This window comes from Lepus europaeus, chromosome 22 (genome assembly GCF_033115175.1).
Source record: "Lepus europaeus isolate LE1 chromosome 22, mLepTim1.pri, whole genome shotgun sequence".
NCBI classification, from domain to species: domain Eukaryota; kingdom Metazoa; phylum Chordata; class Mammalia; order Lagomorpha; family Leporidae; genus Lepus; species Lepus europaeus.
In genome coordinates this window covers 158,602-229,328 of record NC_084848.1, presented here as the reverse complement: position 1 = coordinate 229,328, position 70,727 = coordinate 158,602, and the positions used below count along the sequence as shown (strand labels likewise).

The following is a 70,727-nucleotide window of genomic DNA, read 5'->3' as shown; positions in this document are numbered from 1 at the left end:
AGGGCTGAGTGCCCGAGCCGTCTGTCAGCGTCCTGCAGCAGGCTTTTCCGCTGCAGGTTCTGTGTTCAGCGTTCTGCACCAGCCCTCTAGGTCTGTCTTAGTGCTGCCTGAACCAGCAGTGAGGGCCCTGGGAGGACAGCAGCCAACATGACGCCTCCTTCCTCTGCTCCGGGCTCTCCCTCCCAAGATCACAGATTCCGACCCACAGCCGTCCTTCCTGGGATTCCCTTTGTGCACGAGGGGCGGCAGCTGGCCTGGCTCTGCTCGCACCACACAGTGCCTCTTTGCCGTCACAGCCCCTGCTCTGTGCCCTGTGGGGGCTCTGGGGCAGGGGCACAATGGGTTTTGCATGGAGATGGGCCCCAATGGGCCTTGCTTCCTAGATGCTGGGCCCCCCAGCCTGGAGACTACGTGTGTGTGGGAGGGGCTTTTGGACCGGGGCTGTGTCACTGTGGTATATAATAACCACTACTACCACTATATGCCACAGTGGCAAACACCCCGACAAAATCCCCTGTCTGCCCTCACTGGCGATTCCGCAGCTCCAGCGGCTGCTCTCAGGGAAGACAGCTGCAGCCCTCTGCAGGGATCCCTCGTCTGCTCCAGGTGAGCCCCGTGGGCCAGGTCTTGTCCAGCAGGAGGCTGGGCAGTGACAGAGAAGCTCCCCTCTCCGGACAGGAGCCCCCTCCTCACCCGCTGCCCCGGTGGCCCTCAGGGATTTTGTGGGAGGAGGTCTCCTGTGACGTCAGGCCTGCAGAGGCTTGGAGTCTTGCTGTTTGCACAGCGGGCTTCTCTTGCTTTCTTCCTGACCCTGGGTGGCTGGTGGGGGCCCGGGTCTCCACCACGTCCCCAGTCGCCTCGTGTGGCTTGCGTTCTAGCCCTCGACGTTGCCATGGCCCGGGCCCTTGGCGGCCAGGCCTGGGAATGCTGTGGCCCCAGCTTCGGTTTCTCGTCCTTGGACGCATGTGCATGTCTCTGGAGATGTCATCCCAGCCCCAGAGAGAGACAGGTCTCCGCCTGGCCCGTGCAGTGCTCCCGCTCATGCACACTGCCATGTGTGCCCACGCAGTTTGAACCTTCATCCTGGCCACTCCAGCCCAGTCTCTGCAGCACCCCCCAGAGCAACAGCAGCACAGCCGGGGGCTCCGTGTGCCGCCCACAGTAGGCTTGGCGAGCAGGGTGTGCAGGTTCAGGAAGGTGCAGGGCCTCCTGTGGGCACCGTCCTGTGGGCTGCGCCGTTGGAGTCCAGGTTGGGCGCTGACTCTCACCATCCAGCTGCCTCTCACAGGTGTTTTCTGTGTGCTGGTGGCTTCCTGCTTTAGGGGCACAAGACCCAGGACACTTGCACAATGGCAAGGTAACCCTTTGCACCTCCCACAGGGTGAGTAAAGGGTCCCTGGCTTTAGTCCCCGACTGCCGGCCAAGTGTTGTCCGAGATAAGCACAGCGCAAGTCAGTGAGGCGGCAGAAGCAGGCTTCTCAGGGACTACTGACAGCAGTGAGAGGTTTGGCCTCTCAGAGAGAGAGAGAGAGAGAGAGAGAGAGAGAGAGAGAATGGGATAAAGCGGGGGCTGGCAGGCGGCTTGGGGCAGTGGGGGAAGTGAACAGCTCCTGAGGCCTCCATGCCCCTGCTGGCCTCTGTGGCGAGCACCTGCGGCCGGGTCAGGTCGATGGGGTGGCTTCCCCTGCTCACAAGTCTGCCTATGGCTGAGAGAGGGAACACAGAGTGAAGGAGACTGAAATCGCAGATTCCTCTTGCGCATGCCTACCTGGATTCAGACCCTGGCAAATGTCCTCGTCCTGGGTCATACCCAGGGCTCTCACTTCCTGGAGCGTGGTAAAATCTGGTCTTTCCGGAACCTTACATTCTTAGTCTCCAAAAATCTTGTGAGAGTTCTAAGGGTGTCAACACTCAAGAATTGTAGAGTCACAGCGGATTAGGCCAGACTGAGGAGGACTTTGGAGAGGTGTAGCTGACCTGTGTGTGCTGGGCTGTGAGGAGCTGACTGTGAGGAGCTGACTGTGAGGAGCTGGGCTGTGAGGAGCTGACGGTGAGGAGCTGACTGTGAGGAGCTGACGGTGAGGAGCTGGGCTGTGAGGAGCTGACGGTGAGGAGCTGGGGTGTGAAGAGCTGACTGTGAGGAGCTGACTGTGAGGAGCTGACTGTGAGGAGCTGGGCTGTGAGGAGCTGGGCTGTGAGGAGCTGACTGTGAGGAGCTGATGGTGAGGAGCTGGGGTGTGAAGAGCTGACTGTGAGGAGCTGGGCTGTGAGGAGCTGACTGTGTGGAGCTGGGCTGTGAGGAGCTGACTGTGTGGAGCTGGGCTGTGAGGAGCTGACAGTGAGGAGCTGGGGTGTGAGGAGCTGACGGTGAGGAGCTGGGCTGTGAGGAGCTGGGCTGTGAGGAGCTGCTGTGAGGAGCTGACTGTGAGGAGCTGGGCTGTGAGGAGCTGACGGTGAGGAGCTGCTGTGAGGAGCTGGGCTGTGAGGAGCTGACGGTGAGGAGCTGCTGTGAGGAGCTGACGGTGAGGAGCTGCTGTGAGGAGCTGACTGAGGAGCTGGGCTGTGAGGAGCTGACGGTGAGGAGCTGACGGTGAGGAGCTGGGCTGTGAGGAGCTGGGCTGTGAGGAGCTGACGGTGAGGAGCTGGGCTGTGAGGAGCTGACGGTGAGGAGCTGCTGTGAGGAGCTGACTGAGGAGCTGGGCTGTGAGGAGCTGACGGTGAGGAGCTGACGGTGAGGAGCTGGGCTGTGAGGAGCTGACGGTGAGGAGCTGACGGTGAGGAGCTGGGGTGTGAGGAGCTGACTGTGAGGAGCTGGGCTGTGAGGAGCTGACGGTGAGGAGCTGCTGTGAGGAGCTGGGCTGTGAGGAGCTGACGGTGAGGAGCTGCTGTGAGGAGCTGACGGTGAGGAGCTGCTGTGAGGAGCTGACTGAGGAGCTGACGGTGAGGAGCTGGGGTGTGAGGAGCTGGGCTGTGAGGAGCTGACTGTGAGGAGCTGGGGTGTGAGGAGCTGACTGTGAGGAGCTGACGGTGAGGAGCTGCTGTGAGGAGCTGACTGTGAGGAGCTGACGGTGAGGAGCTGGGCTGTGAGGAGCTGACGGTGAGGAGCTGGGCTGTGAGGAGCTGACTGTGAGGAGCTGACGGTGAGGAGCTGACGGTGAGGAGCTGGGCTGTGAGGAGCTGACTGTGAGGAGCTGGGCTGTGAGGAGCTGGGCTGTGAGGAGCTGCTGTGAGGAGCTGATTGTGAGGAGCTGACTGTGAGGAGCTGACGGTGAGGAGCTGACTGTGAGGAGCTGGGGTGTGAGGAGCTGACTGTGAGGAGCTGGGCTGTGAGGAGCTGACGGTGAGGAGCTGCTGTGAGGAGCTGATTGTGAGGAGCTGACTGTGAGGAGCTGACGGTGAGGAGCTGGGGTGTGAGGAGCTGGGGTGTGAGGAGCTGGGCTGTGAGGAGCTGGGCTGTGAGGAGCTGCTGTGAGGAGCTGACTGTGAGGAGCTGACGGTGAGGAGCTGGGCTGTGAGGAGCTGACTGTGAGGAGCTGGGCTGTGAGGAGCTGACGGTGAGGAGCTGACGGTGAGGAGCTGACGGTGAGGAGCTGCTGTGAGGAGCTGACGGTGAGGAGCTGACTGTGAGGAGCTGGGCTGTGAGTGAAGGACCCTTATGGGGGAGAGGGACAAGAAACTAGGCCTGGGCAAATATCAGGGGCTTCTTAAGAGGATAGATGTTCCCCAGAGTCTAGCGGGCAGGATGTTCTCTGGAAAGGAAAAGTCAATCCCCTTCAGAGAACCTCTAGGCACGCCCAGAGCAGAACTGCCCCTCCCCTCCAGGAAACCTCTGGGCGCGCCCCAGAGCAGAGCTGCCCCTCCCTTCGGAGGGTCTCTAGGCGCACACTTATGATGTCACTGCGACCGGCCAATCCTGTAACACCTCAGCACTCCCGCTTAGCACTCTCCCTCAGCATTCTCCGGTATGCTAATTGTCCCTCCGAACCAACCAATCCCGTGCCACCTCTGCATTTTATACCAGCACTCTCCACCAGCATTCTTCGCCAGCATTCTCCCATATGCTAACGGTCCCTCTGAACTGACCAATCCTATGCATGCGTTAGGAATATGCTAATTCGTTGCCTATATAACCTGTGTGAAACTGCCGCTCAGGGCTCCTCACTGCCTGAGGTGGGGGCCCGTTTGCGCAAACGTACAATAAATACCTCATGCTTTTTGCATCAACTGGTTTGGAGTCTGGATTTTTGGGCGTCCTCTCGAGCAAGTGGGCATCTCTACTACTGAGAGGTCCAACATTTGGCGCCCAACGTGGGGCTTGAGGTCGCCCTCAGACCCATTCTCTGCGGACCAGTTGGAGGTATAATTAAGTGTTTTCTGTCTGTTGTTGTCTTCGTCTTGAGTATTCTGACTGGAGTATTCTGACTGGCCAGTATCTGACCTGACTCTGTGGGACCAGTGGGGGAGGCAGGCGTGCCCAGCAACCCCTGGTCCGTTCCCCGGAGGACGCTCCGGGTTATGAGGGGAAACCCTCGGTCCGTTCCCCCGGAACACGCTCCCGGGGTGGTCTGGAGGTGGGTCGGAGACCAAGTCTCCCTCCTTCCCGGGGAGGGCTGGTCAGGCAGCCACTCCCAAAAATAGCGCAATAGCGTTCGATTTGTCCTAGCCATGCGGTTTGTCTTGTTTACTGTATGTGTCTGTGTATTGGCTATTCTTTTTGTTTGGGCTGAAATCTTTGCACCCATGGGTCAACAAATAACCACCCCTTTAAGTCTCACTCTAGATCACTGGAAGGACGTTCGAGAACGCGCGCGCCACCTCTCAGTGGAGGTTAAAAGGAAACGATGGGCAAAATTCTGTTCCTCAGAGTGGCCGGCCTTCGAGGTCGGCTGGCCAAGGAACGGCACTTTTAACCTCGATATTATTTTACAGATTAAGGCGCGAGTCTTTCAGCCAGCCCACCTGGGATGATTGTCAGCAGCTTCTGCAGACCCTCCTCACTACTGAGGAAAAGCAGCGTGTCTACCTTGAGGCACGGAAAAACGTCCCTGGAGCAGATGGCCGACCGACCCTACTGCCAAACGAAATCGAGGAGGCGTTTCCCTCAACCCGTCCTGATTGGGACTACACCACCGTTACTGGTAGGGAGCGACTTCGTCTTTACCGCCAGATTCTCCTTGCGGGTCTCAGAGGGGCTGGAAAGCACCCCACCAATTTGGCCAAGGTACGTGCAGTAGTGCAGGGGGCTGAGGAAACGCCGGCAGGCTTCCTAAAAAGATTAATGGAAGCCTACCGTATGTACACCCCGTTTGACCCCCTGGCAGAGGACCGGCAGGGAGATGTAATCATGTCCTTTATAGGACAGTTAGCGCCGGACATCCGCAATAAATTGCAGCGGCTAGAGGGGCTTCAGGGGTATACCATACAAGATTTAATAAAGGAGGCAAAAAAAGATTTACAACAAAAGGGAGACCCGAGAGGAGAAGGAGGAAAGGATCCACAAGGAGCAGGAGAAAAAAAAAGACAAAAGAAATAAAAGACGTAATCGAGAGCTTAGTAAAATTTTGGCCACCGTAGTACAGGATATAAAAAGGAGTAGACCAGGACAGAATAGGGACTTGGGAGACAAACGAAAGCCTCGGGTAAAAAGAAATCAATGTGCCTATTGTAAAAAAAGAGGACACTGGGTCAAAGACTGCCCAAAGAAAACACAGGGACCAAAAAAGAGACCAGTTCCAATCCTGTCCCTGGAAGAAGACGACTAGGTGAGTCAGGGCCAGGAGCCCCCCCTGAGCCCAGGATAACCCTTGAAGTGGGGGGCAGACCGGTAACCTTCCTGATTGACACGGGAGCCCAGCACTCGGTACTGACTTCAGAAAAAGGGCCTTTAAGCTCCAAGACTTCCTGGGTTCAGGGGGCAACTGGAGGGAAGTTATATCGCTGGACAACCAATCGAGAGGTCCAGTTGAGTACAGGACTTGTGACACACTCGTTCTTACTAGTGCCAGACTGCCCCTACCCCCTCCTGGGCAGGGACCTACTCTCGAAGGTAGGAGCCCAAATTCACTTCCATGAGAAAGGAGCTACCATCACAGACTCAGGAGGGCGGCCCCTCCAGGTGTTAACACTACGCTTGGAGGACGAACATCGATTATTCGAGAGGCCCTCGTCCACCATGGCTCCCCTGGATCCCAAGTGGCTCGCAGATTTTCCTCAGGCCTGGGCAGAGACTGCGGGAATAGGGCTGGCCGTCAACCGGCCTCCCTTGATCATAGATCTGAAGCCCACGGCCATTCCCGTGTCAGTTCGTCAATATCCGATGGGCAAGGAAGCTAAGGAAGGTATCCGGCCACATATCCAGAGACTGTTACACCTAGGCATTTTAAAACCTTGTCGTTCACCTTGGAATACCCCCCTACTACCAGTAAAGAAGCCTGGTACGGGTGACTACCGCCCGGTACAGGACTTGCGGGAGGTTAACAGGAGAACGGAGGATATGCATCCCACAGTGCCCAACCCCTACAATCTGCTAAGTACCTTGCCTCCGACCCACGTATGGTACACTGTGTTAGATCTAAAAGATGCATTCTTTTGTTTAAGACTGAGCCCTCAGAGCCAATCCATCTTTGCTTTTGAGTGGAAAGACCCAGAGACCGGGTTTTCAGGACAACTCACCTGGACAAGGTTGCCCCAAGGATTTAAAAACTCGCCTACCTTGTTTGATGAAGCTCTGCACCTAGATTTGGCCGACTTCCGAGTCAACCATCCAGACCTGGTCCTCCTGCAATATGTGGACGACCTCCTCCTTGCCGCTGAAACTGAGCAGGACTGCCTAAAAGGTACCGGGGCCCTGCTACAGAGACTGGGAAAATTGGGCTATCGAGCCTCCGCAAAAAAGGCCCAAATATGTCAAAAACAGGTGGCCTACCTAGGCTACCTCCTAGAAGGAGGGCAACGGTGGCTGACAGAGAGCCGAAAAAGGGCGGTTGCTCTAATTCCACCCCCCACCGATGCCAGAAAGATGCGGGAATTCCTCGGGAGTGCGGGATTCTGCCGCCTTTGGATTCCTGGGTTTGCGGAGCTGGCAGCCCCATTGTACCCCCTCACAAAGTCCAATGCTCCCTTTCAATGGAGAGAAGAGCAACAGCGGGCGTTTGACAACATAAAAAAGGCCCTATTGTCAGCCCCAGCCCTGAGCCTCCCTGATATGACCAAGCCCTTCACATTATACGTGGATGAGAACAAGGGAGTGGCGAAGGGAGTGCTAACACAAATGCTTGGACCCTGGAAAAAGCCGGTGGCATACTTTTCAAAAAAACTAGACAATGTAGCGGCCGGCTGGCCTCCGTGCCTCCGCATGATAGCGGCCGTGGCAGTTCTGGTAAAAGACTCGGACAAATTGACTCTAGGCCAACCTCTCACCGTAGTGGCACCTCATGCTGTGGAGACAGTTATCCGACAGCCACCAGATCGGTGGCTCTCAAATGCTCGGATAACTCATTACCAGACTATGTTATTAAACTCAGAGCGGGTCCGGATTGGGACTGCCACCTCTTTAAACCCGGCCACCCTGCTCCCGGAACTGGGGCCCCAGGCCCAGGTAATCCATAACTGTCACCAAATCCTGGCTGAGGCCCACGGCACCCGAAAAGACCTAACCGACCAGCCTCTGCCGGATGCCGAAATGACCTGGTTCACGGATGGGAGCAGCTTTCTACAGAACGGTGAGTGGAGGGCTGGGGCAGCGGTGGTGGATGGAAAAACTGTTATCTGGTCAAGTGCCTTAAAGCCTGGAACTTCTGCTCAAAAAGCTGAGCTCATAGCCTTAACTCAAGCTTTAAAACTGGCACAAGACAAAAAGGTCAACATTTACACAGACAGTCGGTATACATTCGCCACTGCCCATGTACATGGGGAGATATACCGGCTAAGGGGCCTCTTAACCTCGGCAGGCAAGGACATTAAAAATAAGCAGGAAATCCTAGATCTTCTACAGGCCCTGTTCCTGCCCAAAAGGTTAAGTATAATCCATTGCCCCGGGCACCAACGAGGAGACGACCCCGTAGCAAGGGGAAACAGGATGGCAGACGAGGCCGCTAGGGCGGCAGCCCTGAGCCAACAGGTGCTCCCGTTAAAGACAACTGAGCCCACCCAAGTATCGAGGAAACCACCTTTCCTCTATTCGGACCAAGACTTAGATACGATCCAGCGGCTCGGTGCAGAGTATAATGAACAAATAAGGGTTTAAAGGCTCAAAAAAAAAAAAATAGTCCTGCCACACCAATTGGCTAAAAAAATAATGACCAGCCTCCATCAATGGACTCATTTGGGACACAAAAAACTAAAAGCAGCCTTACAGGAAGATAGGCAGTCTTATTACATCCCCGGACTTGACTCTTTAGTCCAGCAGGTGACTGAATCCTGTGTTCCGTGTGCCAAGGTAAATGCCAGACACCTCAAGCTCCCGGAGGGAGCTAGGGTAAGAGGAGACCGACCAGGAATCAACTGGGAGGTCGATTTCACTGAGATAAGGCCGGGCAGTTATGGGAATAAGTATCTTCTAGTTTTTGTAGACACCTTCTCCGGATGGACTGAGGCATTCCCCACAAAACGGGAAACCGCCCAGGTGGTCGTCAAGAAGATCATAGAGGAGATCTTCCCCCGGTTCGGCTTGCCTAAGGTAATCGGGTCCGACAATGGCCCAGCGTTTGTCTCCCAGGTAAGTCAGTTGGTGGCCAAAGCATTAGGCATAAATTAAAAATTACACTGTGCCTATAGACCCCAAAGTTCAGGACAGGTAAAAAAAAAAAAATAAACAGAACAATTAAAGAGACCTTGACCAAATTAGCGTTGGAGACTGGCGTTAAAGACTGGGTCCAACTCCTCCCTATGGTGTTGTTCCGGGTCCGAAACACGCCCTCTCATTGCGGGCTGACACCATACGAAATCCTTTATGGAGGGCCCCCACCAGTAGCAGGCTTGCTTGACCTTGCCAGTGACTCCGTTGCCGATGCCCCTAAGTTACAGGCCCGGTTAAGAGCGCTCCAGATCATCCAGAACCAGGTCTGAAAACCTCTTGCAGCAGCCTACCAACCCAAGACGACAACTATCCCACATCCTTTCCAAATCGGTGATGCCATGTATGTCCGAAAACACCAATCTAAGACTCTAGAGCCCCGGTGGAAAGGCCCTTTCACTGTGCTGTTGACAACTCCCACCGCTCTCAAGGTCGACGGAATCGCTGCTTGGGTCCACGCCTCACACGTGAAGCGAGCACCACCTCCCCAGGGCCCCGAGGATCCGGATAGACCAGCCAAATGGAAGCTCCAGCGCACTCAGAACCCACTCAAGCTAAGACTTTCAAAAACTGTTTAATATTTGTGATGTTCCTGGCCTTTCCCCATTGTTTTTCCAATCCCCATGCTCCGCAATTGTTAACGTGGAAAGTAATTTCCTCCACAGGACGGGTGGCCTGGTCTGTTAGTGGGTTACATACCCCCGGGGCATGGTGGCCCACCTTATACCCGGACGTATGTCAACTGGTTACTGGGTTAGATACCTGGAATGTACCTGACCAGGATAATTTGACAAAAATCCCTGGAAATAGTCTTAACTATTGGGGCGTGTATGGCTCCCAGTCCCCAGTCAGTGGGACCCAACCCAGTCCAGCAAGAACAGAGTTCCCTCCCTCCAGTGAGGCAGGCTCTCCCCAGGCCACCCCTCTTGCCAGCCACCCTTTCGCCTAGCTTGGCAAGTTTAACTCCAAACGCTTCGAGCCCCCGTACAACCGGACAGCGGCTGTTTAACCTTTTGACAGGGGCCTTTCTGGCCCTCAACCAGACCAATCTGGAGCTGACCGAGTCCTGTTGGCTATGCCTAGCCCCAGGTCCACCTTATTACGAGGGCCTCGCGGTCCCCAGGACCTGGAATGGCACTACAAAGGCAAATAATTGCCTCTTGCCCCTTCGGGCGCGTCTCACTCTTACAGAGGTGTCGGGACAAGGTACTTGTGTAGGAAATCCTCCCTTGTCCCACCGACACTTGTACAATGTCACCCACAATGTTACTATACGAGACGGCTCATGTATTCTTAACAGGTTGCTCCAGTTTATCCGCGAGAGGCTTTTCCTTATCCAAACCCGGGTGCTGACTCAACAGTACCAGTGTCAAGCTTCAAAGACCTCCGAGGTCCAATAGATTTTAGGATTAAAATCTGTGCAAAAAGAAAAGGAGGGAATGAAGGACCCTTATGGGGGAGAGGGACAAGAAACTAGGCCTGGGCAAATATCAGGGGCTTCTTAAGAGGATAGATGTTCCCCAGAGTCTAGCGGGTAGGATGTTCTCTGGAAAGGAAAAGTCAATCCCCTTCAGAGAACCTCTAGGCACGCCCAGAGCAGAACTGCCCCTCCCCTCCAGGAAACCTCTGGGCGCGCCCCAGAGCAGAGCTGCCCCTCCCTTCGGAGGGTCTCTAGGCGCACACTTATGATGTCACTGCGACCGGCCAATCCTGTAACACCTCAGCACTCCCGCTTAGCACTCTCCCTCAGCATTCTCCGGTATGCTAATTGTCCCTCCGAACCAACCAATCCCGTGCCACCTCTGCATTTTATACCAGCACTCTCCACCAGCATTCTTCGCCAGCATTCTCCCATATGCTAACGGTCCCTCTGAACTGACCAATCCTATGCATGCGTTAGGAATATGCTAATTCGTTGCCTATATAACCTGTGTGAAACTGCCGCTCAGGGCTCCTCACTGCCTGAGGTGGGGGCCCGTTTGCGCAAACGTACAATAAATACCTCATGCTTTTTGCATCAACTGGTTTGGAGTCTGGATTTTTGGGCGTCCTCTCGAGCAAGTGGGCATCTCTACTACTGAGAGGTCCAACATGAGGAGCTGACGGTGAGGAGCTGGGGTGTGAGGAGCTGGGCTGTGAGGAGCTGGGCTGTGAGGAGCTGACTGTGAGGAGCTGACTGTGAGGAGCTGACGGTGAGGAGCTGACGGTGAGGAGCTGCTGTGAGGAGCTGACGGTGAGGAGCTGACTGTGAGGAGCTGGGCTGTGAGTAGCTGGGTTGTGAGGAGCTGACTGTGAGGAGCTGGGCTGTGAGGAGCTGACTGAGGAGCTGGGCTGTGAGGAGCTGACTGCGAGGAGCTCGGTCTGAGGAGCTGGGCTGTGAGGCCCTTAGTTGCTTGCCCCTGAGCAGCTGGGCTCTTTGTGCTGGTTGTGAGGTGCTGGCCCCTGAGCAGCTGGGCTGAGTGTGCTGGCTCTGAGGTGCTCGCTCCTAGGTGCTGGCCTGTTGAGTGCCAGGTTGCTCATCCCTGTGGACACTCTGCCTCTGAGAGTACTATTGACCAGGACCTGTGGGTGCAGAGAGGGTTGTGTCATGTACTTTCCCCTCTCAAGCTCAAGGTTCCCAGGTCCTCTGCTGCAGACCCCTTGGCCAACCTGCATGGACACTGAGGCTGTGTTCTCCCTGCTGTGTCCAGGCTTGATTTCTGTGTCACGTGCAGTCTGCGTGGTGCCAGGTTCCTGTGTGGTTGTGTTGGACTCACTGTTCTAGGCAGGCTCATGAGCTGTCTGTCAGTGGAAATCCTGGTAAATGGCACCCTTCCCAGCAGGGCCCCTGCCCTGAGCCCTGGGCCTCCGCGTCCAAGGGACTCAGCCTTCCCTGGATGAGGCCTGCAGCCCTCACCCGCTATTCAGCACGGTCTCTCCAGGTGGTCCAAGGCTCTTGTCTTTGGGCTCAGCCCTGAGATGCACAGAGTTCTGCTTCAGCCTCTCAGGCCTCCGTTTGTGGGTCAGTGGCACAGCCCTGGCACCCAGCCCTGGCACCCAGCCCAGCCCCTCCAGTCCTCAGTGGGTTGAAGCTCTGCTGCCCTCTCCTGACTCTGGCCTCACCTGGAGATCTTGACCCCTCTCACTACAGGCTCCCTGTACCAGCCTGGCACACACTCTTTGTCCAGGGCCAACATGCCAACATGCAACATGGGGACTCTCCCCTCTCCAGTAGGGTGGACAAAACACTTCCCTGAGGCTCTTGGGGGGTCTCCTGGCCTCCATACCTACATCCTGAGGTAAAAGCCCTGTGTCCATCAGCTGCCCAGGTCCTGTTCTTGGCCCCTCCAAGCCGGGGACAGGAGCAGGACCCCAGCTCCTGCTCTGTGGCTGTCACTGGATGGAGCCACAGCTCACATTTTCCAGAGTCGTGCAGGGGCTGGCTTCCTTTGCAGGTTCTGGAGCCAGTGAGTATGTGCCCAGGGCACGTGTCAGCCATGGCAGGTGTGAGTGGTCAGAGCACAGGGAAGGACCACCCAGCAGTTGAGCCATGGGCATGGGACCCAAGGCTGTGAGGGGAGCCAGCAGCACCTTGGAGAGACCAGAGCCAAATCCCCAACTCCTAGGGTCCCCCTCAGTAGTGGTACTGCCCCAAGGAGGTCAGTGCCTGACAGAAACAAAGTCCCCAGCTAAGGGGACGTAGGAGGGGAGTCTGACCCTAGCGGGTGTCTGACCATGGGGCAAGAGGTCAGAGGCTGCTGAGAGCTGAGTTGGGTGTGAGAGTGAGGATGGCAAGGGTGTGGGTGGTGGTGGTGTGGATGTGGGTTGGGCGGTCTGGGTGTGGGTAAGATTTTGCTGGTTGTATGGGGTCAGGTGCTGGCTCTGAGTGACAGCTCCTGGGGCCTGCACGGTGTGCCGCGGCTGTCCTCACCACGGGCACAGAGGGCTCTGGATGTCAGAGAATCCCACAGGGCCAAGGCCCAGCTGTTGCAGGTAGGCCCTGGAGAGTTGCCTGCGCTGTCCACGTCCTCTCCCGGCCTCCAAGGGGCCTCTGTCTATGCTGTCTCGCGTGGTCCCATCCAGAGGGACGCTGAGCCTACTTTACTTCCCCGTGTTAGTTCTCTGTCTCTCCATGCAAAGACGCCTTCTCCCTGGGAGGGTGCTGTCTCAGGTCCTGGGACAAGGACCCAGACCCTATGGGGGCCCCTCAGCCCTATTGCCCTGGATAAGCTGGTGGAGCCAATGCCTCTTCTGCCACACCCAGGTCCCAGCTGGATCCTGTTCCCTCTGCTGCCTGTGCACTGGGAGCACCTGTGCTCCATGGAGGGCATCACAGCCCACTCGCCCTGGGGGCAGCGAGAGGCTAGGCTGATGCAGTCCCAGCCACCTGAGTCTGTCCTGGGTGGGGCTCAGGGGAAGGCTTGCCCCAAGCCTCTCAACCTCTCGCCCTCTGTCAGTGGTGGTCCTGGCCCCAATGGGCTGCCCCCTGGGCTCTGTGTGGCACTGTGCAGTTCCAAGGCTCACCACCCTTCCCCCTGAGGTTGAGGGAGTTAGGCCTGTAGCACAGGGCAGGCCACTGCACATGCCACACGCCACCCTGGCTGTCATGAATCTCCACACAGGACTCGTCTGTCTCACCCCCACCCCTTCCCCCACTGAGCAGTGCACCTGTGGGCTCTCCCCTGGACTGGGACTCGGAGCTCCCCAGGTCCATGCAGGGGCCAGGCAGGCCGAGAGGCAGTTGGAGGTTTCCTTTGTTTCCCTGGATCCACACGCAGCAGTGAGCCCTGGGGTCTGCTGTCCTTGAGTCCTCAGGGCTCTGGATGTGGCCTGGGCCTTGGCCACACCTGGAGGCTGCTCCTGGCTCTGCTGTTTTGTCAGTGGCACTGGGATGTGGCCCTCCTTACAGTCTGCACAGTGGGGAGGCCCCTCCACAGAGCTGTAAACTACCCACCAGGCCCACCAGGGAGCCCCTGACACGGGCGGAGGCAGGCGGCTTTGTCCCTGTTTGCATGTCTCCATCTTGTTTCCCCTCTGCGGGAGGAATTTCTCCTGTCCTAGCAGAGGACACCGTGGCCATGCACTCACACACACAAGTCTGACCTGGAGCAGAGGCCGCTTAGCCCGGGCGCAGAGCAGATGCTGCTCGGAGCCTGGGGATAGGGTCAGCCAACCCAGATCCAGCACTTTGAGTCTCCCTGGGTCTCCAACTGCCCATCCACCTCCTTGTGGCTGGGAGCCCAGGGGTCCAGGGAATCCTCAGTGAGGTCTCCTGACCCTGTGGTCACTCATTGCCAAACCCTGTCCCTGCTGAGGCACCAGGCAAAGGTATTCACACATCTCAATTCCAGCTGCACGAAATGGGAGGAGAGCATTCCCTGTGGATGTGCTGAAGAAAAGCCGTCCACGGCGCTGTCCCTGGCCATGGTGAGGGCCATCTCGTGGTTCGGGGCTTGGGCTTTCCTGCAGTGGCCTCTCTGGTGGTCTCTCTTTTACTGTCTTGGGAGGGCTGGGAAAAGTGCTGGTCTCAGGGGTGGTCCTATCTCTTCAGGCATGAGGAGAACCTCAGCTTGAGACCACCCCAGAAACATGGAGGGAGCAGAAAGCCAGGTAAGTGGTGAGCAGCAGGTGCAAGCAGGCTCCTCCCTCAGATACTCAGCCTTTGTATCCCCGCCATGTGGATGTCCCTTCTTCCGGTTTCCAGATGGATCTGTGCACATGATGGGCTGCTCAAATTTCAGGTCTACTGAGAGAATAGGTCAGGCCATTGTCCTCATGGCACCCAAGGACACTGACCACAGCTGTCCTTCATTAACCATAATCCCAAAGTTTGGGACGAATCTCACAGAAACCAATGCTCAGACCCAACTGCTTCGAACGCCAGCTCTTGGCAGCTGCTTAGGTGCTGACAACTCAGCCACAGCGTCTGCGGGTTGTGTGTTCTGGAGAGTAGGAGCCGGGTTGTCCTGTCTCCAGCTTCGCCCAAGCGCTACCCTCAGCCCCTCCAAGGCATTTGCAGGTTTGAATGAATGCTTCTTCGCCAGGGGCAAACAAGCTCTTCTCAAGGGTGCTAGGCGACTTCTTCGCAGGAACTGCAGAGGCAGAAGAACCTCAACTCCAGTCCTCTTGCAGCCTGAGATCTGGGGTTTCAAGAGAGAGAGCAGCTTATCCATCAAGGGGAAGCAACTGCACTTTGGCCAAGACACAGACCACTCCTCCAGTGACCACAGCTTGCCCTGAAGTGGGCCTGGGCTTAGTGATTCCTGAGCTCCCTCTGGTGGTCCTGGGAGCCCCTGGTCATTTTCCTGCAAGTTGGGGGTTAGGGGAGTGAGTAGTGTGTCACAGAGGTCAAGATGCTGCTTGGGACACCTGCGCCCTGGTTCAGGTCTCAGCCTCTCTGATTCTGTTCCTACTTTTCACCGATGTGCGCCCTGGGAGACAATGGGTGTTGGCTCAAACTCTGGGTCCTCCTTGCCAATATGGGAAATCTGGGCTGACTTCTAGGCTCCTGTCTTTCGGTTTGCTCAGTCTTGGCTGTTGTGGGCTTGTGGGGAGGGAATTGTGGATATAAAATTTCTCTCTCTCTCTGCCTTTAGGTCTCTTTCAAATAAAATGAAAACAAATGAAGATTTAAAAATCATTGCCTGTAAATTCCTATTATGGTGTACAAATGACTACATTCAACTGTTTTCCATAAAGAGCCTAACTTTCTGTTGCTGCGTTCACTGTGAATAACATGCCCTGGGGCCGGTAACGTGAGATATTTAATGTTACTCTGATTTTATCCTTACATATGTTGTGGATGACTCTTCACGAGTTTCCCAAGAAATCAGGTAGGTGGGAAGCCCCCAGGCCGTAGTGACCCTGTGTCTTACTTAATTCTGTGTCTGTCCCATTTCGAAATGGGGCATGGTGGTCAAGGGTTTGCTGCAACCCAATAGCCTGCTGCTGAACTTTCTCTCCACAGACTTCCACCTGGGCTGAGATGTTAATAGACACAGAGCAAGAAGCCTGGGCAACGGCACAGACCCTGCCAGCCACAAGACCTAATGGAAGTCAAACACTGCTCTGTGAGGGCTACAGCAGTCTCCACTTCAGTGCCAGTGTTTGAGGTCCATTGCAGAGGACCTGTGGGTGTGCTGCCCTGCCCGCCGGGCTACAGGGCACAGCGCAGGCAACTTGAGGAACAAGCCTAAGGGAGCACACCGAGTATTTGGGACACTGGAAGTGCCTGTGGGCTTACACTTGAAAATTACCTGAGACACACGACTATGGATGAGGGGCAGGGCAAGGCATGGGACATCAGAACATTTTCCAGTGGTGAGGTGGGTTATGCTCACTGGATACATCAGGTCTGAAATCCTGTACCCAGTGCCTGAGGGGATCACCATGATCCATGGCACCCTGGGAAATCCTGTACCTGGTGCCTGAAGGGATCACCATGATCCATGGAACCCTTGGAAATTTTGTACCTGGTGCCTGAAGGGATCACCATGATCCATGGAACCCTTGGAAATTTTGTACCTGGTGCCTGAAGGGATCACCGTGATCCATGGAACCCTTGGAAATTTTGTACCTGGTGCCTGAAGGGATCACCGTGATCCATGGCACCTGGGAAGGCAAATCCAGCAGCTGGTCAGTCAGGTTGAGGAGGCCAGAGTCGGCTTGACCTGAGTGAGTGAGTCGTCTCCCCATCCTGCAGATGAAATGAGCAGACAAGCAAAGATGTCAGCTCCAAGGGCGGCTTTGGCTTTTTAAGCAGGCTGACGCACCCACTGAAGGTGTCTCAGACCCTCTTGCGCTCTCGTGTGATGGAGTCAAGGCTTGAACCCAGACAGCTTCACGGACTTCGCAGCAACTGATCTTCATCCAGGACACCACAGCTTCCAAGCTTGAAAAGACAAATTGGCTTGGGGCCAACGCTGTGGCTCACTTGGCTAATCCTCCACCTGCGGTGCCGGCATCCCGTATGGTTGCCAGGTTATGGCCCCGGTTGCTCTTCTTCTAGTCCAACTCTCTGCTGTGGTCTGGGAGGGCAGTGGAGGATGGCCCAGGTGCTTGGACTCCTGCACCCGCATGGGAGACCAGGAGGAAGCACCTGGCTCCTGGCTTCGGATCAGTGCAGCTCTGGCCCTGGCGGCCATTTGTGGGGGTGAACCAAGGGAAGGAAGACCTTTCTCTCTGTCTGTCTCTCTCTCTCTCACTGTCTATAAATCTGCCTGTCAAATAAATAAAAAAAAGAAAAGACAAAGTGGCGTTTCTGACTGTGGGGCAGAAGTTATGTACAGTTATTGTATCTGATTTGTTTCCGGGACACGTTTTTATTGTCTTCACTTAAAGCAATATTTGCATACTTACTTTGAGACATCAGGACTCTCTCTCCCACATACTATTCCATAGGGACTCAACTGAAGCCCACTTTGTGGGGGCCACCCTTATCCCCAGGAGGACACGTGCAAGGCCTTATCCCACTTCAGGCCAGTTTCACGGCATAATCTGTCAGCTGTCTTCTTCAAGCTGTGGTGCGTCTTTTTGGTTTCTGCAGTAGATTGAGGACTACAAAGCACATGCTGCTTCCACTGTAAATGAGGGCTCTACCCACCAGCTGAGCTATTTAGGACAGGAAAGGAGGCCCATTGGCGCCTCGTACAGAAGAAGGAAGTCCACGTTTAGGAACAAGTCCCCTTAACCACGTCTCGGCCATCCCAGATGCTCTCTGTCCTGGTGGGGTGAACTTCTACCCACACCAAAAATGTGTCCACTGAGACAAGCAAACCCTTGGAGTCCCCTGTTGTCCTAGGCATCTGAGCAAAGTCTATTTGTAGTCATCACCACATGTTGGGTGCCCCTTCTGGTTGACAACTTCTCTGGCTTTGGGTTGTTCCAAACACAGAGAGAGAACAACCATATGCCGTCTGCTGTGCTACCTGTGGAGATGAGGTCACCCTGGATGAGGCTCCACAAAGTCCATCAGGGCACCACACTGAGGCACGTCCACCACACAAGTGCCCCATGGGGTGTCTGACCAGGGCCTTGGCTAGAAGGAGGAGCCACGGGACTTCTATTTCCACCTGTTGATGTCATCCCTCCCATCAAACCCCTTGGCCTTTGCTCTTGCCTTGTCTTCCTTGGTATAAAGACGCTTATGTTGGTGTAAGTCAAGTTGAAATGTCAGCCCAAGAATACTCTTTCCTTTAGCTGATGTTTTGGCAGACAGATTGGTGGCCTGGTTTCCTTTTGCAACCCGAGAGGCCACTTTTGGTGACTAGAACTAGGCACTGCTGCCACCTGTTCTGGCTCTGCTTCAGACTGCAATAGAGTCAGGATCTTAGCTGCCTACTTAATGTCCTAAACCCTGTTGTCAGGATCCTCCTTTCCTTGCAAATATCATGGCAAGTATGTCTCGTCACGAAGGCACGTTTGTAGCCCAGGTCAATGTCTATCTTCTTTCCTTCTGCTAGCCAAAGAGCTCTGATCAGAGTGACCGCTCCAGCCTTCTGGGCCGAAGTCCTAACTTAGTGTCATTGCTTCCAGTACTTGTCATCCTGTGACCACTGCATACCTGGGCTCCAGGTCCACTCTCCATGAAACTGCTGCTGTCAGTGAAAAGGGTCAGGTCTGGCTCAGGGCGGGGTGGGCGTGGGGTGGTCTGGCAGTGCCATTTCTCTGGAGAAACCAGTCTCCAAGGTCTCCAGATGGTCATGATGTGGGAGCTCATTTTCCTGGGTAGGCAGCAGAGTGGCAGGACTTGGAGTGGACACAGTCTTGAACTTCGCATTTGGATTGTCTAGGAAGATAGCCCAATCATCCTGCCATTGGCCAATGCACCCCTTTCCACACCCAGCCAGAACACACGTCCTATAGTTACTCATTCTCACATCATGCTGTCCACATTAGGGTCGCCATGGCATGGCAGTTACGGGATTGAGAGCCTGATGGAGGTGTTGCGTCTCTTATCTGCTTTGTTGCCAGGCTATGCGTGCAGGCAGAATATTTAGCAAGTCTGGGTATCTGCCCAATGAGGTGATGAGTTGCAAAGACAGCGGTAAACAACTCAGTCATTGTCTGAGAGTCTCCGCTGTGTTTTGGATCTGAACTTCTTCAATTTAACAGATCAGAGATGGAAAAAGACTATAGGTCCAGTAATACCCTGCTGGCTGCCTGCCCATAATTAATCATCCTGTGGGATATTGCCCTGAGGGAAACTGCCTGGCCCTATCTACCAGTGCCCAGACAAGCTGGGCTCCCTTCCTGGTTTTGAAGGGAGAAACCTACCCGGTTCCTGGGTCACAGTCAGGTTGTCTTCCTCCTGTCATGCCTTCCCCATTGGAGGAGGGTGGTGAGGAAAGAGTTTAGGAATTGAAAGCTTGGACATAGTGAAATACATCGTTTTCAGGTCTATCCTCTAAGACAGAGAGTGGGCCAAAGGCATTTGTTTACATCTACTTACAAGGTATTTATAGGTATAACAAAATGACTTTTTTTTTGACAGGCAGAGTTAGACAGTGAGAGAGAGAGAGAGAGACAGAGAGAAAGGTCTTCCTTCCGTTGGTTCACCCCCCAAATGGCAGCTGCGGCTAGTGCTGCACTGATCCGAAGCCAGGATCCAGGTGCTTCCTCCTGGTCTCCCCCGCGGGTGCAGGGCCCAAGCACTTGGGCCATCCTCCACTGCCTTCCCGGGCCACAGCAGAGAGTTGGACTGGAAGAGGAGCAACCAGGACAGAATCTGGTGCCCCAACAGGGACTAGAACCCGGGGTGCCGGTGCCGCAGGCAGAGATTAGCCTAGTGAGCTGTGGCGCCAGCCACAAAATGACTTTTAAGCCCTAAATAAAAAGACAAATCTATCACTAGGAGTGTTAATTCTGACATTAAAATTCCTGTGAAACCGGACCTGCTATTAGACAGCATCCAGAAGAATAACTTGAAAACCAGTGTCAAACTCCTTGGAAGAGAGCATTTGAGATCTAGAGTCTGTAGGAGCCAGATGGCCTACCCAGATTTTATTAATATTTATCTTTGGGACAAAGCGTTAACCTGAGCAGAGCAGGAAGCATAGGTCAATACACGCATCTCATCCTGTTCTGTTAGATACCACAGTCACAACTCAATGGTGGCTCTCTGTAGAGCCTTGGCAGAATTTTGTGACAGTTGCTATCAGACAACCATGCATAAGAACACTTTCTTTATAACTTCTCAACTTTATGTATTTGAATGTAGGCTTGGAACCAGTGATTCCGTCTTAACATATACATATATATATATATATTTTTTTTTTTGACAGGTAGAGATATGGATAGTGAGAGAGAGAGAGAGAGAGAGAGAAAGGTCTTCCTTCCCTTGGTTCACCCCCCAAATGACCGCTATGGCTGGCGCTGAGCCGATCTGAAGCCAGGAGCCAGGTGATTCTTCCTGGGCTCCCATGTGGGTGCAGGAGCCCAAGCACCTGGAGCATCCTCCACTGCCCTCCCGGGCCACAGCAGAGAACTGGACTGGAAGAAGTGCAACTGGGACTAGAACCTGGCACCCATATGGGATGCTGGCACCGCAGGCAGAGGATTAACCAAGTGAGTCACTGTGCCAGCCCCTCTTAACTTACATATTTACCTCTTGTGACCTCTTTTATGGAAAAATCATTGCTAATCAGTCACTTGTAGCTGGGTTCTGTTTGTCCCTTTTGCCAGGATGGCCTTGGTCTTGGTTGTTGGTCTGATTTGGTCCCATGTTGGGTGGCAGCTGATTGACAGCTAACAGTCAGTATCAAAAACTACTTTTATCCAATAAAGAGGAGGGGTCCTCAGGTTATGCTTATATGGAGTCCATTGTTAAAATTAAGTTTATCAGTTCTATGGGTGAGAACCAGCGCCTCAGAATGCCAGGCCAGCGCTGTCTTCTTGGGAACTGTACTGTGGAACATGAGCACGACAAACCAGGCTTGTATCTTAAAAACAATGAAAAGTGCTGCAACCTAACAGCAGGCATATTATACTACCAAAGTGGTGCAAACCCTGCAAATCTCAGAAAATATTTCAGCCCAGAAGACAATGCATTTGAATATACAGCCACCAATTTCTTAAGTAAAAGACATAGAGGCCCACAAACTTGATCAGTTTCTTGAGTCTTAGGTAATTATATTTCTAGTTTTATTTGAGCTCCATTATCAGTTTCCATATCAGAATTCTTCAACACTGATTTTTAAATTAGAAACCTGCATTTGCAAACATTTGCTGGACTCTTCTTTGGTTGTTTCTAGAGAAGAATCAGAACCGTGGGTGACAAAAGCCTTAGAACCATCACGATTCAAACCCGGATGCCATTGATGGTTTCTAGAGGAGAATCAAAGCTGTGGCTGAGAAAAGTGTTAACATCATCGTGATTAAAATTTGGATGTCAGCAGTTAGCAAGGAGACTTACTATTCTCATGGCACACAACATCCTAAAGGTGCAGCAGGCTCTGTGAACTCTCCCATCCTTTCTGGCTCTGGGCCTGTGATGGGCAGGGCCCTCTGAAAGAGCTTCCAGAGTCCCTTTTTCTACCCAGAAAACAATCGTGATGGATGACGTCAATAACACACCATGTAAGTGTAGCTGCCACCTATGATTCACACTTTGAGAGAACCTTCCAATCCAAGTAAGCCAAATTATTTGTTATCTCTGCCAGATGAGAGCTACATTTCCTGAGGATTTCCATGGATCCAGTTGCAAATCCCAAAGTCAAAGGAATTAATTTGAAATGTTGATTCTCAGAAAACCCAAGAAAGATATCAAAAGCATTAAAATATTTGCTAGCATTCACCTTCATGTGTTTTACTCTGGCTTGGATTACCCTTGAGAACTGAGCTGGTGGCCAGGCACAGTCACCACTGAAAAGTCAGAAAGTTGTCATTCGTGGTGCACAGAACACCTGCCTGATCTCAGGCCAAATCTGTACTTTTATGATGCTAACCATCCAAGAGACAATTTTTAAAGATTTATTTATTTTAAAGGCAGAGTTACAGAGAGGGACACACACACACAGAAGGAGAGAGAGAGAGAGAGAGGTCTTCCATCCACTGATTCACTCCCCAAATGGCCACAATGACCAGAGCTGGGCCAGTCTGAACCCAGAAGCTTCTTCCAGGCCTCCCACGTGAGTGCAAAGGCCCAAGCACTTGGGCCATCTTCTGCTGCTTTCGCAGACACATTAGCAGGGAGTTGGATAGGAAGTGGAGCAATTGGGCCTGGAACTGGTGCTCATACTGGTGCTCATACACACTGCAGGCAGTGTGGCTTTACTGGCTGCACCACAGCGCCTGCCCCTGACAATTATAGTCCTGCTAGGCCAGCAGGCCCTGGCACTATAACATGTTAACACATTTAAAGTTGCCTGTACTTCAGTTCACCCAGTAGAATCACCAGCTTATTTACTTAGCCACAGAGACATGGCATGCATGTCCACACACGTGTGACACACATGACATATCTCATGAGGCAGAAAGATGCAGCAATTTCTGCAGCTGTTGTTGCATTTTCTTGTGACTGCGGCTCCCCACTGCCAGCTGTTGCAGGGCTTCTATGGGGGTTCCAATGGTCGCTGAGAGATCAGGGAGCTCCTAGGCCTCCTCCTTCTTCAGACTGGTGGTTGCAATGTGATAAATACATTTCTCCTATTCAAAAAGCGAGAGAGGTCAGGTGGAGGCCCAGCCCTGCTTCCCTATGCCTTGTCCCCTCCAGATGAGCACTCCCCAGTGTGCCCTTTGACCCCAGCCCCCTGGAGCTCAGATGACATAATGCCCACCCCTGCCATGCCCTGTTTCCATCACCCAATCCCCTCAGCTGCTGGAAGACTAGGGAGGCCCTTTGTCCTTGTCACTGTCCCCTGGCAGAGAGGAGGCCACAGCAGATGGTTCAGATCTGGCTCTCTGGAGATACTCCCTCTAAGCCGGCTCCTCGGACACATGTCCCTGAGCTGGGCCATGGTGCTGGCAGAGGGATCGGTCATGCTTCCTGCTTGGGCTCTGGTGCTCCTGGAACTGGATCAGAGCTCCCCTGGTCGCCCTTCGTGGCGCTATGTCTCGTCTGAGGTGGTGATTCCCAGGAAGGAGCTGCACCAGGGCAAAGGTGTTCAGGTGCCTGCTGGCTCTCCTACAGCCTGCGTTTTGGGGGCCAAAGACGCATCATCTGTATGCGGAGCAAGAAGGTTAGAAACTGAAGAGTCGTCATAAATACTTGCAGTGTAGTCATTTGGAACATCCAAACAATTCTTCACCATGATCACGGGGGATTTATCCCTGAGGTGCAAAGTTAATTCACCATGGACGAGTCAGTAAATGTAAAATGTCACATCACCAGAATGGGGGAGAGAAAGCATATGGTCATCTCAATAGACGCAGAAGGCACTCAACACAATTCCACATCTCTGCATGATGGACATTTCGACAAATTGAGCTGCAAGGGTGACAGGTGACAACCCCAAAGACAGCACACTACTGAATGGGGCAAGCTAAATGCATGTCCACTAAGATGTGGACCAAGACAGGGACGTCCACCTTCCCCACTCTTGTTCATGATCATACCCGATGTCTCAGTCACAGCATCTAGACGAGACAAAGAATAAAGAGTACCAAGTAAGAAAGGAGGATATATTATCCCTGCTTGCACACGGTGTGATGTCGAATACAGGACCACATATAAATTCCATCCAGAATCTGCTATAAATGACAGAAATATTCAGCAACATGGCTTGGTGCCAAATCCACGCACAGACCTCTCTACTCACTAATAATAAACTTTGAAAATGATCAATAATTCAATCACATTCACAGGAGCTCCAAGAACAAAAAATATCTGTCAGTAAATTTAACCAAGCAATGATGGATGTCTGTAGTGAACATTCTAAAGTTGATTATGGACATTGGAGAAATTACACAAAAGTGGAAAGACAGCCATGTTCGTGCATTTAAGACTTGACATTGTTCAAATATCCATGCTGCCCCAAAGACATTGACAGACTCTATGCACATTCCATGAAAATCACAATGGCATGCTGCACAGAAATAGCAAGAAAACGATGCTAAAATCCACGCAGACAGAGAAAGGGCTCAGGATGACCAAAGGAATCCCGAGGATAATAACAAAGTTGGAGACAATAACAGACATCATCAAAAGTTAGGGAGCAGGCCGGCACCACGGTTTACTAGGCTAATCCTCCGCCTGTGGCGCCAGCACCCCAAGTTCTAGTGCCGATTGGGGCGCCGGATTCTGTCCTGGTTGCTCCTCTTCCAGTCCAGCTCTCTGCTGTGGCCCGGGAAGGCAGTGGAGGATGGCCCAAAGTGCTTGGGTCCTGCACCCGCATGGGAGACCAGGAAGAAGCGCCTGGCTCCTGGCTTCAGATTGGCGCAGAGCCAGCCATAGCGGCCATTTTGGGGGTGAACCAATGGAAGGAAGACCTTTCTCTCTCTCTCTCTCTTTCTCTGTCTAACTCTGCCTCTCAAAAAAAACGTTAGGGAGCAGCAATAATAACTAAAACAGCATGGTACTGTGATTAAAATAACACACACAAAAGGAACACAATTGACATTCTAGAAATAGAAGCACTAACCCTCACATAGCTCATTTTAGGCAATGGTACCAAGCACAATGAAAAGGCATCATTTCATTAAATTGTGTTGGGGGAATTGGATGTTTACATAAAGAGCATGGAATTAGACCGTGATCAGACATCAGATGTAAAGTCCAGTGCAAAACTACTAAAGGAGCAAAGTCTTCTTGATACTGGTGTGGCGATGATTTCTGTTTTAGATCCCTAATGTGCAGAACACATAAGAAAATATTTTAACATGGTGCTGCATAAACTACAAAGCTTTTTATTGCAAAGGGATGACTGAAAAGGGAAGAGACCAGACACAGATTGGAAGTAACTGTTTCCAGTCGAATGTATGATCAATAGCCTGTATCCCAAAGTCAAGGACTGCAATGAGGGGTTCACAGGGGAACACACAAACTCATTTTTTTTTCCTTTTTAAATTTTTGACAGGCAGAGTGGACAGTGAGAGAGAGACAGAGAGAAAGGTCTTCCTTTTGCCATTGGTTCACCCTCCAATGGCCGCTGTGGTAGGCGCGCTGCGGCCGCCGCACCGCGCTGATCCAATGGCAGGAGCCAGGTGCTTCTCCTGGTCTCCCATGGGGTGCAGGGCCCAAGGACTTGGGCCATCCTCCACTGCACTCCCTGGCCACAGCAGAGAGCTGGCCTGGAAGAGGGGCAACCGGGACAGGATCGGTGCCCCGACCGGGACTAGAACCCAGTGTGCCGGCGCCGCAAGGTGGAGGATTAGCCTAGTGAGCCGTGGCGCCGGCCACAAACTCATTTTAAACAGTGCACAATAATGTGGATGACAGACGCAGCGTTATGACACCAGCTCCCAGATCCCGGTGCTCAGGTTTGTGTCGTGGCTTTGCCTGTAAGTCCAGCTTCCTGTAATGTCCACTCTGGGATGCAGTTGGATGTCTCAAGTAGTTGGTTTCCTGTTGCCCATATGTGAGGCCTCGATTGACTTCTAGGCTTGGGTTTTGCCTGGCTGAATCCCTACTGTCGCAGGCATTTTGGGTGGCAAACCAGTGGATGGCAGCTCTCTCTCTTGCTCCATCGTGCTCTATCACCTTCATGTGTAATGCTGACTCATTCATTTAATTGACCCTTTCTTCCATCATCTCATGTCCAAGGAAGAGAATTCCCTCATCTGTGTCTGTTCTACTCACTTTGCTACAAAAATCTCCCAATAGCAGATGGGTTTCACCAGGGAGTTTTCATGGATGCACCATGAACTTCGTGGCCAAGCTCTGGAAGTAGTGGAGAATGGAATCCCCCACGAGCTGACCTCTGGGAGGATGCCTTCTTTTTTTATTAGACAGGTAGAATTATAGACAGTGAGAGAGAGAGAGAGACAGAGAGATGGATGCCCTCTTCTTATCAGGAATCCATGTCGCTCTTTCTGCATGGGTTCTGCATTATAGAAGCAAGAAATGGAACATAATAGAAGAACCCTACACTAGCCACTCCTCTGTTCCCATGTGAAACAAAGACTCACATGTGTGTCTCCAGATTTAGACGGAGTCACTCAGAAATAGTCATTTCTACATCAGCTGAGTGAATTGCTTCAGTTTGTGTAAGAATCCTACATGAGAGAAAAACTGCATTTTTGTAGAAACATTTTGTAAACGCAGGAGGTTGATGCAGCTATCATGGTGAATGGCAGAAAATTTGTTCATTCCTGATGACGACAGAGTTGAGAGACAGTAAGGACAATTTTGCTTCCACAGAAGGAGGAGCATGGCTGAGAACAGGTGCGGGCAGTCAAGGAGGAAGGAGTCGGGGTCTCTGGACACACAGTCTCTGGGGCAGGCCCTTCAGGCAGCAGCGATGCCGCTCCAGGGTTGGATCATCCTGCTGGACTCACAGGGACACAGTCCAGAACCACCTGGACTCTAGTGCAGACGTCACTGGGCTGTCCCCCCTGCTGGTCTCCCTGAGATGGAGACAAGGCCAGCAGAGTGTGGGGAACAAGACCACTCCACACCCAGTGTTTTCCATCAGTCTGACCCCTTGCACTACCAACGTCCACCTCTGCTTGCAAATGAGTGCAGGTCCGGGGATCCCAGGAGACGTGAGTGAGGAAATGCAAGCAGGATTTCTCGGAGCCACAGCCTGAGCCAGCCCTGAGCTGCAGGTTAATCCCTGACCTGGGATTTGGACCACGTGGACCTCCACCTGTGAGTTCAGGGTGAGGAAGTGAAAAGGGAGCCGGGGGCATAGCTGCAGAGAATGGACACGGGAGCCCCAGGGAACAGGACCACGGGGTCAGCTCTGCCCCTCAGGGGCCCAGCTGTGCAGGAGGGGAGGGGATGGATGTGAAACACTGCAGCATTCATAGCCCCTGACCGGCTCTACACTGCCCCTGGGCTCTCAGCGGGCTCCCAGATGGCGTCATCAGAGAATCCCACGGGGCACTATCTGGAGACTCAGACCGGGAAAGACTCCCCGGGTGCCCAGAGCTCCCTCAGGTCTCAGACGCTGGGGACCCAGAGATGTCATTCATTCCTCCAGAAACGACTCCATTTTCTTCATGTGACGTTTTACGTGATACCAAAACTTCTGCTCAGTGATCGGTGTTAGGGACAGAATCATCCATCCAGATCGGAATGTAGGAAATTCGGTTTAGAGGACCACAAACCCCAATTTCCAGACCAGAGCCAGTGATTCACCTCCCAATGCATCTGGGCCTGGGTCTGAGTCTGCTCAGTGCATGTGTGACTGGGGGAAAGTGCTAACAGAAACAAATTGCCAACACGGGGCTGACAGCATGTGCAGGAAATGATGGATAAAATTATACTCCACTACCTCATGGCATTTATGAAAAATCAGTGGTACACTGTACATTGAAAACAAATGTGCTGAAAATGGAGAAAACGTCACTGTGGCGTAGCAGGTGAATCCTCAACTGGTGATGCCTGCATCCCACAGTGCTGTGTGTTTGTCTTCCAATCTGTCTCTTGCTGATGCACCTGGGAAAGCAGAAAAGCCTGGTCGTAGTGCTTGGGCCCCTGCACCCATGTGGGAGACCCTGAAGAACCTCCTGGCTCCTGGTGTCACTGTCATCTGGGGAGGGAACCAGCAGGTGGAAGAACTCTTTCTCTGGGTCTCGTCTCTCTCTCTGTAATTCTGACTTTCGGTAAATAAAGGAAGTTTTTCTAAAAAATTACATTTGCAGCATCAACAAAACTTTAAAAACCTTGGAGGAAATTTAGGATTAGGGTGAATGATGTCCACATAACAATATTATTGTTTTTTAATTTTTAATATTTGAAAAATTTTTAAGGAATACAAATTTCATAAGTACAACTTTTGGAATACATTTTCTCCCACCATACCCGCCCTCCCACCTACATTGCCACCCCTCTTCCTCTTCTCTCTCCCCTTGCCAGTCCCATTCTCCATTAAGATTCATTTTCAATTAGCTTGTAAAGAGAACCCAACTCTACACTAAGTGAAGATCTCAACAATACATACACACACACACTCACACTGAGAACTGGTTTCACAGTTAACTCTCATAATACAACTCATTGAGGACAGAGGTTGTGCATGGGGAGTTAGTGCACAGTGCCCCTGTTGTTAATTTAACAATTAAGAATCTTATGTATGACATCAGCAACCACCCAAGGCTCTTGACATGAGCTGCTTAGGCTATGGAAGCCTTTTGAATCCACAATCTCTTTCAATATTTAGACAAGGCCAAAAGCAAAGTGGAAGTTCTCTCCTCCCTTGAGAGAAAAGTACCTCCTTCGTTGATGGCCGCTTCTTTCCCCACAGGTCGCACTCACAGAGAACCTTCATGTAGAATATTTTTGCCACGGTGTCTTGGCTTTCCTTGCCTGAAATGTTCTCATTGGCTTTTCATCCAGACCAGGAAGACTTAAGTGCTGCATCTGAGGTCAGAGTGTTACTTAAAGCGATTGTCATTCTATGAGTCTGCTGAGTAGACTGCTTCCCATGTTGGAACATTCTCTTTTTTTTAACTCTATCTCTTATTTTTACCAGGCACTTGATCCTATTTATATGATCACTTTAACACTTAATCCTACCTATATATTCACCTTAACACTCAATATGATCACTTTAACAATTACAATGGCATTTTTACCACTAAGCTTAATGGGACTTGGAGTCCCGTGACAAGTTTTAAAACTGTACCCTCAGAAGTAAGTCTGTAGGAAAATATTGAGAACTATACAGTTTTTCAGTTACAAACTTCTTCCTCCCTCTCTTATTCCCATTCTTATTTTTTACTGAGATCTCTTTTCAGTTGACTTTATACATATATGATTAACTCTATTTTAAGTAAGGAGCTCAACAAATAGTAGGGAGGAAAATAAACAAAAAACCAAATAAACAAAAAACTATTCCTCAACAGTCAAGACAAGGGCAGCTCAAGTCATCCCTTCTTGAAGTGTCGATTTCACTTCCCTAGATTTCCTTTTGGGTGCTCTATTAGTTCTCGCTTATCAGGAAGAACATGTGGTATTTCTCCCTTTGGGACTGGCTTATTTCACTTAGTATGATCTTTTCCAGAATCATCCATTATGTTGCAAATGACCGGATTTCATTTTTTTTTACCACTGTGTAGTATTCAATAGCATACATATCCCACAATTTCTATAACATGGAGGTACAGGTAACTCTTTTGTGTAATGAATTCATTTCCCTTGGGTAAATTCCCAGGAGTAGGATTCCTGGGATGTATGGTTGGTCTATATTCAGATTGTTGAAGTATCTCCATATTGTTTTCCATAGTGGCTTTACCAGTTCACATTTCCACCAACAGTGGATTAGGGTACTTTTTTCCCCTCATCCTCACCAGCATTTGATGTTTGCTGATTTCTGTATGAAGCCATTCTAGCTGGGGTGAAGTGAAACCTCCTTGTGGTTTTGATTTGCATTTCCCTGACAGCTAGTGATGCTGAACATTTTCTCATGTGTCTGTTGGCAATTTGGACTTCCTCTTTTGAAAAATATCTGAGTCTTGGCCCATCTCTTAACTGAGTTGTTTGTTTTGTTTTTTTGAATTTCTTAATTTTTTACAGATTCTGGTTCTTAATCCTTATCAGTTGCATAGCTTGCAAATAATTTTGCACATTCTGTCAGATGCCTCTTCACTTTCCTGAGTGTTTTTTGCCGTACAGAGACTTCCCAATTTGATATAATCCCATTTATTAATTTTGGCTTTGACTTCCTGTGTCTCTGAGGTCTTTTCCAAGAACTCTTTGCCTGTGCCAGTATCTTGCAGGGTTTCACAAATGTTCTCTAATAATTGGATGGTGTAAGGTCATAGATTTATATCTTTAATCCATGTTGAGTGGACTTTTGTCCATGTTGAGTGGAGTTTTGTGTAAGGTGTAAGATAGGGGTCTTCACTCATACTTCTGCAATACATAATAATTTAAAAAGTGAAAAGGAATTTGAAGGTTACCTATAAATTGGAATGACGTAGTCATGAATTTGAAGACATGAGCTTGTTAAAATAGCCAAGCTACAATGTGATTCAAAGATTCAATGCATTTCCTGTGAAATAACCTGACATTTTTTTCCAGGAAAAGGAAGAAAATTCTAGAATTCACATGAGAAAAATCAGAGTTTGTGATGGCAAAGCAGGAGGCTTCATCATATCTGAGCTGAAATCAAGCCTGGTGCTAGGATAACAATAGACACTCAGAGCCCTGGAACAGAACAGAAACCTAGAAATAAAGGACACATTCTCAGAAAACTGAATGAAATCGTGGTGAAGAAAGCACAGGATGGGGATGGGTATGCTGTCCTTACCTGGGGTGGGGGACACTTGAATGCACCTAAAATAATTCAATTATGTGGTCATCTCACACCAGATGCAGAAACAGAGTGAACTTGGAGAATGCCTTAAAGACAAGAGCAGAGACAGTAAAGTTCTAGAAGAAAACACTGGAAGAAAGCAAGCTCACATTGGTTTGGGCTATGATAATCTCCAAAGTACAGGCAACCAAGCAAAAATAGGCAAAAGGTAATGGATCCAACCACAGAGCTTCTGCAGAATAAAGAGAGTGATTGAAGAACGAAAGACAACCACAGATGGGAGAAAGTATTTTCAGATCACACCCATGGGGGCCCACATTTTGGCCCCGCAGGTTAAGCTGCCATCCCTATGCATGCATCACTCAGCAGCATGAGTTCAGATCCTGCTTCCTGCACTTCAAATCCAGCTCCCTGCTAATGGACCAGGGAACTCTGTCAACGACGACTCAAGTGTGTGTCCCCTTCAAGCCTCGTGGGAAACTGGAGGAAGTTCCCGGCTCCTGGCTACAGTCTTGCCCTTCGCCAGCCTTTGCAGCCATTCAGGAAGGAAACCAGTGGATGGAAGATTCTCTCTCCCTCTGTTGGTCTCTTCCTCTCTTGCCATAACACTGCTTTTAAAATAAAATAAATAGCTAAAAGGAATGAACGATAATTGTACATATGATTAGGAGCCTATTTCCAAATGTTGAATGAACTCAAGCAACTGAATCACAGGAGAAGAAATCAATTGTTTAAATGCAGTGACTGGCAAGGTGGTGACAGGAGCAGCATTGAGGGTATCATGTGGGATTCCTGCCTCTGTATGGATGCTTAGGTTTAGGTCCCAGTTTCAGATTCCTGCCAGTGCGCACTCTGCGAGGCAGTACGAGAAGTCTGAGTTTATCCCATGTGTGAGACCCGGACTGAATTCCATGCACCTGGCTATGGTCTGACCGAACTCCAGCTTTTATGGGCATCTGGGAAGTTACCCAGGATTCAGTAGACCACTGTCTGTCAGCCTCTGTCTCTTTTTCCTTTTGGACAAATACACAAATACAAGTTTTAAAAGAAGTAAAAGTATATCTGTAATTTTTAAAGTAAAATATATAAAGGCAAACATATAAAAATGCTTTGAATCTGGGATCATCATGCAGGTACATGTTGGAGAAACAATGAGATATCCCATCCCTTTGTTAGACTTTGTATCATCACACATACCAGAGCTGACAGATGTTGTGTAGGAAGAGAAAGATGATAACCGTGGTAAAGGCTGGAGTCAGGTAAATTAGGTAAAAAAATTTAGTCAGGTAAAAACATTTTTTTTTTCGGATCAATTGTAAATTTTCTTTTTCTCAAATCTATTGGAATTGTATATTTTGAAGAAAGAAGTATTTTTGCTCACAACTTATCCACAAGCCTTCCTCAAACAGAATGACTTATTCCTCTAGGATGAAATTTCTTTAGTCCAATTTACCCATGCTAGTAACAATTATCTGCACATCTTTGGGGGCTACTAAATTGTGGTCCCCAAGGATAGGACTGGACTTTGATCCATCAGTGAGTCTCTAGAAACAACCACTCAACTGGTGCAGAAAGAGGAAATTCAGCCTTCCCCCCACAAAGTGATGGAAAACATCAAAAGCTGCGAAAGAGAATTATCACAGGGTCCTCAAACACCATTCCTGGGTAGAAGGATATGAAATCCCAGGGAGGAGACCACGGGATCTGCAGTCACTATGGCAAACACCTCTGCAGTCCCATGTTCAATTAAAGCAGCATCATTCTCAAGAGTTCACACATGTAATCCAGTGAAATTAGCCTTGGAAAAGGAATGGATAATGGGACAAATGGACAGAGTTATATTTTAAAATTAAGTTTATATGGAGATTTATGGAGGTGATAAATAAAGGCAGTGTACTCAAGGCTTGGCAGCTGGAACCCAGGAGCATGGAACTGCAATAGCATTCACACCTTGTTCACGGGGCCTCATAACTGATCCATCATCTACTATCTTCAGGGTGCATTTTCACTTACAAGTATGGAAAGAGTGTAAATGTGCTCTGTCCAGCACTCAGATATGCAGCCTGTATATCTCCCCCTCCAGAATTGGTGAAAGACTCCAAATGCATTGATGACGCCAGTCAGCATAGACATGGAATGAAGAGCAGAGACTTGGACAAATAGTCTCTGGGACTGGCTCTTCCTGCAGCTGTGGTTCAGCCTTAGGACACTGGTCATCATGCTGGAGCCACAGACACAGCTCCCTGTGATGTGGACTCCAGCCCCAGAATGCACAGCCACTGTGTGTCCCACTGTCTGCTCTCCCTGATCCACAGCAGGTGCAGGGGTCCCACGACACTGGAGCAGAACCAGATCAGCTGGAAGTGCACACCCAACACTTTCCACTCAGTTATGACCTTGACTGCTCCTGTCCAGCGCATTTCCCTCCTGAGCTCAGGCAGGAGCCCCACAGGAGGGTCCCAGGACCTAGAGGATGAGGAAGTCCCTGTAGGCTTCCCAGGGGCCTGCAGAATCCCAGCCTGAGACACAGCTGAGCTGCAGTACATTCCTGAGAGCTGTGACGCTCACACAGGGACCACAGACTGTTCCAGGATCAAAGGGGAAATGGAGATGGGCTATAAAGTCTGCAGAAAGTGAGTGTGGATCACCCACATGTAAGGTCAAAGGTTGGTTCAGTTGCACACTTGCTCGTTTTGGCAGCAGTGGGATGACGGAAATAGTTGCTGTTTATCAGATCAAAGACCCTGTCTCAGCTGTCCCTGGTTATACAGGGAAAACTGAAACTGCCCAAAGCTTCCAGTGCCCTGAGGGTGCTGTCCTGAGTCAGGTTGGAAGAGACTCAGTAGTGCCCTCAGTACTCCCACATCTCTGATTCTGGTGACCACAGTCACTGTCCATGAAACAAACTGTTCATTTAGGACTTCTTCCTTTTACATCAAACTTTCTCTCCGTCAGTGAAGTTGGCAGGGACAGAATCAAAAAGTAGAAATCTTCCCTCAAAACTGTTGCAGGAGAGGAAACCCCAAATCCCTGACGGGAAACCAGGGCTTCATCTCCCTCTGCGCCTGTGCAGGACCAGAATCTGGGCTCAGTGCGTCTTGTGCGCCCCCTGGTGGAGCCGCGCGCCCCTGCAGGGAGGTTTGTGTCTGGGCTCAGCCTGAGGGCCCCTCACTGTGTCTCTCGCACAGAAATAGGTGGCCGTGTCCGCGGCTGTCAGACCGGTCATTTTCAGAGACACCGTGTTCTGGTTGGTGTCTCTGGAGATGGTGCATCGGCTTTTCGCCCAGCTCGCGTAGTATGCGCTACCACCACTACTAATGATTCCGATATATTCCAGCCCCTTCCCTGGAGCCTGGCGGACCCAGCTCATTGCATAGCTACTGAGGGAGAATCCAGAGACTGTGCAGGTGAGTGACAGGGTTTCCCCAGGCTTGATCAGGCCTCCTCCGGACTCCTTCACCGACTGGCACTGGACACCTGCAAACACAGACGACATGGTCAGGACACTGTCACTCACCCTCCCTGTGTCTCTCACTCTCGTCCTCTCCCAGACTCAGTGCCTCGCGTTCTCCATCATTACCTTTGAGCACAGCGACCAGGAGAACCCAGCGCAGCCCAATCTCCATGGTGAGCGTCTGTGTTCAGTGCGATCACTGAGTGGACACGTGGGAGTCCTGGGGCTGGAGCTCCTGTGCCAGAGCTGCAGGGTGAGGGCTGGGCTGGTTTTCATGGGCAGAGAGAGGCCCTATTTGCATGTGCTGCCCCTATATAGCCAGCCCTGGGTTCAGACGCCTCAGACAGGACAGTGCCCAGGACAGATGTGGGTGTCCTGGGTGTGTAGGGTGATGGCTGTGATACTATTCAGATCATATGAATTTTTATGTTATCATTATTTTAAAAAGTTGAAGGCAAATACCTTGTTTCATTTTAATATGTGTGTACCCCTAATATCCGGTGTTAGCAATGTCATGTCTCTCATTTATTTAAATAACCATTGTTTCCTTATCATCTCTATGAAAGACATTGGAAGAGTGATAGAGAGAGAAGGGGTGAGAGATACAGAAATGTAGAGATGGACAGAATAGGTGACGATGGGAGATTTCTGCCTTTGGGTTGACAGCCCCAGACATCCCACATGCCTATGACATCGAGGAGTTAGTCTTTCTGAACCCTGGAGCAAGAAACTGTGTCTGTACTTCCAACGTCAGGGGTAGGGGCTCATTCGCTTGCAGCGTCATCTACAGTTTCCCATGATGCATTATGAGGAAAAAGTGTGGGAAGCCATGAGGCTGGACTCAGTCCGTTCTCTGATGGAACACGGGTCTCCCTAGTGTGGACTTAGACAATTTTGTCTTAATGCCTGACACCCACTTTTAAACAGATGAAGGACTGCAAGTGGATTTTTAAAGGTTAACTATGTTTTGTTTCCTATTCATCCTTTTCCTTAGTTTAAAACTGTTCCTGAACACAGAACACTGTACATGGTAGTGGGGTCTGTGTGCTATTGGAATCTGTGTGTTGTAGAAATGGGCACAGATGAACACGGTGTCATTCACATTTCCACCTCCTTTCCATCACTCTGATGGGAGTCCTGGAGGCCTCAATTCTCATTATTCGTGGAACCTGGTGTGGGTTGTGGTGAACTGAGTCAGCCCACTGTGCTGTGGGCAGAATTATTCCCGCCTTTGGTGGTGCTTTGTGCCCTGGTGTCAGCCACCCTGTGTTCCCCCTCTTCCCTGTTCTGTAGCCATGACTCTGAGTTCAGGTCAAGCGCTGGGTAGACGTCACTGTGTCACAATTCACCCGCAGTCCTGGGTTCATGTAGTGCAGCTTTGTTCACAATAGTTCAGTCTAAAAAGAGCAAGTGTGCATAAAACAGTGAATGGATTCTTTCACATTTGGACACGGAATATTCTTCAGTATTAAGAAGGAGATTGTTCTGTCATTAGGAATCGTGGGTCAGGTGGAGCATAATGTGCTAACAAATAATCCCGCTACATGTGGACACACAGTATGTGACATTAGTTGTATATGTAGTCCACAAGCTTGAACTCACAGAGGTAGGCAGTGCAATGGTGATCACTGTCTACCATGTCCCAAGTGTTTGTCCCCTTCCAGCCCTGTGGGAAACTGCAGGAAATTCCAAGCTCCTAAATTAGGCTCAGCCATCCCCAGCCTTTGCAGCCATTCAGGAAGGAAACCTGTGGAAGGAAGATTCTCTCTCCATCTGTTGGTCTCTTCCTCTCTTGCTGTAACACTGTCTCTAAAATAAAATATATACTTACAATAAATGGAAGATTAATTATACATATGATTAGGAGCCTATTTCCCAATGTTGAATGATCTTAAGCAACTGAATCCCAAGGGGAGAAATCCTTTGTTTAAATGCAGTGACTGACAAGGTGGTGACGGGAGCAGCACTGGAGTTAGCCTGTCGGATTCCCACCTCCCACATCAGGATGCTTAGTGCTGTGTCCTAGCTTGGTTCCAGTTTCAGTTTCCTGTCTAAGCCCCTCTGGGAGGCCGTAGGTGAAGTTCCTAGTACTCCCACGTGGAGACCTGGACGGAATTCCAAGCACCTGGCTGTTGCTTCACCAGCTGAAGCTTTTGTAGCCATCGGGGAAGTGACCAGGAGTTAGAAGATCACTGCCAGTCTCTCTGTGGTTTTGGGCAAATACATAAAGACAAATTTTTAAATAAAATGATAATTTTTAAAATTTATGTTACATCTATTAATTTTAAAAAGAAGATATAAAGGCAAGCATATAAAATGTACAAATCTGGGGCCATCATGTTTGTCCATGTTAGAAGCACAATGAGACATCCCCTCCCTCCCGTTAGAATGAGTATTATCAGACAAACCAGAGCTGACAGGTTTTATGGAGGTAGAGAGAGATGATAACCCTGGTACAAGTCTGTGTCAGGTTAATTAGTAAAACCGTGTGGAAAAGCATCAAAAACTAGAAATAGAATTATTACATGATCTTCAAACACCGTTGCATGGTACAATGAATATGAAATCCCGGGGAGGTGACCACGGGATCCGCAGTCACTGTGGCAAACACCTCTGCAGTTCCTTGATCATTTAAAGCACCGTCATTCAAAAGAGTTCACACGTATGATCCAGTGACATCTTCGTGGAAGCAAGAATGGAAAATGAAGAAATGGACAAAGTTACATATTTTTTTTAATAGGCAGAGTGGATAGTGAGAGAGAGAGACAGAGAGAAAGGTCTTCCATTTTGCCGTTGGTTCACCCTCCAATGGCCGCTGTGGCCGGCGCATCGCGCTGATCCAAAGCCAGGAGCCAGGTGCTTCTCCTGGTCTCCCATGCGGGTGCAGGGCCCAAGGACTTGGGCCATCCTCCACTGCCTTCCTGGGCCATAGCAGAGAGCTGGCCTGGAAGAGGGGCAACCGGGATAGAATCTGGCGCCCCAACCGGGACTAGAACCCGGTGTGCCGTTGCTGCAAGGTGGAGGATTAACCTGTTAAGCCACGGCAACGGCCCAAAGTTATATTTTAAAAGGAAGTTTATAAGCAGTTCATAGTAAGACTTCTGTAATTTTGGACAACTTGGATGATCCTGGAGAATAATGTGCCTAGGATAATATATGAGTAAAAGTACACTCTGCTAACCATCCAGGACAGGAAGACACATAATGTGTGATGCTACCTACGTGGGCTAAAAGGATGAAGGCACAGAGGCAGGAAGCACGATGGTGAAGACCAACGTCTGAGCGAGGGAGGAACAGAGGAGACGCTGGAGCAAGGTCAGAGTTCCAGTCCCACAGGATCCACACACTGAGGGGTCTACTAGTGCACAGCATGGGGACAGCAGTTAAGAGAATATTGTGCGTGGAAACTCCTAAGAGCAGGAGACAGCTGAACTCCACCAAAAACATGTGTTGTGGTATGAACGTGTCAGCAAGTCTGACTTCATAATTCCACTCAATATGCATTCATTCTGTCCACACATATCATTGTACCTCATAGAGCTATACTCAATTCTTATTTATCAAACATTTATGAATATGAAAAGGCACAAATGACCAATCATGAAGATGCAGATCTCTGAATACTGGTGTTGTGTTTGCCAATGTTTATGGCGATGATAAATAAAGGCAGTGTACTCAAGCCTTGGCAGCTGGAACCCAGGAGCATAGAACTGCATCAGTGTTCCCACCTTGGTGACGGAGCCTCATAACACATCCACCATCTACTGTCTTCCAGGGTGCATTGTCAGTTACAAGTATGGGAAAGCGTGTAAATGGGCTCTGTCCAGTACTCTATATGCAGTCTGGGTGTCTCCCTCTCTAATACTGATGAAAGAATCCAAATGGTTTGATGACGCCAGTCAGCATAGACATGGACTGAAGAGCAGAGACTTGGACAAATGGTCTCTGGGACTGGCTCTTCCTGCAGCTGTGGTTCAGCCTCAGGACACTGGTCATCATGCTGGAGCCACAGACACAGCTCCCCGTGATGTGGACTCCAGCCCCAGAGTGCACAGCCACTGTGTGTCCCACTGTCTGCTCTCCCTGATCCACAGCAGGTGCAGGGGTCCCACGACACTGGAGCAGAACCAGATCAGCTGGAAGTGCACACCCAACACTTTCCACTCAGTTATGACCTTGACTGCTACTGTCCAGAGCATTTCCCTCCTGAGTTCAGGCAGGAGCCCCACAGGAGGGTCCCAGGACCTAGAGGATGAGGAAGTCCCTGTAGGCTTCCCAGGGGCCTGCAGAAGCTCAGCCTGAGACACAGCTGAGCTGCAAGTACATTCCTGAGAGCTGTGACGCTCACACAGGGACCACAGACTGTTCCAGGATTAAAGGGGAAATGGAGATTGGGTATAAAGTCTGTGGAAAGTGAATGCGGAACACCCACAGTTTAAAATAAGACGGTTGGTTCAGTTCAGCACACAGGCTACTCTGACAGGAGAATGGGACGACTTAAACAATTGAGGTAGCAAATCAAGACTCTGGCTCGGGTCTGTCTGGGTTTGAGGGAAAACTAAAATTGTCCTAAAGTCGGCAGCGTCCTGAGAATGCTGTCCTGAGTCAGACGGGAAAACACTCTCGAGGTCCCCAGATCGTCCCACATCTCTGATCCTGGTGGCCACTGTCAACGTTCACGAACCTGAATGTGTTCATATAGGACTTCTTCCTGTCACATCAAACTTCTCTACGTCAGTGAAGTCAGTGGAGGGACAGAGTCATAAAAGGAGAAGTCTTCCCTCAAAACTGTAAGAGGAGAGGAAACCGCAATTCTCTACAGGAAACCAGGGCTTCATCTCCCTCTGCTCCTGAGCAGGACCAGAATCTGGGCTCAGTGCGTCTTGTGCGCCACCTGGTGGAGCCGCGCGCCCCTGCAGGGAGGTTTGCTTCTGGGCTCAGCCTGAGGGGCCTTCACTCTGCCTCCTGTGCAGAAATACGTGGCCCTGTCCCTGGCTGTCAGACTGGTCATTTGCAGAGACACCGTGTTCTGGGCGTTGTCGCTGGAGATGATGATTCACCAATTCACCCAGCTCGCGTAGTCTGTGCTACCACCACTACTAATCCATCCGATCCACTCCAGCCCCTTCCCTGGAGCCTGGCGGATCCAGCTCATGTCGTAGCTACTGATTTTGAATCCAGAGGCTTTGCAGGTGAGTGTCATATATACCTCAGGAGTGACCAGGCCTCCCCCGGACTCCTCCAGCTCCTGACACTGGACACCTGCAAACACAGACGTCCTGGTCAGGAAGCTGTCACTCACACTCTCTGTGACTCTCACTCACGTCCTCGCCCAGGCTCAGTGCCCCGCGTTCTCCATCATTACCTTTGAGCACAGCGACCAGGAGAACCCAGCGCAGCCCAATCTCCATGGTGAGCGTCTGTTCAGTGCGACCACTGAGTGGACACGTGGGAGTCCTGGGGCTGGAGCTCCTGTGCCAGAGCTGCAGGGTGAGGGCTGGGCTGGTTTTCATGGGCAGAGGGAGGCCCTATTTGCATGTGCTGCTCCTACATAGCCAGCCATGGGGTCAGACGCCTCAGACAGGACAGTGCCCAGACTGATGAGAGTGTCCCGGGGTAGTCTGTCAGTATTCATATATGGGACGAGTGATAAATTGTGTGCTCTCATTGCACACTGAACCCTGTCTTGGTCCTTTTATCTGAATGGACATATAACGTGTATTCATGGGTTCCCTTAGCTCTTGGTCCATATCAACAGCACAGGAGAAATCATCAGCACAGTGTGGATGTGTCCCCAGCTCCAGTGTGGACAGAGGAGTCCCCAGCACCTTGATCTGCGCCCCTCACCGCAGGACTCAGCTGCTCCCCCAGTCCACCCTCAGCACTCACGGGGGCTTCCTGGGGAGGTCTGCAGAACTCCCTGCCAGCAGCAAACAAGGAGCTCTTTTGCTGGGTTCTGTTTTTGACAGAGAGATGCACATGGGACCAGGTTTCACGCAGGTGCATCTTAGTGTGGTGTTCCACGTGCCGGTGTCTGTCTGTCTGTCTGCTCTTCACAATTTCTCTGCTGGTCAGTTTTGCTTCCATGGGCAATGCTGTCGAGCTGTGATAGATACAGAGGGAGCTGCACATGTTTAAAGTGTGCCCGTGGTGAGTGCGACTCACCTGTGCCTCTCACTCCTCATCACACCTACGCCAAGAGCAAATATCACATCCACTGCTGCTGCCCATTGCCCCTGTGTCACCCAGCCCCCGGCCCACCTCCTCCAGTCACATTAAGGCCTGAGCCCCTTTGTGCTCATTCACAATGGATTCATCCAGTTCAGCCCTGCACAACGTGCAGGTTTTGTGGCAGAAGTCGACGGCCCTGAGTTTGCGGGTTCTGTGGGGCCCAGGTGAATGAGTTTTTCTTAGTTTTTAACCAAAATATCTGTAAATCTTGTAAGAATGAAACTGAAAGTAAAGCAGAGTAAGAATGTGATATTTTGCACAAATAAGCAGTACATTAGTCTTAACGGTGCCATCAAATTTCATGGAAATGAAGGAAATAATAAACTGAAAGTTGCACTGTTTAAGATGCACACATCCCCTAGGGGACTGCCAGGGTCTCCTATGTGGCTCTGGGTCCCAGTACCAGATTCCTGCTCCTGCAGCCCCAGGACCCAGAAGTTTATGGGAGGATATTTGGGGCCTGTCAGGCTTGTGGATGCGCCTGATTGTTGTCCTGAAACTGTGCGAGGCTGGGAAGCAGACCTGGCCACAGTGACATTTGGGAAAGTGCAGTGTGGGAACATCTCTCTTTTACTTGTTCTCCTCTCTGATTCATGTGTGATCAGTGAAATTTAAAACTTGATATACTGAAGGGTCTTCCTTTCTTTCTTTCTTTTTTTTTTCTTTTTTTTGGACAGGCAGAGTTAGAGAGAGAGAGACAGAGAGAAAGGTCTTCTTTCCGTTGGTTTGTCCCCAAAATGGCCGCCTCCGCTGGTGGGCCATGGCACGCGCGATGTGCCGATTCGAAGCCGGGAGCCAGGTGCTTCTTCCTGGTCTCCCATGCAGGTGCAGGGCCCAAGCACTTGGGCCATCCTTCACTGCCTTCCTGGGGCACAGCAGAGAGCTAGCCTGGAATAGGAGTAACTGGGACAGAATCCGGCGCCATAACTTGGATTAGAACCTGGAGTGCTGGCACCGCAGGCGGAGGATTAGCCTAGTGAGCTGCAATACTGGCCTGAAGGATCTTTCTAAGGGTCGTATTGCCTTCAATGCAGGCAGCAACCCTCATGGCCTTGTCCCCTCCCTAGAGCCCTCCCATAATGAGATGGATCTCTTGGTGGTGAAGTCCCTACCTGTAGGATGGAAGGCTCTGTGTGGTCGAGTATGGAGGGTAAGTTCCACCTAACATGCAGCCTGCAGCTGCTAAGCTGGGAGAGACCACACACGCGTACCAAGCAGTGCTGGCTCTGCTCACGGCTCTGCAGGAACAGCATCCTCAGCCTCAATACCCCAGACCCTGCTCCTCTGTGTCCACTGTGTGAAAAAGTGATTCACCTGCAGGAGGAAACCATCCTGACCAATGTCCTGGTGGGATCCTGTAGAAAATGTTAGCGAGCAGAGGCCACCCCAGACACTGTGCCAGCACTGCTCCCCCGAGACACAGAAGTCTGCACCTTCAGGGGATGGCTCCACCCCCAAGCTGAGGACTGGGGAGGAGAACCATGGCATGTGGGGAAGTGACAGTCAGGGACAGGGTCCAGCAGCAGGAGGGGGAGGACCTGGTGGAGGGGTGGGCTCTTCCTCTGCAGGAGGGTAAGGACAGGTGGAAGGGCCACACAGCTGGAGCCCCTGCTTGCAGCAGAACACTGAGTCAGGAGGTCTGATCAGGTCTCCTTGCCCCCGGCACCCCCCACACTGACCACCACTGAGTAAAACAAGCACAGGTGCCTGGGGGACGTGGAATGGCATCGTCTCTGGGGAGTGCATCCAGTGACGACTCCACGCCATGAGTTATTCAACATCAGGGCCTCATGGAGGAATCTGAGGTCCAGTGCCCTGAACAGGACCACACGAAATGCTGGGAGTAGCCTGCTGGGGGGGGGGTGGATGTGGTTTGTCCTCACAGCATCAGTGCTGAGCATGGACCCAATGTAACAGCACTGGCAGGGGGTGCACGGTTTGGATATTTACATAAATAGATTGTTCACTTCTGAGGCATTTGCTATGGAGGAGATCACAGTAGATCTCCTGGGTCCCCAGCTTCAGCACAGAGCACAGTGCTACTAGAGTCAGCCCTGGTCTCGTCTGACGTCCTGTGTGGGGATGGGGTCCCTCCCATCCATATTCACAATATTAGGATGCCTGATGACTGCCGTGATGTTCACAATATTAGGATGCCGGACGGCAAAACATTCTCACTGTCTGATCCTGGACTTCCAGCATCTACAGCTGTGAGCTCAATAAACCTTTGTGCTCCATACACCTTCCTATGGGGAACTGCATGATGGTACTAACAGGCATAATAAAACAGTAAAGAGCAACACTCAGCCACTGCATTATTCCCACCTATAACAAAGACTCACGTGTGTCTCTGGATTTAGATGAAACCTCTCAGAAATAGTCATTTCTAATCAGCTGAGTGAAGTGCTTCAGTTTCTGTAAGAATCCTACATAGGAGAACAATTGCATTTTTGCAGGAGACATTTAGTAAGCACATGGGGTTGATGCAGTTATCAAGGTGAAGAGCAGAAAATTTGTGCATTCCTGGTGATGACACAGTTGAGAGATGCAAGGACAATTTTGCTTCCACAGAAGGAGGAGCATGGCTGAGAACAGGTGCGGGCAGTCAAGGAGGAAGGAGTCGGGGTCTCTGGACACACAGTCTCTGGGGCAGGCCCTTCAGGCAGCACGGATGCCGCTCCAGGGTTGGATCATCCTGCTGGACTCACAGGGACACAGTCCAGAACCACCTGGACTCTAGTGCAGACGTCACTGGGCTGTCCCCCCTGCTGGTCTCCCTGAGATGGAGACAAGGCCAGCAGAGTGTGGGGAACAAGACCACTCCACACCCAGTGTTTTCCATCAGTCTGACCCCTTGCACTACCAACGTCCACCTCTGCTTGCAAATGAGTGCAGGTCCGGGGATCCCAGGAGACGTGAGTGAGGAAATGCAAGCAGGATTTCTCGGAGCCACAGCCTGAGCCAGCCCTGAGCTGCAGGTTAATCCCTGACCTGGGATTTGGACCACGTGGACCTCCACCTGTGAGTTCAGGGTGAGGAAGTGAAAAGGGAGCCGGGGGCATAGCTGCAGAGAATGGACACGGGAGCCCCAGGGAACAGGACCACGGGGTCAGCTCTGCCCCTCAGGGGCCCAGCTGTGCAGGAGGGGAGGGGATGGATGTGAAACACTGCAGCATTCATAGCCCCTGACCGGCGCTACACTGCCCCTGGGCTCTCAGCGGGCTCCCAGATGGCGTCATCAGAGAATCCCACGGGGCACTATCTGGAGACTCAGACCGGGAAAGACTCCCCGGGTGCCCAGAGCTCCCTCAGGTCTCAGACGCTGGGGACCCAGAGATGTCATTCATTCCTCCAGAAACGACTCCATTTTCTTCATGTGACGTTTTACGTGATACCAAAACTTCTGCTCAGTGATCGGTGTTAGGGACAGAATCATCCATCCAGATCGGAATGTAGGAAATTCGATTCAGAGGACCACAAACCCCAATTTCCAGACCAGAGCCAGTGATTCACCTCCCAATGCATCTGGGCCTGGGTCTGAGTCTGCTCAGTGTGTCCTGTGCGCCACCTAGTGGAGCCGCGCGCCCCTGCAGGGAGGTTTGTGTCTGGGCTCAGCCTGAGGGCCCCTCACTGTGTCTCTCGCACAGAAATAGGTGGCCGTGTCCGCGGCTGTCAGACCGGTCATTTTCAGAGACACCGTGTTCTGGTTGGTGTCTCTGGAGATGGTGCATCGGCTTTTCGCCCAGCTCGCGTAGTATGTGTTACCACTACTACTAATGTATCCGATCCACTCTGGCGCCTTCCCTGGAGCCTGGCGGACCCAGCACATGTAGTAGCTACTGATGGTGAATCCAGAGGCTTTGCAGGTGAGTGTCAGGGTTTCCCCAGGCTTGACCAGGCCTCCTCCGGTCTCCACCAGCTGCTCCTGACACTGGACACCTGCAAACACAGACGACATGGTCAGGACACTGTCACTCACACTTTCTCTGTCTCTCACTCTCGTCCTCTCCCAGACTCAGTGACCCGCGTTCTCCATCATTACCTTTGAACACAGCGACCAGGAGAACCTAGCGCAGCCCAGTTTCCATGGTGAGCGTCTGTGTTCAGTGCAATCACTGAGTGGACACGTGGGAGTCCTGTGGCTGGAGCTCCTGTGCCAGAGCTGCAGGGTGAGGGCTGGGCTGGTTTTCATGGGCAGAGGGAGGCCCTATTTGCATGTGCTGCCCCTATATAGCCAGCCCTGGGTTCAGACGCCTCAGACAGGACAGTGCCCAGGACAGATGTGGGTGTCCTGGGTGTGTAGGGTGATGGCTGTGATACTATTCAGATCATATGAATTTTTATGTTACCATTATTTTAAAAAGTTGAAGGCAAATACCTTGTTTCATTTTAATAAGTGTGTACCCTTAATATCCAGTGTTAGCAATGTCATGTCCCTCATTTATTTAAATAACCATTGTTTCCTTATCATCTGTATGAAAGACATTGGAAGAGTGATAGAGAGAGAAGGGGTGAGAGATACAGAAATGTAGAGATGGACAGAATAGGTGACAATGGGAGATTTCTGCCTTTGGGTTGACAGCCCCAGACATCCCACATGCCTATGACATCGAGGAGTTAGTCTTTCTGAACCCTGGAGCAAGAAACTGTGTCTGTACTTCCAACGTCAGGGGTAGGGGCTCATTCGCTTGCAGCGTCATCTACAGTTTCCCATGATGCATTATGAGGAAAAAGTGTGGGAAGCCGTGAGGCTGGACTCAGTCCGTTCTCTGATGGAACACGGGTCTCCCTAGTGTGGACTTAGACAATTTTGTCTTAATGCCTGACACCCACTTTTAAACAGATGAAGGACTGCAAGTGGATTTTTAAAGGTTAACTATGTTTTGTTTCCTATTCATCCTTTTCCTTAGTTTAAAACTGTTCCTGAACACAGAACACTGTACATGGTAGTGGGGTTTGTGTGCTATTGGAATCTCTGTGTCTAGAAATGGGCACAGATCAACCCAGTGTCATGCACATTTCCACCTCCTTTCCATCACTCTGATGGGAGTCCTGGAGGCCTCAATTCTCATTATTCGTGGAACCTGGTGTGGGTTGTGGTGAACTGAGTCAGCCCACTGTGCTGTGGGCAGAATTATTCCCGCCTCTGAGTGGTGCTTTGTGCCCTGGTGTCAGCCACCCTGTGTTCCCCCTCTTCCCTGTTCTGTAGCCATGACTCTGAGTTCAGGTCAAGCGCTGGGTAGACGTCACTGTGTCACAATTCACCCGCAGTCCTGGGTTCATGTAGTGCAGCTTTGTTCACAATAGTTCAGTCTAAAAAGAGCAAGTGTGCATAAAACAGTGAATGGATTCTTTCACATTTGGACACGGAATATTCTTCAGTATTAAGAAGGAGATTGTTCTGTCATTAGGAATCGTGGGTCAGGTGGAGCATAATGTGCTAACAAATAATCCCGCTACATGTGGACACACAGTATGTGACATTAGTTGTATATGTAGTCCACAAACTTGAACTCACAGAGGTAGGCAGTGCAATGGTGATCACTGTCTACCATGACCCAAGTGTTTGTCCCCTTCCAGCCCTGTGGGAAACTGGAGGAAGTTCCAGGCTCCTGGCTTTAGGCTCAGCCATCCCCAGCCTTTGCAGCCATTCAGGAAGTTAACCAGTGGATGGAAGATTCCCTCTCCATCTGTTGGTCTCTTCCTCTCTTGCTGTAACACTGTATCTAAAATAAAATATATACTTACAATAAATGGAAGATTAATTATACATATGATTAGGAGCCTATTTCCCAATGTTGAATGAACTCAAGCAACTGAATCCCAAGGGGAGAAATCCTTTGTTTAAATGCAGTGACTGACAAGGTAGTGACGGGAGCAGCACTGGAGTTAGCCTGTCGGATTCCCACCTCCCACATCAGGATGCTTAGTGCTGTGTCCTAGTTTGGTTCCAGTTCCAGATTCCTGCCTAAGCCCCTTTGGGAGGCCGTAGGTGAAGTTCCTAGTACTCCCACGTGGAGACCTGGACGGAATTCCAAGCACCTGGCTGTTGCTTCACCAGCTGAAGCTTTTGTAGCCATCGGGGAAGTGACCAGGAGTTAGAAGATCACTGCCAGTCTCTCTGTGGTTTTGGGCAAATACATAAAGACAAATTTTTAAATAAAATGATAATTTTTAAAATTTATGTTACATCTATAAATTTTAAAAGAAGATAAAGGCAAGCATATAAAATGCTACAAATCGGGGGCCATCATGTTTGTCCATGTTAGAAGCACAATGAGACATCCCCTCCCTCCCGTTAGAATGACTATTATCAGACAAACCAGAGCTGACAGGTTTTATGGAGGTAGAGAGAGATGATAACCCTGGTACAAGTCTGTGTCAGGTTAATTAGTAAAACCGTGTGGAAAAGCATCAAAATCTAGAAATAAAATTATTACATGAACTTCAAACACCGTTGCATGGTACAATGAATATGAATTTCCAGGGAGGTGTGCACGGGATCCGCAGTCACTGTGGCAAACACCTCTGCAGTTCCTTGTTCATTTATAGCACCGTCATTCAAAAGAGTTCACACGTATGATCCAGTGACATCTCCATGGAAGCAAGAATGGAAAATGAAGAAATGGACAAAGTTACATTTTAAAAGGAAGTTTATAAGCAGTTCATAGTAAGACTTCTGTAATTTTGGACAACTTGGATGATCCTGGAGAATAATGTCCAAGGATAATGTGTCAGTAAAAGTACTCTCTGCTAACCATCCAGGACAGGAAGACACATAATGTGTGATGCTACCTACGTGGGCTAAAAGGATGAAGGCACAGAGGCAGGAAGTACAATGTGAAGACCAACATCTGAGCGAGGGAGGAACAGAGGAGACGCTGGAGCAAGGTCAGAGTTCCAGTCCCACAGGATCCACACACTGAGGGGTCTACTAGTGCACAGCATGGGGACAGCAGTTAAGAGAATATTGTGCGTGGAAACTCCTAAGAGCAGGAGACAGCTGAACTCCACCAAAAACATGTGTTGTGGTATGAACGTGTCAGCAAGTCTGACTTCATAATTCCACTCAATATGCATTCATTCTGTCCACACATATCATTGTACCTCATAGAGCTATACTCAATTCTTATTTATCAAACATTTATGAATATGAAAAGGCACAAATGACCAATCATGAAGATGCAGATCTCTGAATCCTGGTGTTGTGTTTGCCAATGTTTATGGTGATGATAAATAAAGGCAGTGTACTCAAGCCTTGGCAGCTGGAACCCAGGAGCGTGGAACTGCATCAGTGTTCCCACCTTGGTGACGGAGCCTCATAACACATCCACCATCTACTGTCTTCCAGGGTGCATTGTCAGTTACAAGTATGGGAAAGCGTGTAAATGGGCTCTGTCCAGTACTCTATATGCAGTCTGGGTGTCTCCCTCTCTAATACTGATGAAAGAATCAAAATGGTTTGATGACGCCAGTCAGCATAGACATGGACTGAAGAGCAGAGACTTGGACAAATGGTCTCTGGGACTGGCTCTTCCTGCAGCTGTGGTTCAGCCTCAGGACACTGGTCATCATGCTGGAGCCACAGACACAGCTCCCCGTGATGTGGACTCCAGCCCCAGAGTGCACAGCCACTGTGTGTCCCACTGTCTGCTCTCCCTGAACCACAGCAGGTGCAGGGGTCCCACGACACTGGAGCAGAACCAGATCAGCAGGAAGTGCACACCCAACACTTTCCACTCAGTTATGACCTTGACTGCTGATGTCCAGTGCATTTCCCTCCTGAGTTCAGGCAGGAGCCCCACAGGAGGGTCCCAGGACCTAGAGGATGAGGAAGTCCCTGTAGGCTTCCCAGGGGCCTGCAGAAGCTCAGCCTGAGACACAGCTGAGCTGCAGTACATTCCTGAGAGCTGTGACACTCACACAGGAACCACAGACTGTTCCAGGATTAAAGGAAAAAGGAGATTGGGCATAAAGTATATAGAAAGTGAGTGTGGTCAAACACATTTAAAATAAAATGTTGGTTTAGTTCCACACACTCTCTCATTTTGACAGGAGAGAGAGAGATGACTTAAGTAGTAGAGGTTCAAAGGATCAATGATCCTATCTCAACTTTCCCTGGTTTTAAAGACAAAACTAAATTTAATCTAAAGTCAGAAGTGCCCTAGGCCAGCGCCGTGGCTCAACAGGTTAATCCTCCGCCTTGCGGTGCCGCACACCAGGTTCTAGTCCTGGTCGAGGTGCCAGATTCTGTCCCGGTTGCCCCTCTTCCAGTCCAGCTCCCTGCTGTGGCCCGGGAGTGCAGTGGAGGATGGCCCAAGTGCTTGGGCCCTGCACCCCATGGGAGACCAGGAGAAGCACCTGGCTCCTGCCTTTGGATCAGCTCGGTGCGCCGGCCACAGCGGCCATTGGAGGGTGAACCAACGGCAAAAAGGAAGACCTTTCTCTCTGTCTCTCTCTCTCACTGTCCACTCTGCCTGTCAAAAAAAATAAAAATAAAAAAATAAAAGAAGTGCCCTGAGGACGGTTTCCTGAGTCAGGTTGGAAAAGACTCAACAGGGTTCTCAGAGATGCCCACTTCTCTGATCCTGGCGACCACAGTCGTTGTTCATGTACCGAATTTGCTCATTTAGGACTCCTTCTTTCGCATCACTTTATCCTGGTCAGTGAAGTTGGCAGGGACAGAAAATTATAATTCTTCCTTCAAAACTGTTAGAGGAGAGGAAACCTCAATTCCCAGCAGGAAACCAGGGCTTAATCTCCCTCTGCACTTGTGCATGACCAGAATCTGCGCTCAGTGCATCTGGTGCGCCCCCTGGTGGAGCTGCATTGCCCTGCAGCTGTCAGATGGTTCATTTCCAGATAGACCGTGTTCTAGATGTTGTGTCTGGAGATGGTGAATCGGCCATGGACATGGAATATTATTCAGTATTAAGAAGGAGGTCGTTTTGTCACTAGGAAATCATGGTTCAGGCTGCACCATAATATACTAAAGTAATATGCTAAAATAATCCCGGTCCATGTGGACACATAGTATGTGACACTAGTTATATATGCAGTACATAAGCTTGAACTCACAGAGGTAGGCAGTGCAATGGTGATCACTGTCTACCATGACCCAAGTGTTTGTCCCCTTCCAGCCCTGTGGGAAACTGGAGGAAGTTCCAGGCTCCTGGTTTCTGGCTGAGCCATCCCCAGCCTTTGCAGCCATTCAGGAAGTTAACCAGTGGGTGGAAGATTCTCTCTCCATCTGTTGGTCTCTTCCTCTCTTGCTATAACACTGACTTTAAAATAAAACAAATAGATACTTAAAATAATTTGAAGATTAATTATACATATGCTTAGGAGCCTATTTCCTAATGTTGAATGAACACAGACAACTGAACCCCGAGGGAAGAAATCCATTGTTTAAATGCAGTGACTGACAAGGTGGTGACAGGAGCAGCACTGGAGTTCGCCTGTGGGATTCCTGCTCCCGCATCAGGATGCTTAGTGCTGTGTCCTAGGTTGTTCCAGTTTCAGTTCCTGCCTAAGGCCCTCTGGGAGGCTGTAGGGGAAGTTCCAAGTACTCCCGTGTGGAGCCCTGGGCAGAATTCCAAGCACCTGGCTAATGCCTGACCTAGCCGAAGCGTTTTTACCCATCTGGGAAGTGACCCAGGAATTAGAAGATCACTGTCAGGGTCAGTCTCTTTGTATTTATGGGAAAATATGTAAATACAAATTTTAAAATAAATGAAATAATATCTTTAAATTTTCAAAGTACATATATAAGGCAAACATCATGCATGTCCATGTTAAAAGCACAATGAGATATGCCATTCCTCCTGTTAGGTGAGTATTATCAGAGATATCAGACCTACAAGCCTTGTGAAGGAAGAGTGAGAGATGACAACCCTGGTCCAAGGCTGGAGCCAGGTAAATAGGAAAAAACATTATGGAAAATCATCAAAAACTGGGAAATAGAATTATCACAAGATCTTCAAACAGCATTGCCTATTAGAAGGAATATGAAATCCCAGGGAGGGGTCCACTGATCCGCAGTCACTGTGGCAAACACCTCTGCAGTTCCATGTTGAGTTAATGCAGGGTCATTCACAAGAGTTCACACAATAATCCAGTGAAATTTTCGTTGAATAAGGAATCAATAATTGAGGAAATGGACAAAGTTACATTTTAACAAGAAGTTTATGTGGTAGTAAAGTGGAGGGAATTCTGTATTTTGGACAACTTGGATGATCCTGGAGAATAATGTGCAAGGATAATAGGTCAGGATAAGTATACTCTGCTGACCATCCTTACAAGAAGACATATAATACGTGATGCTAGTTACGTGGGATAAAAAGGATGAACTCACACAGGCAGAAGTACAATGGTGAAGACCAAAGTCTGAGCGTGGGAGGAACAGAGGAGACGCTGGAGCAAGGTCAGAGTTTCAGTCCGACAGATCCACACTTTGAGTGATCTGTATAGCATGCAGGCAGCAGTTAAGAGAATATTGTGTCCACAGAATTCCAAGCAGGAGACAAGCGATACTCTGCCATGGAAACAAGTGGGACTTGTGATGAGCATGTCAATAAGTCTGACTTCATAATTCCATTAATACACATTCATTTTTTCAACACATGTCATTGTACCTCTTATGTCCATATTCAAATATTATTTATCAAACATTTAAAAAATCAAAAGAGAAAAATGTCCAAATGTGAAGTTTAAGATCTCTGAGGATTGGTATTGTTCTTGCAATTGTTTTAGTGGAGATGATAAATGAAGGCAGTGTACTCAGGCTTGGCAGCTGGAATCCAGGAGCATGGAACTGCATCAGTGTTCCCACCTTGGTGATGGGGCCTCATAACAGATCCATTATCTACTGTCTTCCAGGGTGCATTATCAGTTAAAAGTATGGGAAATATTGTAAATAGATTCAGTGCAGCAATTTAATATGAAGCCTGGGTGTCTCCACACTCTAAAATTTATGAAAAACTGCAATGGGTTATTGATGACATCAGCATAGCCACCTGGAGAAGAGCAGGGACTCTGGACACATGGTCTCTGGGACTGGCTCTTCCTGCAGCTGTGATCCAGCCACAGGACACTGGTCATCATGCTGGAGCCACAGACACAGCTCCCTGTGATGTGGACTCCAGCCCCAGAGTGCACAGCCACTGTGTGTCCCACTGTCTGCTCTCCCTGATCCACAGCAGGTGCAGGGGGTCCCACGACACTGGAGCAGAACCAGATCAGCAGGAAGTGCACACCCAACACTTTCCACTCAGTTATGACCTTGACTGCTACTGTCCAGCGCATTTCCCTCCTGAGTTCAGGCAGGAGCCCCACAGGAGGGTCCCAGGACCTAGCGGATGAGGAAGTCCCTGTAGGCTTCCCAGGGGCCTGCAGAAGCTCAGCCTGAGACACAGCTGAGCTGCAGTACATTCCTGAGTGCTGTGACACTCACACAGGGACCACAGACTGTTCCAGGATCAAAGGGGAAATGGAGATGTGGGCACATTCTGTGGAAAGTGGATCTGTATCACCCACAGTTTAATATAAAAGGTGATTTAGTTTCACACACTCTCTCGTTTTGACAGGTGAGATACTTAAATAGTTGATTTTTAAAGACCAAGGACATGGCTCAGCTGTCCCTGGTTGAAAGGGAAAAGTAAAATTGTCCTAAAGTTGGCACTGCCCTGAGAGCATTGTCCTGAGTCAGACTGGACAACACTCACGAGATCCTCAGACAGTCCCACATCACTGATCCTGGAGACCACTGAACCTGAATTCATTCATACAGGACTTCTCCTGTCACATCAAATTCTCTACATCAGAGAGTCAGTAGCAGTGTCAGAATCATAAAAGTAGAATTCTTCCCTCAAAACTGTTACAGGAGAGGAAACCCCAAATCCCTGACCGGAAACCAGGGCTTCATCTCCCTCTGCACCTGGGCAGGACCAGAATCTGGGCTCAGTGTGTCCTGTGCGCCCCCTGGTGGAGCCGCGCGCCCCTGCAGGGAGGTTTGTGTCTGGGCTCAGCCTGAGGGCCCCTCACTGTGTCTCTCGCACAGAAATAGGTGGCCGTGTCCGCGGCTGTCAGACCTGTCATTTTCAGAGACACCGTGTTCTGGTTGGTGTCTCTGGAGATGGTGCATCGGCTTTTCGCCCAGCTCGCGTAGTATGTGCTACCACTAGCATAAATGACTCCGATCCATTCCAGCCCCTTCCCTGGAGCCTGGCGGACCCAGCTCATGTGGTTACTACTGATGGTGAATCCAGAGGCTTTGCAGGTGAGTGTCAGGGTTCCTCCAGGCTTGACCAGGCCTCCTCCGGACTCCACCAGCTGCTCCTGACACTGGACACCTGCAAACACAGACGACATGGTCAGGACACTGTCACTCACCCTCCCTGTGTCTCTCCCTCATGTCCTCTCCCAGACTCAGTGCCCCGCGTTCTCCATCATTACCTTTGAACACTGCGACCAGGAGAACCCAGCTCAGCCCAGTTTCCATGGTGAGCATCTGTGTTCAGTGTGATCACTGAGTGGACACTTGGGAGTCCTGGGGCTGGAGCTCCTGTGCCAGAGCTGCAGGGTGAGGGCTGGGCTGGTTTTCATGGGCGGAGGGAGGCCCTATTTGCATGTGCTGCTCCTTATATCCAGCCCTGAGGTCAGACTCCTCAGACAGGACAGTGTCCAGCGCAGATGTGGGTGTCCTGTGGCTGTACCGTGATGACTATGATAGGATTCTGATCAAGTCAAATTTTACATTATCATTATTTTTAAACAGTTGAAGGTGAATACCTCATTTCACTTTAATATATGTGTACTCTTAATATCCAGTGTTAGCAGTATCATGTCCTTCGTTTTTAAAGTAACCATTGGTTCATTATTAACTATTCTATTGACATTGAAACAGTGACGGAGAGAGAAAGTGTAAGAGAAACATAAATGTTGAGACATCTAGGAGTTAGGCTTTCTAAAACCTGGAGCAGAAAACTGTCTGTGTGTCCCACGTTGGTGGTAGGGTCTCATTCACTTGTAGCATCATCTACAGTTTCCCATGATCTTTATCAGGAAAAAGTATCGGAATCTGTTAGGCTGGGCTCAAGCAGCACTCTGATGAGAACACGGGTGTCCCTATGGGGACTTAGCCAATTTTGTCCTAGTGCCTGCCGCGCACTTTTAAAGAGATGAAAGACTGCAAGTGGATCCGTTTAAGGATAACTATGATTTGTTTCTTTACTCATCCATTGCCTTAGTTTACAACTGTTCATGAACACAGAACACTGTACCTGTCAGTGGGGTGTAGTGTAGTATTGGAATCTGGGTATGGTAGAAATGGGCATAGATCAACTCAATATCATTCACCTTTTCACCTCCTTTCCATCACTCTGAGTTGGGAGGCCTGGAGACCTCAGTTCTAGTTATTTGTGGAACATGATCTGGGTTCTAGTGGACTGAGTCGGCCCACTGAGGCAAGAGCATAACTATTCCTCCCTTTGAGTGGTGCTTTGAGCCCTGGTAGCAGCTGTCCCCTGTTCCCCCCTCTTCCTCGTGTCTAGTAATCCTGACTCTGATTGAGGTCAAGCACTGGGTATGAAGTCACTGTGTCACAATTCACCTCAGTCCTGGGTTCAGTTAATGTAGCATTTTTTTTTTTTACAGGCAGAGTTAGACAGCGAGCAAGAGAGAGACAGAGAGAAAAGTCCTCTTTTTTCTGTTGGTTCACCCCGCAATGGGCACTGCGGCCGGCGCGCTGTCGCCAGCGCACCACATTGATCTGAAGCCAGGAGCCAGGTGCTTCTCCTGGACTCCCATGTGGGTAGAGGGCCCAAGGACTTGAACCATCCTCCACTGCACTTCCGGGGCAGAGCAGAGAGCTGGACTTGAAGAGGAGCAACCGGGATAGAATCCAGTGCCCCATCCGGGACTAGAACCTAGTGTGCCAGTGCCGCGGGTGGAGGATTAGCCTATTGAGCTGCGGCACCGGCCTCAGGTAATGCAGCTTTGATTACAATAGTACAGTCTGCAAAAATCAAGTGTGCATAAAACAGTGAGTGGATTCTTTCACATTTGGACATGGAACATTATACAGTACTAAGAAGGAAGTCTTTCTGTCAGTAGGAAATATGGGTCAGGCTGGAGCATAATGTGCTAAAAGAAATAATCCAGGTACATGTGGATACACAGTATGTGACATTAGTTGTATATGCAGTCCACAAGCTTGAACTCACAGAGGTAGGCAATGCATTGGTGATTACTGTGTACCATGACCCAAGCGTTTGTCCCCTTCCAGCCCTGTGGGAAACTGGAGGAAGTTCCAGGCTCCTGGCTTCAGGCTCAGCCATCCCAGCCTTTGCAGCCATTCAGGAAGGAAACCTGTGGAAGGAAGAATCTCTCTCCATCTGTTGGTCTCTTCCTCTCTTGCTATAACACTGCCTTTCAAACAAAATACATAGTTATTAAAATAAATGAAAGATTAATTATCCATATCATTAGGAGCCTATATGCAAATGTTGAATAAACACAGACAAGTGAATCCCAAGGGGAGAAATCCATTGTTTAAATGCAGTGACTGATAAGGTGGTGACAGGAGCAGCACTGGAGTTAGCCTGAGGGATTCCTGCCTCCAGTTCAGGTTCTTTAGTGTTGTGTCCTACTTTGGATCTAGGTGGCCATAGGTGAAGTTCCAAGTACTCCCATGTGGAGACCTGACAGAATTCCAAGCCCCTGGCTGTTACCTGATCCAGCTGAAGCGTTTGTAGCCATCCGGGAAGTGACCAGGAGTTAGAAGATCACTGTCAGTCTCAGTCTTTGTGGTTTTATTAAATGCATACATTCAAATTTTAAAATAAAATCTATGAATTTTTAAATTTATATTACATCTAAAAAATTTAAGAAATGATATAAAAGCAAACATATAAAATGCCATAAATCTCAGATCATCATGTGTGTACTTTATAGAAGCACAAGGAGACATCCCCTCCTTCATGTTAGAATGGGTATTAACAGACAAGCCAGAGCTGACAATTCTTGTGAAGGAAGAGAGATGACCACTCTGGAACAAGGCTGGAGTCAGGTAAATTAGTAAATCCATTTGGAAAAGCATCAAAAACTGAGACATACAGTTATCACAGGATCTTCCAACAGCATTTTGGGTATAAGGAATGTGAAATCAAAAGGAGATGTTACTGGATTCACAGTCACTATGGCAAACACATCTGCATTCCACATTCAACTAATGCAGCGTCGTTCACGAGTGTTCACTCATATAATCCAGGGATTGTTCATGGAAGAAGGAATCAATAATGGAAGAAAAGGGCATGGAACAGAGGAGACGTTGGAGCAAGGTCAGAGTTTCAGTCGCACAAGCTCCACACATTGAAGGATCTACTGTACAGCATGGTGACAGCAGTTAAGAGAATATTGTGTCTACAGAATTCCAAACAGGAGACACCTGACATTCTACCATGGGAACATGTGGATTTTGTGATGTGCATGTCAAAAAGAATGACTTCATAATGCCATCAATTTGATACATTCATTTTTAAACACATATCCTTGTACCTCATATATCTATATCCAATTATTATTTATCAAACATTTATAAAAATGAAATGGCAAAAACGTCAGATACTGGTGTTGTTTTTGTAATGTTTTATGGAGATGAATAATAAAGACAGTGTACTCAGGCTTGGCAGATGGAAGCCAGGAGCATGGAACTGCATCAGTGTTCCCACTTGATGACGGGGCCTCATAACAGATCCATCATCTCCTGTCTTCCAGGGTTCATTGTCAGTCACAAGTATGGGAAAGCGTGTAAATGGGCTCCGTCCAGCACTCTGAAATGCAGCCTGGGTGTCTCCCACTGTAATATTAATGAAAGACTCCAAATTCATTGATGACTCAATCAGCATAAACATGGAGTGAAGAGCAGGGACTCTGGACACATGGTCTCTGGGACTGGCTCTTCCTGCAGCTGTGATCGGCCTAGGACACTGGTCATCATGCTTACATGTGGTGTGATCCACACTCACTTTCTGCAGACTTTATAGCCCATCTCCATTTCCCCTTTGATCCTGGAACACACACAGCTCCCCGTGATGTGGACTCCAGCCCCAGAATGCACAGCCACTGTGTGTCCCACTGTCTGCTCTCCCTGAACCACAGCAGGTGCAGGGGGTCCCACGACCCTGGAGCAGAACCAGATCAGCTGGAAGTGCACACCCAACACTTTCCACTCAGTTATGACCTTGACTGCTCCTGTCCAGCGCATTTCCCTCCTGAGTTCAGGCAGGAGCCCCACAGGAGGGTCCCAGGACCTGGAGGATGAGGAAGTCCCTGTAGGCTTCCCAGGGGCCTGCAGAATCCCAGCCTGAGACACAGCTGAGCTGCAGTACATTCCTGAGTGCTGTGACGTCACACAGGGACCACAGACTGTTCCAGGATCAAGGGGGAAATGGAGATGGGCTATAAAGTCTGCAGAAAGTGAGTGTGGATCACCCACATGTAAGGTCAAAGGTTGGTTCAGTTGCACACTTGCTCGTTTTGGCAGCAGTGGGATGACGGAAATAGTTGCTGTTTATCAGATCAACGACCCTGTCTCAGCTGTCCCTGGTTATACAGGGAAAACTGAAACTGCCCAAAGCTTCCAGTGCCCTGAGGGTGCTGTCCTGAGTCAGGTTGGAAGAGACTCAGTAGTGTCCTCAGTACTCCCACATCTCTGATCCTGGTGACCACAGTCGCTATCCATGAACCAAACTGTTCATTTAGGACTTCTTCCTTTTACATCAAACTTTCCCTCCGTCAGTGAAGTTGGGAGGGACAGAATCAAAAGGTAGAAATCTTCCCTCAAAACTGTTGCAGGAGAGGAAACCCCAAATCCCTGACGGGAAACCAGGGCTTCATCTTCCACTGCCTCTCTGAATGACCAGAATCTGGGCTCAGTGCGTCTTGTGCGCCCCCTGGTGGAGCCGCGCGCCCCTGCAGGGAGGTTTGTGTCTGGGCTCAGCCTGAGGGCCCCTCACTGTGTCTCTCGCACAGAAATAGGTGGCGGTGTCCGCGGCTGTCAGACCGGTCATTTTCAGAGACACCGTGTTCTGGTTGGTGTCTCTGGAGATGGTGCATCGGCTTTTCGCCCAGCTCGCGTAGTATGCGCTACCACCACTACTAATGTATCCGATGTATTCCAGCCCCTTCCCTGGTGCCTGGCGGACCCAGCCCATGCTATAGCTACTGAGGGAAAATCCAGAGACTGTGCAGGTGAGTGTCAGGGTTCCTCCAGGCTTGATCAGGCCTCCCCCGGACTCCTCCACCGACTGACACTGGACACCTGCAAACACAGACGACATAGTCCGGACACTGTCACTCACACTCTCCGTGTCTCTCACTCACCTCCTCTCCCAGACTCAGTGCCCCACGATCTCCATCATTACCTTTGAGCACAGCCACAAGGAGAACCCAGCGCAGCCCAATCTCCATGGTGAGCGTCTGTGTTCAGTGCGATCACTGAGTGGACACGTGGGAGTCTGGGGCTGGAGGTCCTGTGCCAGAGCTGCAGGTTGAGGGCTGGGCTGGTTTTCATGGGCAGAGGGAGGCCCTATTTGCATGTGCTGCCCCTATATAGCCAGCCCTGGGATCAGACGCCTCAGACAGGACAGTGCCCAGAGCAGAGGAGATTGTCCTGCAGCAGTCTGTCACTGCATATATCTGCCCAGTGATAACTTGTGTGCTATGATTGCACTTTGAAGCTGTCTTAGTCCTTTCATCTGAATTTACCTACAACATGTATTCATGGGTTCCCTTAGCTCTTGGTGCAGATCAACGTTACAGGAGAAATCATCAGCACAGTGTGGATGTGTCCCCAGGTGCAGTGTGGTAAGAGGAGACCCCAGACCTAGATCTGTGCCCCTCACCATAGGACACAGCTACTCCCCCCGTGCACCCTCAACACTCATGGAGGCTTCCTGGCGAGGTCTGCAGAACTCCCTGCCAGCAGCAAACAAGGAGCTCTTTTGCTGGGTTCTGTTTTTGACAGAGAGATGCACATGGGACCAGGTTTCACGCAGGTGCATCTTAGTGTGGTGTTCCACGTGCCGGTGTCTGTCTGTCTGCTCTTCACAGTTTCTCTGCTGGTCAGTTTTGCTTCCATGGGCAATGCTGTCGAGCTGTGATAGATACAGAGGGAGCTGCACATGTTTAAAGTGTGCCCGTGGTGAGTGCGACTCACCTGTGCCTCTCACTCCTCATCACACCTACGCCAAGAGCAAATATCACATCCACTGCTGCTGCCCACTGCCCCTGTGTCACCCAGCCCCTACCCACCTCCACCAGTCACATTAAAGCCTCTGCCCCTTTGGGCTCCTTCACAACAGATTCATCCAGTTCAGCCCTGAGCAACATGCAGGTATGCAGGGGGAAGAAGTTGATGGTCCTGAGTTTGCAGATTCTGTGGGGCCCAGGAGAAAGATTGGTTTTTAGTTTTTAACCAAAATATCTGATAATCTGATAAGAATAAAATGGAAAGTAAAACAGAGTAAGTATATGATAGTTTCCACAACTGTGAATCATTAGTCTTAATTATACTATTAAATTTCATGGAAATGAAGGAAATATTAATTAAAATTTGCACTGTTTAAGATGCGCACATCACCAAAGGAAGTTTCTGAGTCTCGTATTATGGCTCTGGACCCAGTACCAGATTCCTGCTCATGTACCCCAGGACCAGAAGTTTATGGGAGGATATTTGGGCCCTGTCACTCTAGTGGATGCCCCTGATTGTTGTCCTGAAACTGGGCTAGGCTGGGACGCAGACCTGGCCACAGCGACATTTGGGAAAGTGCAGTGTGGGAATATCTCTCTCTTGTTCTCCTCTCTGACCCATATGTGATCACTGAAATTTAAAACTTGAGTTAGTGAAGGGTCTCTCTAAGGGTCATGTTCCCTTTAATGCAGGCAGCAACCCTCATGGCCTTGTCCCCTCCCTAGAGCCCTCTCATAATGAGATGGATCACTGGATGGTGAGGTCCCTACATGCAGGATGGGAGGCTCTGTGAGGTAGAGTATGGAGGGTAAGTTCCACCTAACATGCAGCCTGCAGCTGCTCAGCTGGGAGAGACCACACACGCGTACCAAGCAGTGCTGGCTCTGCTCACGGCTCTGCAGGAACAGCATCCTCAGCCTCAATACCCCAGACCCTGCTCCTCTGTGTCCACTGTGTGAGAAAGTGATTCACCTGCAGGAGGAAGCCATCCTGACCAATGTCCTGGTGGGATCCTGAAGAAAATGTTAGCAAGCAGAGGCCACCCCAGACACTGTGCCAGCACTGCTCCCCCGAGACACAGAAGTCTGCACCTTCAGGGGATGGCTCCACCCCCAAGCTGAGGACTGGGGAGGAGAACCATGGCAGGTGGGGAAGTGACAGTCGGGGACAGGGTCCAGCAGCAGGAGGGGGAGGGCCTGGTGGACAGGGTGGGCTCTTCCTCTGCAGGAGGGTAAGGACAGGTGGAAGGGCCACACAGCTGGAGCCCCTGCTTGCAGCAGAACACTGAGTCAGGAGGTCTGATCAGGTCTCCTTGCCCCCGGCACCCCCCACACTGACCACCACTGAGTAAAACAAGCACAGGTGCCTGGGGGACGTGGAATGACATTGTCTCTGGGGAGTGCATCCAGTGACGACTCCACACCATGAGTGGATTCAACGTCAGGGCCTCATGGAGGGAGCTGAGGTCTCCAGTTCCATGAACAGGACCACACGGAATGCTGGGAGCAGGCTGCTGGGGGTGGATGTGGTTTGTCCTCACAGCATCAGTTCTGAGCATGGCCCCAACGTAACAGCACTGGCTAGGGTGATTGGTCTGGATGTTTACATAAAAAGCAAGGAAATAACCAGGACCTGATGTCAGATGTAATGTTTATTGTAAAACTACTGAAGGAAACATAGGGCAAAATCTACCGGATGTTGGTCTGACCATGATTTCCATTTCAGATCTTCAAATTTCAAGCAACCTAAGAAAACATTTTCAGATGATGCTGCATAAACTACAGAGCTTCTGCATTACAAACAGACTGAGAATGAGCAGCCTACACAGAGATTGGAAGTAACTATTCTCGTATCAAATGTATGATCAATAGCCTGTATCCAAAAGGATTAAAAAGAAACTGTCTGTATGAGCCGAGTTTAACTGGTCCTGAGTCTTCTGCAGTCTCAAAATAACTGTGCTACACAATTGGCTTCTTCATCCTGAACAACAGATTCTGCGTCATCAGGCCTACAATGGGTATGGAAGAAAACCTCTCTGATATGTGTGTGGCTCAGTGTTGCTATGGATTCATTCTGGTGGGGGCAAGAGGCGCGGAGTCACCACACAGACCCCGGGAATTGGGTGAATGCAGGCCAGAGGCTAGCAGCCCGCAGACTCATTTATTTCAGTTGGTACAGCAGCTTATATAGCTGAGGCAGCCAATCCGGTCAACGGGTGGTTTATGCCTAGCCAATCACAGCCTGTTGCCAGGTAGTATCTGAAGCCATCCAATCACAGCCTGTTGCCAGACAGGCTCTGTTGCCAGGTGGCATTGAAGCCATCCCTGAGTAACTGATGCTCACTTGCCAGCAGCCATCTTAGCATGGCCTTCTCATTCCACCACAGCTCAGTGTGTCCCAAAGGCATTGTGTTTTAGGTGTGACCATGGGAGAAGAGATGGAGCACTAAGAGTAGAGGCCTAGTGGGATTTGCTCATTTCTGGGGAATCTGCTCTTAGAGGAGATCACAGTAGATCTCCTGAGTTCCCAGCTTCAACACAGAGCACAGTGCTACTAGAGTCAGCCCTGGTCTCGTCTGACGTCCTGTGTGGGGATGGGGTCCCTCCCATCCGTGTTCACAATATTAGGTTGCCTGATGACTGCCATGATGTTCACAATATTAGGATGCCTGATGGCACAACATTCTGCAGTCACTATTGCAAACACCTATGCAGCACCATGTTCAATTAAAGCAGCAACATTCTCAAGAGTTCACACATATAATACAGTGAAATTAGTCTTGAAGAAGGATGGATAATGGAACAAATGGACAGAGTTATATTTTAACAGGAAGTTTATATGGCAGTATGGAGGAAGAAATTCTGGTATCTTGGATAACTTGGATGATCCTGGAAAATAATATCCACGGTTAATATGTCAGGATAAGTATACTCTGCTAAACCATCCAGGCCAAGAAGGCAAATAATATGTGATGATAGTTACATGGGATAAAAGGATGAACTCACAAGGCAGAAGTTCAGTGGTGAAGACCAATGTCTGTGTTTGGGAGGAACAGTGGAGACGTTGGAGCAAGGTCAGAGTTTCAGTCCCACAGGATCCACACGTTGAGGGATCTCTTGTACAGCATGGTGGCAGCGGTTAAGAGAATATTGTGTCTACAGAATTCCAAAACGGGAGACAACTGGCATTCTAATATGAATAACCTGGGTAGTGTGATAAACATGTTAATAAGTCTGACTACATTATTCCACTCAATATACATTCATTTTTTCAATACATATCATTGTACGTCATATGTATATATTCAATATTATTTATCAAATGTTTATGATACTGAAATGGCAAAAATGGGAAATCATGAAGATTCAGAACTCTGAATATTGGTGTTGTGTTTGCCAATGTTTTATGGAGATGATTAATAAAGGCCAGTGTGCTCAATGCTTGGCAGCTGGAACCCAGGAGCATGGAACTGCATCAGTGTTCCCACCTTGGTGACGGGGCCTCATAACGGATCCACCATCTACTGTCTTCCAGGGTGCATTGTCAGTACAAGCATGGGAAAGCGTGCAAATGGGTTCCGTCCAGCACTCTGATATGCTGCATGGAAGTCTCCCTCTCTAAATAGATGAAAGACAACAAATGGATTGATGACGCTAGTCAGCATAGACATGGAGTGAAGAGCAGAGACTTGGACAAATGGTCTCTGGGACTGGCTCTTCCTGCAGCTGTGGTTCAGCCTCAGGACACTGGTCATCATGCTGGAGCCACAGACACAGCTCCCCGTGATGTGGACTCCAGCCCCAGAGTGCACAGCCACTGTGTGTCCCACTGTCTGCTCTCCCTGATCCACAGCAGGTGCAGGTGTTTCCACGACACTGGAGCAGAACCAGATCAGTAGGCAGTGCACACCCAACACTTTCCACTCAGTTATGACCTTGACTGCTCCTGTCCAGCGCATTTCCCTCCTGAGTTCAGGCAGGAGCCCCACAGGAGGGTCCCAGGACCTAGAGGATGAGGAAGTCCCTGTAGGCTTCCCAGGGGCCTGCAGAATCCCAGCCTGAGACACAGCTGAGCTGCAGTACATTCCTGAGAGCTGTGACGCTCACACAGGGACCACAGACTGTTCAGGATCAAAGGGGAAATGGAGATTGGGTATAAAGTCTGCAGAAAGTGAGTGTGGATCACCCACATGTAAGGTCAAAGGTTGGTTCAGTTGCACACTTGCTCGTTTTGGCAGCAGTGGGATGACGGAAATAGTTGCTGTTTATCAGATCAACGACCCTGTCTCAGCTGTCCCTGGTTATACAGGGAAAACTGAAACTGCCCAAAGCTTCCAGTGCCCTGAGGGTGCTGTCCTGAGTCAGGTTGGAAGAGATTCAGTAGTGTCCTCAGGACTCCCACATCTCTGATCCTGGTGACCACAGTCGCTATCCATGAACCAAACTGTTCATTTAGGACTTCTTCCTTTTACATCAAACTTTCTCTCCGTCAGTGAAGTAGGGAGGGACAGAATCAAAAAGTGGAAATCTTCCCTCAAAACTGTTGCAGGAGAGGAAACCCCAAATCCCTGACGGGAAACCAGGGCTTCATCTCCCTCTGCGCCTGTGCAGGACCAGAATCTGGGCTCAGTGCGTCTTGTGCGCCCCCTGGTGGAGCCGCGCGCCCCTGCAGGGAGGTTTGTGTCTGGGCTCAGCCTGAGGGCCCCTCACTGTGTCTCTCGCACAGAAATAGGTGGCCGTGTCCGCGGCTGTCAGACCGGTCATTTTCAGAGACACCGTGTTCTGGTTGGTGTCTCTGGAGATGGTGCATCGGCTTTTCGCCCAGCTCGCATAGTATGCGCTACCACCAGTATAAATGAATCCGATATATTCCAGCCCCTTCCCTGGAATCTGGCGGACCCAGCTCATGTGGTTGCTACTGGTGGTGAATCCAGAGGCTTTGCAGGAGCGTTTCAGGGATCCCTCAGGCTTGACCAGGCCTCCTCCGGACTCCTCCAGCTGCTGCTGACACTGGACACCTGCAAACACAGACGTCCTGGTCAGGACACTGTCACTCACACTCTCTGTGTCTCTCACTCACATCCCCCCAGACTCAGTGCCCCGCGTTCTCCATCATTACCTCTGATCACAGCGACCAGGAGAACCCAGCGCAGCCCAGTCTCCATGGTGAGCGTCTGTGTTCAGTGCGATCACTGAGTGGACACGTGGGAGTCCTGTGGCTGGAGCTCCTGTGCCAGAGCTGCAGGGTGAGGGCTGGGCTGGTTTTCATGGGCAGAGGGAGGCCCTATTTGCATGTGCTGCCCCTATATAACCAGTCATGGGGTCAGACGCCTCAGACAGGACAGTGCCCAGGGCGGATGTGGGTGTCCTGTGACTTAAGTAGGCAATTACTGCCTGGAACATGGGATTTGCTGTGGGATAATGGACAGATAAGCATTCCGTTAACCTGTATTTATTTATTTTTTAAACATTTATTTATTTATTTGAAAGTCAGAGTCACACACAGAGATGAGAGTCAGAAAGATATTAGAGAGAGAGGTCTTCCATTCTCTGTTTCACTCTCAATTGGCCTCAACGGCTTTAGCTTAGCCGATTGGAAGTCAGGAATCTGCAGCCTCTTCCAGGTCTCCCATGTGATGCAGGGGCCCAAGGACTTGGATCATCTTCTACTGCTTTCCCAGGCCATAGCAGAGAGCTGGATGGGAAGTAGAGCAGCTGAGAATTAAACCCATGCCATATGGGATGCTGGTACTCAGACTGGGTCTTTAACATACTATGCCACAGCACCAGCTCCACATTTATTTTTTTATGAAGATCATTCTGGTGAGTGAAGTCTGCCAGAAAGTCAAATGCCATGTTTCTCTCATACGTGGGAGCAAACAGAGCAAACACTGAAATCACTATAAAAAAAAGGCAATTCATGGCTTTTTAGCTTTTAGTGAGTGTGTTAAGAATTGAGTACACATGAAGACACCTGTGTGCTGGATATTAACACCAGTGGAATATCAATTATGGACAAAATGTGCCAGTCCGTTTACTCCCATCCCAAACGTTCACCAATCTCACACTTTAGTTCTGACAGGATCAGAACAGATAATCCTTCCAAGGTCTGCATTGCCTCAATTGTTTGTGTTGTGATGTTATTTCCTTACAATATGGCTGAACAGAAGCATAGTATTTCAACTTACTGGCCCATCCAAGAATCTTAGATTGTGGGAATATGAAACCGCAATCCTAGTAGTTGGAGGGTAAATAAAAAATTTCTAATTAGTGTGGTACAGGATGGTTAGTGGAGAGGAGATGAGCAGGAGGGCTTAGTTAGGTGTCTGGCGCCCTTCACCCAAAAAGAATGAGCAGCACAGGCCAAAGCCAGGTTGCACTGGATGTTGAAGGCCAGACTCAGAGTACAGAGACCATGATGTCAGCAACACAGGGCCCTCGGGTGGCCTACAAGAATGGAATGGAGCCCAGGGCATCCACCCTCCCATCTCTCCAGGGGAGACAGAACTGAACCTAATGGTCTTCCCTGGTGGGGACAGATAAGCAGGAGACCACAGCCCCCCATGAACACTACAGGCACCTGAGTCCCAGCTGATGGAGAAGCTCACAGTCCTCACAGACCTCAGCACAGTGGGAAGATCTCCCAGGGGATCCATGCCAATCATTCACAGAAGCAACAAAACCATGAAATAGCTTGGAGGAAATTTAGCAAGGGGGTGAGTGATGTCTACATGAAAATTCTGAATCGAGTTTCAAGATCCTTTCTCTGGCCTGGCTCACTTGAGCATTGTGACCATCTGGGGGAGTGAACCAGCAATTGGAAGATCTCTCTCTGTCTCTCTTGCCCTTCCTCACCCTCTCTCTCTCTCTCTCTCTCTCTCCTGCTTCTTTTTCTGCAACTCTGCATTTCAAATGAATAAGTAAATAAGTAAACAAGGCTTGATCTCAAAAACCCTGGGAAATGTTAATGGAATAAAATTGCTGGGGCCGGTGTGTGGCGCAGTGGGTGAAAGCCCTGGCCTGAAGTGCCGGCATCTCAAATGGGCGCTGGTCTAGTTCTGGCTGCTCCTCTTCCCATCCAGTTCTCTGCTATGGCCTGGGAAAGCAGTAGAGGATGTCCCTAGTCCTTGGGCTCCTGGACCCATGTGGGAGACCCAGAAGATGCTTCTGGCTCCTGCTTTTGGATCGGCGTAATTCCGGCCATTGTGGCCAACTTGGAGTGAACCAGCAGATGGAAGACCTCTCTCTGTAACTCTTTCAAATAACTAAAATTAATCTTTAAAAATATTGCCAAATGCTGCTCCTTCATACAGGGAATATGAAGTCTGAAGGATGTGTCCAAGGGATCGGAAGGCGATGTGTCTAGACATTTGCAGTCCTATGTCCAACTACAGCGACCTCATTCACATGTTAGTTCATCTAATTCAGTGAAGTTTGTATTGAGGAATGAATAGATAACTGAACAATTGATATGATCATATTTCTTTATTTTTATTTTATTTATTTATTTATTTATTTATTTTTTGACAGGCAGAGTGGATAGTGAGAGAGAGAGACATTTTGCCGTTGGTTCACCCTCCAATGGCCGCTGCGGCCGGCGCATCGCGCTGATCCGAAGCCAGGAGCCAGGTGTTTCTCCTGGTCTCCCATGCTGGTGCAGGGCCCAAGCACTTGGGCCATCCTCCACTGCCTTCCTGGGCCATAGCAGAGAGCTGGCCTGGAAGAGGGGCAACCGGGATAGAATCCGGCACCCCAACCGGGACTAGAACCCGGTGTGCCGGCGCCGCAAGGTGGAGGATTAGCCTGTTGAGCCACGGCGCCGGCCAGTCATATTTCAAATGGTGTTTTATATGCCAATAAAGAGGGTCAATTCTGTCATTTGGCAAAATCTGAGGAATTATGGACCATAATATACTAAATTAAATTATATAGGAAAACAGAGAAAAATAATATGTGTGAATGCTTATGTGCAATAAACGTTGAGCCCATACAGGTGGGAAGTTCAGTGGTGACTATCAGAGGCTGAGCATGAAAAGGAAAAGGGGAGACGTTAGTGCAAGGTCCCCGAGTTTCAGGTTGAGAGCAGACACTCAGTGACCCATGCACAGTATAGCGACAGCAGTTAAGGAAACACACTGTGCATTTCAACATTCCCTGCAGAATGGACGAGGGCCAACCTCTCACAGCAGATGATAACATGGGTGATGTATGAACATGTTAGTGAGTCAGAATTCCTAACCCACACGGCGTGCACTATTCACCAAGACATTTCATTGTTACTCCTACCTACAAGTGTTCAATTCTTATTTATCAAACAGGAAATGGAGCAGGTGCATTGTGAAGAGCCAGTGTTCGGTGCACTATCATTGCACGTGCTTATGCTCTTATTTTCAGAGGGCAAATAAATGGCATCCTATCCATTCATGCCATTGACTACACAGTGACGAGAGCTGCGCTGTTCTGAAACACAAGAGAGTTTGTCTCCTGTGCAGCTGGACGGAATGACCCACAGCTCTGTCATCCTCACTTGCTCCTCTCCCAGGGTAAGGCCCATTCATTCATACTCAGACCCATTCTTCTCTCACCTCGGGTGCTAGGACACACTTCCCTCGACTGTCTCTCTACTAACTTTAGGACGAGTCTCCCAATGTCACATTGGGCTCAAAAAGGATTTTTCACGGAGACGCCGTGGTCTGCACAGCCGTGGTGTGACAGCAGCAGGCAAGTCCCAGGAAATGGTGAATGAGGAAGTCCCCTCAGGATTTCCAGGAACCTGCAGGACCCACAGCATGAACCACACCTGAGCTGCAGGTAAGCACACAGAGCCCTGGGGTTTAGACCACGTGGACCCTGAACTGTGTTTCAGGATGGAGAAGAGAAAGGAGGAATGCGTGCACGGAGCCTCCAGAGACGGACACGGATTTCCACAGGGAGAAGGACCACGGGGTCAGCTCTGCTTCGCAGGTGCCCACTTGTGCACAAGGAGGGGGATGGTTTTGGAACAGCTTAGGTCCTACAGAACCTGACCTGCTCCGGGCTGTCTGAGTTCTCACTGAGGACTGTGGGTCAGCGAGTTCCACGGAGAGCTCTTCCGTGACCGGACTAGGAAAGACTGACCAGGGGCCCAGAGACCCCTCAGCACTCTGATGCTGGTGACCCCGAGCTGCCATTCATTCCTACAGATAACGGTGTGTTCATGGGAAATGGCTCCCTAACCAGCCAGACTCTGTACTGAGAAGCGTCAGCGGCTGGGAAAAAAAATCAAGAATTATACCCTAAGAAACTGTTGTCGGAAGCAGAAAACAATATAAAAGAAACCAAAATCCAGGACTGTAGTCCTTGCTCCACCTACTTGAAGGTCTGGTTAAGTATGGCGCTCATTGCGCCCCTGCAGGGAGGTTTGTGTCCGGGCTCAGTCTGAGGGCCCCTCACTGTGTCTCTCGCACAGAAATAGGTGGCCGTGTCCGCGGCTGTCAGACCGGTCATTTTCAGAGACACCGTGTTCTGGGCGTTGTCTTTGGAGATGGTGAATCGGCCATTCACCCAGCTCGCGTAGTCAGTGCTACCATAACTATTTATACACGCGATCCACTCCAGCCCCTTCTCTGGAGCCTGGTGGACCCAGCTCATGTAGTTACTACTGATGGTGAATCCAGAGGCTTTGCAGGAGAGTTTCAGGGATCCCCCAGGTGTGACCAGGCCTCCCCCGGACTCCAGCAGCTGCTCCTGACACTGGACACCTGCAAATACAGACGTCCTGGTCAGGACACTGTCACTCACACTCTCTGTGTCTCTCACTCGCGTCCTCTCCCAGACTCAGTGCCCCGCGTTCTCCATCATTACCTTTGAGCACTGCGACAAGGAGAACCCAGCGCAGCCCAGTCTCCATGGTGAGCGTCTGTGTTCAGTGCGATCACTGAGTGGACACGTGGGAGTCCTGGGGCTGGAGCTCCTGTGCCAGAGCTGCAGGGTGAGGGCTGGGCTGGTTTTCATGGGCAGAGGGAGGCCCTATTTGCATGTGCTGCTCCTATATAGCAGGCATGGTGTCAGACGCCTCAGACAGGACAGTGCCCAGGGCGGATGTGTGTGTCCTGAGTGTGTCTGTTGACATCATACGGAATGGGGCAATGGGAGTCCTTATGTGGTTGTGCCCTGATAAGTGCTTTGAATCTTTGTTTTCATGTGGCTGCACTACAATGTGGTTCATGGCTGATATCGGCTCCTTGTACACGTCAACACCGCTGGAACATCATTAATAGAATGAGTGTGAGCCACAGCTTAGGAGTGATGAGAGTTATCTCTGGTGTCTGGATCTGAGATCCACACAGGACTCACCTGCTCCTGCGTCCATCACTGGGACTCACAGTGATGCTTCTAGTGGGAGAACAAGGAGCCCATTTCTTGTGTCCTGCTTTTGCCATTGACAATGTGCAGGGCACCAGGCGTCACACAGGTGCACTTAAGGAGGGTGATGTTTTGTGGAACACTGTCTGTGTTTCATGTGTATCTATTGTGCTGTGTTGTCTGTGGAACATCCTTACTGAGCTGAAATATATGTGCAACACCCAGCACAGACTAACAGCGGACATGTAGTGATTAGGACACCTCTGTCTCCCACTCCTCAGCACCACCTAACCCAGATCAGATATCCCACCCCTGCTGTGCCCCGCCTCCTCCAGTCCTGCCGCTAGGAATCCAATTGCCCCTTGTACACTACTTCTTAACAGATTCCATGAAGCTCAGGGGTAAAGACCTTGCCGGGGCAGAATGTGGAAGTGGAGGACACGGAGCCAGGATCCTTGCTACTGTGAGGCTCAGGTGAATGAGTGTATTTGTTAGCTTTTAACAAAAAATTGAAATGAAAAAATTAAAGCTGCAAAGCTGTGTAGAATAAACATATGGACAATCGTATTTTTGCACTGCTGTGCAGTACGTTCATCTTTACATATCACAAATTTGAATCAAATAAAATAAATAATAATTTTAAAGTGGGACTGTAGCTCAGGCTAGTCTGCTATAGATACTAATTTGTATTTTACGGGGTGGGGTAGCCCAGTGTACACTGTGGCCAGGTCTGCAGGGCTGCACAATAATGCCCCAGCCCTCACTCCTCTCTGCCTCACCCCTGCCAGCTGCAAGCCTGTCCCCTACACTCAGGGTGAGTGCTCTCTGGAGGCTGACCGTGTTTACCCTGTACAACACTTTTTCCTGAGGTTCCTCTGTGTTTAACGCAAATACCACCTGTGGTGGCACTGCCTGCAGGGTCCATCAGGGTAGCGTGCTGTGCAGGCTGGGAGCTACTCTGCTCCATACGGCCCACATTGTTGAGGCCCCAATGTTTGTGAGCTCTGTGATGTTTGCACAAGGAAGACTTCATCTCACGCCCAGTTCCCAGGATCTGTCTCTGCTGGTGTGAGGCACACGGGGTAAACAGGAACATTTAGGCTGTGTCTGTGTCTCTGCTCTCCTGGGTCTGTCCACAACCACTCTTGCAGCTGCTCTAGGACCATGCAGGCCTAACGCTCCCAGCGGCTGCAATCACATAGGTCCACAGCTGCCTCCATGTTTTCAGGTAGATGTTGTTAAAGCACCCACACCTTTGCCAATCATTTTGTTTGATACATACTCAAATAACAAGGTACGACACAGTGGGTATTTTCTGCACAACCAAATGTTGTTGTGGTTCATTTTTTTAAAGGTTTATTTATTTGATTAAAAGATTACAGAGAAGCTGAGGCAGAGAGAGAGAGAGAGAGAGAGAGAGAGAGAGTCTTCTGCTAGTTCACTCCCCAGTAGTCCACAGCAAAGAGAGTAGGACTGATCTCAAGCCAGGAGCCAGGAGCCAAGAGCTACCCGGGTCTCCCACAAGGCTGCAGGGGCCCAAGGGCCTGGGCCATAGCAGGGAGATTAATCAGAAATGGCATTTCTGGGACTCGAACCTGTGCCCATATGGGATGCTGGCACTGCATGTGGATGCTTTATCCACCACGCCACAGCATTGGCCCGTGTTGTGGTTCTTAGGGCTGGGACCACCAGATCACAGAGTCAGGGTCTGCTCAGGGCCAGCTCTTTGCTCCCACGATGATGTCATGGTGCTGGCCCTCCCATGGCAGGAGAGACAGACACCATTTCCTCCCATGGTGGATGAGACACCAGGGAGGACGTCACTTCCTATGGCAGTTTTTATCCTGCTGTTTAAGATGTGCTCATCCCCCAAGGAGTGCCAGGGTCTCATATGTGGCTAAGGCTCCCAATACCAGACCCCTGCTCCTGCAGCCCCAGGAACCAGAAGTTTATGGGATGATAGTTGCGCCCTAACACTTTTGTGGTTGCACCTGACTGTTGTCCTGAAACTGGGCTAGGCTGGGAAGCAGACCTGGCACAGTGACATTTGGGAAAGTGCAGTGAGCAAGAATGTCTCTTTCTCTGCTCTGCCTCACGTGGGAATAACTGAGTGTTAAAACCTGAGTTACTGAAGGGTCTTTCTAATGTCCTATACCCTTCAATGCAGGCAGCAACCCTCATGGCCTTGTCCCCTCCCTAGAGCCCTCTCTCAATGGGATGGATCACTGGGTGGTGAAGTCCCTACCTGCATGATGGGAGGCTCCGTGCATCAAGTATGGAGGGTAAGTTCCACCTAACATGCAGCCTGCAGCTGCTC

At 50.2% G+C, this 70,727-nt stretch overlaps 1 protein-coding gene, 1 pseudogene and 5 gene segments (V, D, J or C); 1 reads left to right on the top strand and 6 right to left on the bottom strand.

Moving 5' to 3' along the window:
- Positions 1-7,092: 7,092 nt before the first annotated feature.
- LOC133751349 (uncharacterized) lies at positions 7,093-9,025 on the top strand. Its single transcript, XM_062181349.1, has 2 exons — positions 7,093-7,721; positions 8,562-9,025. The coding sequence occupies exons 1-2, from the start codon at positions 7,205-7,207 to the stop codon at positions 8,753-8,755; spliced, it is 711 nt and encodes a 236-aa protein (XP_062037333.1). The 5' UTR covers positions 7,093-7,204; the 3' UTR covers positions 8,756-9,025.
- A 24,195-nt stretch (positions 9,026-33,220) lies between these two features.
- Positions 33,221-33,817, bottom strand: LOC133751711 (Ig heavy chain V-A2 region P-MU-3-like). The segment is given in 2 exon segments: positions 33,221-33,609; positions 33,713-33,817. Coding segments are annotated over 2 exon segments (435 nt in total).
- A 9,432-nt stretch (positions 33,818-43,249) lies between these two features.
- On the bottom strand, positions 43,250-43,905 carry LOC133751710 (immunoglobulin heavy variable 3-66-like; annotated as a pseudogene).
- A 7,870-nt stretch (positions 43,906-51,775) lies between these two features.
- Positions 51,776-52,316, bottom strand: LOC133751708 (immunoglobulin heavy variable 3-66-like). The segment is given in 2 exon segments: positions 51,776-52,167; positions 52,271-52,316. Coding segments are annotated over 2 exon segments (438 nt in total).
- Positions 52,317-56,748: 4,432 nt separating this feature from the next.
- Positions 56,749-57,286, bottom strand: LOC133751707 (Ig heavy chain V-A2 region P-MU-3-like). The segment is given in 2 exon segments: positions 56,749-57,137; positions 57,241-57,286. Coding segments are annotated over 2 exon segments (435 nt in total).
- Positions 57,287-61,994: 4,708 nt separating this feature from the next.
- LOC133751706 (immunoglobulin heavy variable 3-66-like) lies at positions 61,995-63,231 on the bottom strand. The segment is given in 4 exon segments: positions 61,995-62,071; positions 62,626-62,655; positions 62,782-63,084; positions 63,186-63,231. Coding segments are annotated over 4 exon segments (456 nt in total).
- Positions 63,232-67,414: 4,183 nt separating this feature from the next.
- LOC133751705 (immunoglobulin heavy variable 3-66-like) lies at positions 67,415-68,002 on the bottom strand. The segment is given in 2 exon segments: positions 67,415-67,806; positions 67,910-68,002. Coding segments are annotated over 2 exon segments (438 nt in total).
- Positions 68,003-70,727: the final 2,725 nt, after the last annotated feature.

Coding starts and splice junctions, on each gene's coding strand:
- LOC133751349 (XM_062181349.1), top strand. CDS start 7,205: ATGACCAAGCCCTTCACATTATACGTGGATGAGAACAAGGGAGTGGCG. Junction 7,722..8,561: donor GAGCAGCTTTCTACAGAACG/GTGAGTGGAGGG, acceptor AGTATCTTCTAG/TTTTTGTAGACACCTTCTCC.